Source organism: Mesocricetus auratus, unplaced genomic scaffold, assembly GCF_017639785.1.
Source record: "Mesocricetus auratus isolate SY011 unplaced genomic scaffold, BCM_Maur_2.0 Super-Scaffold_100024, whole genome shotgun sequence".
In the NCBI taxonomy this organism is placed as follows: domain Eukaryota; kingdom Metazoa; phylum Chordata; class Mammalia; order Rodentia; family Cricetidae; genus Mesocricetus; species Mesocricetus auratus.
Genome location: NW_024429205.1, coordinates 12164765 through 12234322, shown reverse-complemented (window position 1 = coordinate 12234322; position 69558 = coordinate 12164765). Strand labels below are relative to the sequence as shown.

The 69558-nt window shown below is 39.3% G+C and overlaps 1 protein-coding gene across 1 annotated transcript; it reads left to right on the top strand.

Moving 5' to 3' along the window:
• Positions 1-9016: 9016 nt before the first annotated feature.
• Rad51ap2 (RAD51 associated protein 2) lies at positions 9017-16000 on the top strand. The gene is made up of 4 exons (XM_005079054.3): positions 9017-10266; positions 10570-12023; positions 12417-12500; positions 15677-16000. Exons 1-4 carry the CDS (start codon positions 9017-9019, stop codon positions 15793-15795), a joined length of 2907 nt encoding a protein of 968 aa, XP_005079111.1. The 3' UTR covers positions 15796-16000.
• Positions 16001-69558: the final 53558 nt, after the last annotated feature.

Sequence of the window (69558 nt, the reverse complement as noted above, 5' to 3'; positions counted from 1 at the left end):
TACAAATTAAGAATGAAGCTGTTTTATAATTGGTATCGATAAGGTTGTTATATAATCTTTCTACCAAAATGTTAAAAAACAATTGTCCTTATCCTGACTTGAAGGGGATAAAAATTAAGACAACTCTATTTTAGATTTTTATTGCTAACAAATTATAATTATATATACTTGTTCTTAAAATTTATAAAGGTAAAAAATTTATAAAGGTTTTATTTCTTTATGAATTACAGAGTGATATCATAATAAGCATCTGTTGGGAAAATCTGATGTCTACTAGGTGATTGTATTTCTTATTAGGTAACATAGGTTGTACAAGATATAATGGGATATATTTAGAATTACTTTAAACAGAATGTGGCTTAGTGTTTAAGTTAATTTCTCTGTAATTAGATTGACTGTAAAAAAAAGAACTTGGATTTGACAGAGGGAATTTCTAGGTTTATTTAATGGGACAACAGTTTTTACATTTGGCAATAGATAAAGAAATCTTTTGGCAACCAATGCAGCCATTTGAAAGCCAAGAAATATGCTTACATCCTTAAGTAGTTGTGTATGTGCATGCCTGTGTATGTGGGCCTGTATGTGTATACACATGTGTTTGTGCTAGGCTTAATTTTTCTTCACTTGCTTCTTTGTTGATTCTAGCTTTCTAAAGTTTCTGCAAGCGTTTAGTCTTCCATCTTATTCTTGGTGTGAAATTGACATCTAGTCTTATCGTTTAGGAGTGTTTGTATACAGGTCATAGTGAAAATCTACATGCTGGTTGAATTAAAAACTCCTTGCCACACACCCATTTTCATACTTTAAGATAAAAATTTAAAAATTTCATGGTATTTGAATCTTACTTATTTCACATATTACCTGTTAGGTGGATGTTTATATATATTGCCTCTCCTATGGAAGGCCTTGTGCTCAGTGCTGGATGTCCAAAGGCAAAGGCGTTACCTGTGCTCAACCTCAAGAAGCCTGATGTATAAGAACAGGTAGATTGTTCACAACTGATCACTGTAGAGTGTGTTGATATCTGAATGGCTATGGGGATATGCATGAACAGTTGAAAGGTATAAAGACACAGCAAATTTAGGGGATGGAGTAGATAAATGAATGAAAGAGTGAATGAAAATATCTTGTAAAAATGTTTTGGGTACCCATTGCTTCTGTAATCTGTGGAGACTTCAGACTGGTCTATCCCTCTCTTTAGTGCCTGCACGTCCCTTACAATGGGCTTACACTTTCACTAACATAGGCTGTATGCACGCCCCCCCCCACTGTAAGTCCTGAAAGAAAAGACATCTTTTAATTTGAACCTCTCACTTCTAAAATCATGCTTAGTGCAAAGCTCTGGTGTCCCATGATGCCTTCTGAATGAAAAACCTAAACAAAACCCAGCTGTGTTTGGGGATTTGAATGACCTCTGTGTTGCAAAGTATGAGACACTGGAGGGGAGTGGCTGGGAGGTAAGGTTAACAGACAGCTGTCAGCCAAATCGTGAACAACTTCATTACTCTTTTATAGGCACAACTCCCACCAGAATGGTGCATTCTTTTGTGGTGTGTGTGTGTGTGTGTGTGTGTGTGTGTGTGTGTGTATCAAGAATGTCAGGCATCTTCTTCAATACTTTTCCGTATTAATTATTTGCTTATTTATTTATTCAGAGACAAAGTCTCCTAGGAGCCCACTGAATTGGCAACCCTGGCCGGCTAGCAAGCACCCGGGATCCTTTTGTCTTTACCTGCCTAGCATTTCGTGTTACCTGCAGTGTGTGCCTACCACACCTTGCTTTTTGTGTCCTTGCCAGAGATTTGAAGTCAGGTTCTCATGTTTGTGCAACAAGCTTATTGACACTTGAACTGTCTCTCCAGTCCCAGGCCTAGTCCCAGTCTCTCTGTTTCCCCCTCCCTCCCTCCCTCCCTCCCTCCCTCCCTCCCTCCCTCCCTCCCTCCATCCCTCCCTCCCTCCCTCTGTCCCTCCCTCTCCATTTTTCTTTCTCTCCTCCCATACATATATGAATACATATGTATTTATATGTGGCACTGTTTGCTTCAACACCATATACACTTCTTGCACAAAATAACAATCCAACAAATCAAAGGAGAGTTGAATCAGTGTCATTCAATAGTTATTAATTGACAGACATGGCTACACCGTGCCCTGGATAATAGAATTGGAACCATTATTTTGGCTGATTGGCTTCCTCCATCTGAAACTATTTCCATCTTAAAATCACACAACTACAAACAAACCCAAAACATGCAAACGATTTTTTTTGAATGTACCAAATGGGGTCTGGGGAGATGGCTCAGGTATAGTTCTACTCAGTAGCTTCCACCCACAGGGATCCTTTGGAAGAGAAAAGCTTACTAGGGCCAAGTGGGATGTCTCAACAGGTAAAGGTGCTTCCTGCCAATGCTGACAACCTGAGTCCCACACCCACATCCTATGTGGTGCAAGAGAGAGCCAACTCCTGCAAGATGTCCTCTTACTGCCACATGTGAGTGGTAGTACATGCACACTCACAACCATGTGCAATAAGTAAATACATGTAAGACAGAAAGGCTTAATCATTTTCATACGTCCTGAAAATGTGGACTGTAGAATCAAACTTAGGTTGACTCCAGAAGGCAAGTAACTCTTTAACGAATTAAAACCTTCCCTGTTGTTTTCATGTTCTCTATGTATTATATTTAGTGTGGATAGTTATATGACTTTCCATTGTCTTTTTAAATGTTTGTTATGTAACCAGGCAACATAAAGTGACAAATCTCGGCAAAAACAGCCCAGAGCTGTGCAAAAAGAGAAAGCATAAATTTGAATGATTAAAAAAGTGACAGACATGCTGCCATCTCAAAAATTTCAAAAGTCTCTTCTAAAAGGTTAGCTAAACAGGGGTCACAATTATTTTCTAAGAGGAAAGTTACAACTACAAGAATTATAATAAAATACAAACTCTTGCTCTTATTTCATTGACAGATATTTTTCTTTTTCATTAACGTTTAATTAAAATATGACATTATTTCCCTTCATTCCCTTCCTTTCCTCCCGCTGCATCCATGCCCCATCCCCAATTCCCTCTCAAACTCCTGGCCACCTCTTTTTCATTATTGTTACACACACACACATGTATAAATATATTGATACAACCTACTGTGTCAATTCAGTGTTGGGTGTACATGTTCTCAAAACTGGCCACTTGGTGTTGAATAAATAATTAGGGGGTTCCTCAGTGGAGGAAACCTACATTTCCTTTTCTCACCTGCCTGTGGTTGGACAAATAATCTTTTCATTGATGTTGAAATATATTAGGCTGTCAGATGGATGTTTTAAATAGCTGAGCATTCTCAGTTGATTCTCTTATGCTTTGGACTAAGTACACAGGGTACATAAATTAGGTAAGATTTAGAGATGAAAAAGATGGGCAACAGATAGATCTGTGGGTGTGTAAAGACAGTTGCAGAATTTGGAAGCACTATGCAAAAGTAAGTGACGTCCACCACTTTAGGTCAATAATCCACCATCTGTTCAAGGTTGAAGCTCTGCCTATGTATGCAAGGAATGCCAAGCCCTGCAACTCTAAGAAAGACAAGTGATGATGTATGATGGTAACTTTTAGATGTCACCTTGAGTGGATCTGGAATCAACTAGAGGCCAGGCTGATGGCATTTCCTTAAGGAACTTTCTTGATAGGTTTGTTTGAAGCAAGCAGACCTACCCTAAACGTGAGCAGTACAAGCAAAAAGTAAATCTTTGATTATTTTGTTTCCCTTTATGCTTGAAGGCAAGTTCATCTACCTACCCCATTGCTTCCACTGTTGCATTCTTTTTGGCAATATTAGAACAAGTTTCTTCAGCTTCCAACATGAAGTCTAGCAGAGCTCCAATAATTTTGCAGGCCTTCAGCGTCAGATCGGAGCTGCTAAGACATCCAGCCTGTGATCCAAGCAACTACTAGACTCTTGGTCTCTCCTGTGAATTAGCCATAGTTGGACAACCTGAAACACATCCTGTGGGCCAGTCTAATACACCCCTTTTAGTACACATTTATTCTATGGGTTTTGTTCTTTTAGAGACCCCTGAATAGTGTATAAGAAGACAAGGGAGGTAAAAATCATTTTGGAAGCCGGGCGTTGGTGGCACACACCTTTAATCCCAGCACTCGGGAGGCAGAGGCAGGCGGATCTCTGTAAGTTCGAGACCAGCCTGGACTACCAAGCGAGTTCCAGGACAGCCTCCAAAGCCACAGAGAAACCCTGTCTCGAAAAACAAAAAAAAAATCATTTTGGAGTTTGTCTTAGTCAGTGTTCTATTGCTATGAAGAGACACTATGACCATGCAACTCTTATAAAGGAAAGTATTTAACTGAGGCTTGCTTACAGTTTCAGAGGTTTAGTCCGTTGCCATTATTTATGGAGGGGAGCATGGTAGCGTGCAGGCACATATGGCGCAAGAGAAATAGCTGAGAGTTTGTTCTATATCCAGATCTGCAAGTAGCAGGAAGAGAGAGAACCACTGGGCCTGGCTTGGGCTTCTGAAGCACCAAAGCCCACCCACAGTGACACACTTCCTCCTACAAAAGCACACCTATGCCAACAAAGTCACACCCCCTTATCCTTTTCAAGTAGTGTCATTTCCTGATGAGTAAGGGTTCAAATATATGAGCCTATGGTGGCCATTCTTATTCAACCACCACAGAATTTGTTTTAGTCAAGTTTCTATTGCTGTAATTAAATATTAGGACCAAAAGAAACTTGGGAAAGAAAGGGATTATCTGGCATATATATTATAGCCCATCATTAGGGAAAACCAAATCAGGAACCTGGAGATAGGAGCTGAAGCAGAGGCCATGGAGAAACTTTGTTTACTGGCTTCATCCTCCTGGCTTCCTCACTTTGTTTTTTTTTTTTTTTATGCAACCAAAGGCTCTTCACCCATAGTTTTCTGAGCCCTCCTACAGTAATTTTCAAGAAAATGACCTCCTACAAAAACAGTCTGATGGAGGCAGTTGCTCAGTTGGGAGTCCTTCTTCTTACATATGTCCAGTTTTGCATCAAGCTGACAAAAAAGTAAGTAGGCTATAAACTATGGATAAACTCTATAGATGACAAATTAGAATTTGTGTATTATTTCAAAGCATCCAACTAAGTTCTAACGTAAAGAAATAACAAAATGATTCACATTTTTATTAAGAAAATACGTATAGTAGTAGTAGTGTTAAGCAATTAAAGACAGACTAATAAAGGGATGCTTACTATAGGGAGTTACCAGGGATTGAAATAAAGATAAATATTAAGAATAAACCAGGGGGCTTAGTTTCAGGGTTGCATTTTGTGTAGAGTCAAGCTGTTGGGTGGTAGGAAACGACAGTAAAAAAGCAGAAGAGTAACACTAAGACTTTCTAGTTGGATAGTGGACAGCCAATAAAGTACTAAACATGGAAGAGTAGGAGATGGCTTCTGTTTAAATCATTTCCAGGTACATTGTTTCATTTTCAATGATACATGATACACCACTATTGCTCTGCTGAAGGAAAGGCCACTGTTTGTGAAGATATACATAGTATAAGACTTCACTCTCAACCTCCCCTGCCCAGTGCTTTTCATCCAGGTCATCTGGCCAAGGATCCAATACATCTAGGATGATGTGGAGATGATATGCTTTCCTGTAACTTTTGAGTAGGAGGACCCTTTATAAGGATGCTAGGGATTTGCCCAGTGGCAAAAGAGAAGGGCAACTGAGACCATGCATGGAATAGCATGGTAATAAGAAAACAAGGATTCTTTGGCAAGTGGTTTAAAACACATGCACACGCACACGCACACACACACACACACACACACACACACACACAATCATGGATTAGAAGAAGATAATGTAAGTCTTCATTGTATATGTGGCAAGCCATTAAACATTGGCATTCCAACAAATAGCACGAACTCTTAACAGTTCTGACAGGCACTGGGTGGTAAAGCTCCATTATGGGACTTATCTCATGAATTCAATCATTATTTCACTTGTTCAAATCAGATCTGAACTCCAATAATCACCCGGCTGGAAGGAAGTAGACAGGGGCTGCCCTTGAATCTCTGTTTACTGTTATTGAAAGAGACAAGTACATTCAAAGGACAGGCAGGTAAAATGACACAGAGGGCGTGACATTTGAGATGAGCTTCAAAACAAGCCTCAGGTATGAGTTGAAGATATAACCTTCTGTACTTCTTGCATCCCATTTCCTTTTGGGGTAACATTTAAACTTATAGGAAAAAATTATAAGTAGTAAGTAACTTCAATAGACATTATTTATAAATGACAATGGTCATTAGTGTAATTATTTTCCTTTTTTAAATTAGAAATAAGCTTGCTTCACATGTCAATCCCAGCTCCCTCTCCCTCCCCTCCTCCCTCGCCCCCTTCAACCCTCCCCCAACTCCTCCCCCAATCCCTATTCCACTCTCCAAGGAGAGTGAGGCCCTTCATGAAGGATCTCCAAAGTCATATCATCCGGGGCAGGGCCTAGGCCCTCCCCCATGTGTCCAGGCGGAGACAGCATCCTTCCTTGTGGAATGGGTTCCCAAAGTTCATCTGGATGACAAAATGCTGATCTATTGCCCGGGGCCCCAAAGAATGCTGAGGCCTCCTCACTGACACCCTCATTCAGGAGGTCTGGATCAGTCCCATGCTGGCCTCTCAGCTATCAGACTGGGGTCTATGAACCATTAGTGTAATTTTAAACAGCGAATGCAACAAAATACATCTATTTTGGTCTTGATTTCTGTATATTTCTGCAGAATATATATATATATATATATGCACACACATGCATACATATATGGAAAGAGGTGGGAGAAAGCATCACACATTTCTATACACTTAATAATGACTCGGATGTTGTTCTAAAACAATTTATTGTATTGTTTTTTTCACATTTATATTTTTGACTTCTGGTCCTTGAAAATGCATAGTTGTTAAATAATGATGTGATGGAGCGCTTAGAGAGGAGTGTGTTCTTGTAAAATCTAGCAAGATGAAGAAAAACATAGAACACCAAGTTCAACTTAGAAATCACAAAAATGTGGCATTTACAGTAAAAAAAATCTTGCTCCTACTAGCATAGTTGTGTACTCATTCTGTCCATGCTAGTTGTGCAAGCCAACCCTATGGTCTGATTTCAAGCATGGAATGGACTGCTTTCAGTTGGGATTAAGACTCCTGGAGCTCTGGGATGAGAAGGCAATGTAAGACACACAGAAGATGCACATTGAGAACACACTGATGTGTGATTTGAACCACTGCCATAGTCTTAGCATGTTGATGAAGGGCTTCTGTTTAAGGTCTTTTCTTCTTCTTCTTCTTCTTCTTCTTCTTCTTCTTCTTCTTCTTCTTCTTCTTCTTCTTCTTCTCCTCCTCCTCCTCCTCCTCCTCCTCCTCCTCCTCCTCCTCCTCCTCCTTTTTCTTCTTCAAATTTTGGTAAACATTTCTCTGAAAGAATTTATACATTAAAGTCAGCCATCTAGAATGGGAATGACAATATATCTGTAAGACTTGAAGTAGATGAACATCTTATTTCTGAAAGTGGTGTACTGATTACGTTATTTCCATGTGTACCCGCAATCTGAAACAGTTTCCTGTGGTACATTACTGTGGTGCTCACACATTTATTTTAAAAGGAAAATACAGTATACTAACATTGAAACAATGATCAAGAGGATTGAGGTTTATGCTCATTTAACGATAATTCCATTTTCTTAATAGACATGTGTATGAATAAATGTTTTGAAGATCATTTTTTTTCTTCATGATTGCAGGATTTACCAAAATGGATACTGACTATAAATCATAAAGAAGTTTCTTAGTGCAGAGAGAAAAATGAAATAGCATTAAGAATTCATTATTAACTGAACACCACTATCCGATTATTGTATTTATACTAAAGGAAGTTCAAATATGTAATTTTTATTTATTTTTATTTTTTTACTTTTTATTTATTTTTTTTTTGGTTTTTTTTTTTCGAGACAGAGTTTCTCTGTATCGTTTTGGAGGCTGTCGGTCCAGCCTGGCCTTGAACTCACTGAGATCCACCTGCCTCTGCCTCCCGAGTGCTGGGATTAAAGGCGTGTGCCACCAACGCCCGGCTACTTTTTATTTTTTTGAGGAATTAAAAAGTTTTGTTTTCAAGACAGGTTTTCTCTTGTAGTAGCTTTTGGAGTCTGTCCTGGAACTTTCTCTGTAGACCAGGATGACCTCGATCTCACAGAGATCCACCTGCCTCTGTAATTTTTCTTTCTAAGTAAAAATTTCCACAATATTTGGGAAGCAAACTCTACAACACTCGTGAAAAGTATATACAGACTTGCTCTTAGCTAAAGAAAAAATAATTTTCTAGGTTCTAACTTCTGTCCATTCTCCCTAAAAATTTAGATGGTTAAGTACTGGCGCCTTCTCCACAAACATTTACTTTTATTTTAATGAAGTGGGGAATCTGATTTTAACTATAACTGGGAAGTTTAAATCTATTTATCTATTATTTATTTATTTATTAAAATTCCCAGGAACAGAGAGTTGGTTTGACACTGACAGTCACTGGAATTCACAGGACAATCCAACTGAAAAAAGCTGAGGAGAAATTGCCTCAGAGGAAAACAGCGTTTTTTTTTTTTTTTTTTCGAACTTTAAAAATAGTAAGGCGGCTCTCAAAAGACTTTAGACACAGGTTCTGATTCCCGCCTTCTATTTTACCGGAGAGAAGGCGGAAAACAGGTAGAACAGCTTTTAAAAGGCGCTAAAAATAGACGATGTAACGGTCCTGAGTGCCCTGGGCTTTGACAGACACAGGTGGGGGGCGGAGCTATCGGGGGCGTACCCGGGGTGGGGAGAGACCTGGGTAGATTACCTGAATTTGGTCTTGAGGGGCGGGGCCGGGGCGGGGCCGGGGCGGGACAGGGGCGGGGCGGAGCCGGCTCTGGTCCTTTAAAAAGGCTGGAGCGCGGCGGGGCCGTCCAGAGGCTCTCGAGGTGTAGTGGCCATGTCTCTGTCGCGGCCCGCGTGGCCCGCAGGGCCTGCCTGGCCCGTCCCCCCCGCTGACACGTCACCCCGCAGCAAGCGGCCTCGTCTGGAGGAGCCTGCCTGCGGCCGTGTGGCGGCCTGGCCGCCGCTTGTGGTGCCTCGCTTGTCTGAGGTAGAAAAGGTCTGGGAGTGGCCGCCCAGACCCTTCACGGCGTTCCTCGTTCCACAGAACCCGGGGAACTCAGACACCGGGGGGCAGCGGTGTGACCTGGGGTGGCAGGACAGAACGTTCCAGACGCGGAGCTCTTGGCAGTCCGGGACCTCGGGGGCAGCAGGTTGTTCGTGGGCTCCGGGAAGGTCTCCTGAACCAGGCCTGCGGGGTAGGCACGCTGTGGGTGTGTGCCGAGGTGACACAGCAGAAGTAAGTCACGCTCCACCCAAGACCTCCGGGCTCCATGTCCAAAGAGTCAAACGTGAGCCCGAAGAGCTTCCCGTCCGAGGGAAGGAAAGTACTCTGAAAGAAAAGAATTCTGTGAGACAGCCAGCAAACCCATTTCTAGATGTTACATTTTCTGAGGAAACTAAGCCAGCATTACATGACATTAAGGACAGACGCAAAGCTGACAGTGTCATAACCTCAGAGAAAAAAGAAAACAACACTTCATCATCTTCACTAAAAATACCAAAAATTCAAAACCAGGCCTGCTTGGAAAGCGCCAAACCCAGCTATTTTAGAGATAACATCACAATAATTTCCCCTGAGTTTCCAAGGGATTTAAATAGCAACATGTCCTTTGTCTATTTAAAGGAAATAGCAAAGAAAAAGAATGACAAAATTAAGGCATATGTTAGGGATTTCACAAACATTTTCTGGTCCCAAAATAGACCTGATGCTAAGAAACAAAAGTTACAGGATGATAAAAGAAATGTATTCGTGGAAAATGATTTTCCTCATTATGAAAGTCACCACCAGTCCCTCACTGTTGAAGGGAAAATAGACTCAATCAGTTTAAACTATGATCACCACAGTAGTATCAAGTATGTTGTAAGATATGCTGAAAAGAATTTCACTCTTATACTAGAAGATGCAGACTGGGAGGGAACAGAAAGGAATCTAGACTGTGACATACTTATTAGACAAGAATCCCCAAATTCAGACTATAGCAGATCTATTCTGAAAAGAAAGAGGCAAAATTGTTGGATAATAAAAAATTTTAGGATTATCTGTGAAGCTATGAAAAAACTTGGAGAAAATTCGAATTTGGCACAGTTACTAGAGACTGACCTATTAAACAAGGGATACAACCACAGTGTAAAAGTCAGAAATGTGCATGAACAACAGTCAAAGACTCTGACGTTAGGAACTCTGGGTATGCTTCCCAATTTAATAAAGGTTGTTTGGTTCAGTGGTAAAGATGAAAACACCAAAATACTGCAACTGAGGTACTATACTGCACAAAAATACATCTCAGGAAATAAAGGCAGTAGTACTTTAACTTGCCATCAAATGTTGACATGTGAAAGGAAGATTAGTATTCAAAAGAGTGGCATTTTGAGCAAATTTTTACAAAGAAGCTTTGATTCTTTCATAAGAAATGGAGATTACTGGGAATCAGAATTGGAATGCATTTTCAAATGCATAGTGCATTTGGATTGTTTGAAAAATATTATAAAGGAAAGTCATATTGAAGAGCTAACAAGGATGTTCATTTCTTCAAGACCATTAGAAAATAACACAAAATCCATGGCAAAGAAAAGAAAGCTAGTTAAAATAGAACACATTCTTGAAGGGGCTAAGAGACACAACATCAGTTCTCTTAGTGTAGCAACTAAAAGTTTTCCAATGTACAAACCACATAAACATGTTCCTCTTTTAATGGATTTTGATGACATGGAAGGACTTTCTTTGACAAAAGAACCTAGTTATGAGAATAGAAGTTGTCCTGAACAACTCCTAAATGTGGAGAATTTGGCGTACTATAGTTTTAGTACTGCTAGCACAGGTGTGAAGTCTGATACTCTATTTATACAGAGTAACTGTGGACATAAGAGTGAAACATATTATAAAAGTGGTATGTACAATCAGGATTTAGATATTGAAAGGAAACAGAAGCATAAGACCCCTCACTTTAAGTTCATATTTGAAGATGTCTTTAATGTTCAGCAACTGGGCGCATTGTTGAGGCAAACTACAATACACAGTGACCAGAGGAATGCTATGGCAATAACCCAGAAGCTCAGCTTGGAGAACCTGTTAGGCAAAATAGGATGGAAAAAATATGACTTCATTGTGAAAAAGGATGTAAAGGTCTTAGGAAGTCCAAGTAGTTGCCAAGTTCATAAAGTTATCAACACAGAGAAGGAAGAGGACAGTTCTCCCCCAGGCGGCAGAGTGTCTTCAGTACAGTTAGTTTCAAGAGTGCATAAGAATGGAAATGTGGGGGAAACTAAATCTGCTAATCAAAATAAAGGAGCTAACACAAAAGAGGACGGAGTTGTGCAAGAAAGCGAGTTAGCTCATTCAAAGCATTTTAGTCCAGAGAATGACTCTACATTGTATGCTGATCATCAGTTTGAAAGTGATTCAAGTGGGGAGAACAATGGGTGTTTTCAGGGCCTAACTGCTAAATGTTTACCAACAGAAACTCTGCCAACAGCAAAAGATTTTGAGATGAAGAGTAAATTTGATTTAGTACTTGAAGAGCTCCGTATGTTTCATGAAATTAGTAAGGAAGATGAAATTCCGAGTATCCCAGAATCAAACATCAGGAAAGAAAATTACTATGGAGAAAGTAATGATGTTAAGGAAGCAAGAATTGAGAGAGAAAAAGATCTGGAAACGGTTGAAATCAACAAAAGAAAAGAGCCTTCTTTGCTCTGTGATATGGAAGCAGGCCCCAACCAGCACAAAAGGCACCAAGGCTTATTTACTTGGAAAACAATACTTACTCATGGAGGACAGGTAGTTCCCAATGAGTACTGTGTAAGATCAGAGGAAGAATTATCCCACTCTACTCCTGAGGAAGGTATGCCATTTATTTTAAAATTTCTTACTCATGATAAAAAGTGAGTGTTTTTTCCTGTGTAAGGAAAATATATAATTTTTGGCAACAAATAAAATAGAAGAGACCATTCATTAATGTATACTATTTCCCACAGAGATCTATTAAAATGTTGGATAATAAACTGAAGTTGAAGAAAACAAGTCATTTAAATTTTAAGAGAAGCTCCAGAGTCTTATTTAACTTTTCTAAATATTAGGAGCCAAACTGAAAGCACTATTTATAATAACACAGTTTGTCAATATGGTTAGTATTTGTAGACAAAAGTTACTTTCTCTAGAAAGGGATTTAACCAGCTAGTCAATGGAGTGACATAAAAGTTAGCTTGGGCTATAATCTGTTAACGTTTATTTTCAGATTATAAGAAATCTTTCCCTAAAAGTCTTGCTTTTTCTCCTGACGAATGTAAAAAAGAAAACTACAATTACTTATTGAAAGGAGGTAAGATTTTCTGTTATTTTCTAGAGTATGTTTTAAGATGGTGTCATAATGTTTTAGCATGATGAAAATAGTTTGACTGGTAGAAAACAAATACAAAATTTATACTTTGAAAAATACCAATGTTACTAATTTCAATAGGTAGAAACTGGCTAGAGAGTAGAATAATACTGGAAATGCCCTCTGCAAAGTATGCTCAAATATTTGCAGTAATATATGACAATAGTCTAAGTGATATGACATGTGTTGTAAATATGTGATTCATTATGTATGTACTATTAACAAAATACCAAACAAAAGAGAATCTATCCCAGCTGAATCCCCATTCTTGAAATGTCACTCCCAATTATATGCTCTATCATCGGTTCCCAACTTTGGGTAGCGACTCCTTCAGGGGTTGAATGAACCCATTCACATGGGTTCTAGATAAGATATCTTATATAGCAGACATTTACATTACTATTTATAACAGTAGCAAAATTACAATTATGAAGTAGCAATGAAAATAATGTTATGGTTGGGGGTCCCTAACATGAAAAACTGTATTAAGGGGTTGCAGCATTAAGACGGATGGAACCACTGCTCCATATTTTACATCTTTATGGATCGCCTTATGTAGATACTTTATAAATATAAACAATCTACTAATACTGATCTTGGTATGGTGGATGACACCTTAATCCCAGTACTAGGGAGGTATTGACAGGAGACTCTGGACAGGCTTGAGGCCAGAAACCAAATGCTCTAGCAATTACTTATTATTATTTAGCGGTCAACATGACTTTTTAGTATGACTATTATACTTTTATTCCTAATTGCTTTTAAAAAACATAACCAAAGAAAAGGTAAGCATTTTTCAGTATTAGAATAAAACAAAAATAAATCTAGCATTTATTATAACTTGTACCAATGGGTATAGATAAGGATAGGACTGAAATTAGGGAACAAGGTGAAGTTAGTCTTGCAATATATTTACATGACAATATTAAATCCCAAAAGGCTACATTGCAAAAAAAAATATTTGCTCAATGTCTTCAGTGAGCCACCATTTCTCATACATATTTATATGGCTTTTCATCATGAGAAGAATGCTATCTCCTTTCCCTTTGTCTCAACTTTTGATGAATTAACCTTAAGAATTAGCTGATGCCTTTAGAAGATCAAAAGTAGAGAGGCAGTCTCTTCTTCCCTGACAACACATGATCACTGGGGAACTGATAATCCTTGAGTCTAAAGAGTTAGGGTGGACAGGATGGAGTCTGCTTCTTCTTAGAAAGACAGGGAACAATTGGATTTAGGAAGCTAACTTGACGTAGAATAGAAAGAGGTCAGGAACACATCCACAGTGTTGCATGTTGTGTGGCAGCTGCTGGTTCACCAGGTATTTCACATGTTGTTTAGGCCAGTGATGCTCTGACTTACTCTGCATGTGAATCTCCTTAAGATCCAGTTAGAGGATTCTGTTTCCACTGTGGCCAAGCTCTGAGATTTTGCATCTTTAACAACCCCCAGCAGACACAGATGCCCATGTTGCTGGGCTGTTGACCATACCCTGTGTAGCCTTGACTGTCCTGGAACTCAGTCAGTATACCAGGATGGCCTGGAACTCAGAGATTCACAAGCCTCTGCGTCCTTAGTGCTGGGATTAAAGATATGCACTACCACCACCGGCTTCATGATGTGTTTTATATATTGACTTTTACGAACAATTTCTCACAGTATTCTAGAATATTTATATTTGTTTAAAAACCTAAACAATAGATTAATCAAGCATATAGCAATAAAAATGATCATGATTTGTTCTTCAAAGGGTATATTAAAAACATAGCTTAATGAAAGAGACCTATTACTGATGGAAATTAGTGTAGCCATTTTCCATCCATTGTAAAATCACCATAAGTCACTGTTACATTAAATGTAAGAGAAGAAAGGCATACTTCGAAAAAAAGATTAATTTTGGCTTTGCTCTGAAATAATCTTATGATGAAAAAAATTTTTATGCAAAAATTCTTAAAACTGTCTAATATACAACCAAATGTAGTACGTCAGCATGACCCAATAATTTTGTCTGATTTTGGGCATCCTATTGAGTTTAAAAGCTTTATAAAAAGTTATTAATAATGGTTTTGCTTATCATCAAATTCATAATTTTAATGGTACCTTGAGTATCAGTATGGATTTATAGCTTTTTGGAGCACTAACTTGTTTTTTCACCATGTTGATATGTAGTTTAAACTTCAAATCTGTTTCATCTGTGTTTCCACAGATATATCTGATTTGCTCAACTTTGAAATCCTGGTGTTTAGTTTTTGTTAGATTTAACAAAACTGGTTTAACAAAATAATGGGTTGATGACAATGTTTTGAGTATAATGTAGTATTAAAGTCATACTAATTCACTAGAACCTAATTCGTCTTTGAGACTTACAAATATACTATGTATTTTATCTGGGAAAACCCCCTTTTTTTCTTTTCTTTTCTGTGTTTTTCTTTTTTTTTCGAGACAGGGTTTCTCTGTATTGTTTTGGAGGCTGTCCTGGAACTCGCTCTGTAGACCAGGCTGGCCTTGAACTCATAGAGATCCGCCTGCCTCTGCCTCCCGAGTGCTGGGATTAAAGGCATGCACCAACAACGCCCAGCTGAAAAAACCCTTCTAAGTGTAATGCAACTATCTACCTGTCTAAGTTAACTGGTCTAGGGTAAAATACAGCTCTGTGAAACATTCGAATTTCTGGGAAAATGATGTAGTATAAAACTAAAAATCAGAGTAATTCATAGTTGTACTTATACTTGTATTCCATTAAACAGTAATCTCCATTAGAGACCTAATGTAGCCATGAACAATGTGGCAGAATTGCTTAGCTTCTAATTGAAAAATGACATGCATAAAGCACATTATCAAGTTGACTTAAATGTTAATTAGTTGAGTTTATTGTTCTTGTGTTGGAGTTCCTGACTGGAATACTAATCTTAGGTAGGTGTTACATACATAGACAGTTTCCTTACTCTTCCTGTACTTTTGATATTTTAGAACCTGATACACTAGGATTAAATATAACAATGCACTAGTGATTGGTGTGTAAATCCCTAGCAAATGTGACTAGTATCATGATTAGAATAAGGACTTTTGAGCATCTTTGTAATTTTTGCTTCTTGCTGTAAATTATGTTGTCTTTGCAGGCAGTCATTTTTCGAATGGAATTTCCAGAGTACAGCCTCTTAAGACGTGCAGCCGTCCAATTAGAGTTGGCTTGTCAAGAAGAGCTAGGCTGAAACAACTCCATCCTTATCTGAAATGAATGGGCTGTAAGGACTTAGAAGAAGCTCCGGGACTTTGATAGCTCAGCATGCCTAGGAATGTTTTAGTTCTTGTTTTGGATAAGTGTTTTCTTTCAGCTTGGAGGTTTTGTGCTTTCTTTATAAAATGTAGAGAGGTTCTTTTGTGTTAGTTTATTACCATTAAAAGAAAACTTTTCACTGCTATCTTCATGTTTTATGATCAATACATACATTAAAGTGTTTTCATGATCTTGTAAATGATTTCAGCTTCTTAGTTTTCATGACATGTGTATAATCTCTTTACAGAGAAAAATTTAAAACTTTTGCTACTTCTGTTAGGGTCTATGGTTTATAAAAAGCAATGAACCACTGTTCTAACCTACTCTACATTTTGTCAAGTATATAGGACCTTGCCTCCCTTCCTCTCTTCCTCTCTCTTTCCTTCCTTTCCTCCCTCCCCCTCCCTCCCTCCTTCTCATCCTCTTCTCCCTTTAGATAGGATATCTTGTAGCTCAGGCTGGTATCAAATTCCCTATGAAGCTGCTGCTGCTGACTTTGAACTCTTGACTCTCTTGCCTCCAGAGTCCTGCCCTGTGCTGTAGCTTCCTTCCTGCCATTGGGAGTTTTAGAGAAATACAGAAAACACATATTTTAAAAGTAATTATCAGTAGAATAGAGCATAAATAAAAACACTAGACAAATAAATGATATTGACATATTTAGAAAAAAATAAGAAAAGAAAGAAGCATCAAGAAAACTTAGGAGGGCTGGAGAGATGGCAAAAGCACTGCCTATTCTTTCAGAGGTCCTGAGTTCAATTCCCAGCAACCACATTGCGGCTTACAACCATCTGTAACAGGATCTGGCACGCTCTTCTGGCCTGCAGGCATACATGCAGGTAGAACAATGTATACATAATAAATAAATAAACCTTTAAAAAAAGAAAAGAAAGAAAGAGAGAAAGAAAGAAAGAGAGAAAACATAAGAACAGCAAACAAGGTCAGGGTTACCTCACTCAGTATATTTTGCAATTACATCCAAAAGTAAACTGAAATGCATCAATATGGCTGGATTAAATAGCCACCAGCAAATGTTTCAGACCCACTAAATTCAACTTGGGCTCTATTCATTCCGTCTGCTCTATTCCATCCTCCTCCAAACACATTCGAACTCCAACATCCTCCGTAAACCCTCTACCCCATCTCTGCTGAGGAACTCAGCAGGTAACACCCTAATTTAGACCTTGCTAAAATGAAAGCTTTTTCTTTTTCTTTTCTTTTTTTTTCTTTCTTTTCTTTACTTAAATTACTGTTTTGTGCATATGAATGTTTTGCTTGAATGTCTGTCTGTGCACCAAGTGTGTGCAGTGCCTTTGAAGGCTAGAATAGGGCATTGGAACCTCTAGAACTGGAGATACAGACCATTGTGAATTGCCATTTGGGTGCTAGGAATTTTATTTGATTCTTCTAGAAAGGTAGTCAGTCAGTGTTGTTAACTTGCAAGCCACCTCACTAGCCCCAGAATGTAAGCACTTGAAGACAGGATTGTCCTCCCCTCAAAATATCACAGGTTCTTAAAACTGTATCTGCTTCCAGTAAATATTCCTATTATTTGTCTATAAATGAATGAAATTCTTCTCTTGTCATGTAAGACATTTAGCATTTAGCATTCTTTTTCTTTTGTTTATTGAAGATTACATTTTATGTTGACAGATTAAGTTGTAGTTTTAGGTGGTATGACATGATCTTTGAATCACTATATATACATGTTAAGATAGTTAAATCTGTGTAAATTAGCATATATGTTACTAAACAGTTATTTGATGGGCAAAGGAGTTAAGACTGGGCTGGTTTAACCCACAGAAACAGTTGACCTGAACGAGGGGGAGTGCTTGGATCTCAGATTGATGGCTGTGTGGAAAGCATGGAACTGACCCTGAATATGGGTGTCAGTGAGGAGGCCTAGGTAATCTATGGGACCTTGGATAGTATTTATCCCTGGTGTACAAATAGACTTTGAGTGCCCATCCCACAATGAGGGATGTTCTCTCAGCCTGGACTCTTGAAGGAAGGCCTAGACCCTACTCTGGATGACATGACAGACTCTGGAGATCTACCATGGAGGGCCTCACTCTATCTGAGGATGGGAGTGGAGATTGGGTGGGGAGGGATGCAGAGGAGGGAAGGGAGAGGGAGCTGGGATTGACATGTGAAACAAACTTGTTTCTAACTTAAATTATAAAAAAAGGAAAAAGAAGAAGAAAAAAATACAATTGACATCCACTCTAAGCATTCTTAAAAGGTTTTGACCTTGGACAAATCCTCCTACCTTAAAAGGAAATAATAATATTCCATTGGATAATTGTAAGAATTGAACTTGTTAATGCTTATGGACTTGAAACAGCTTGGATACAAAGTTAGTGCTTAATCATAACTATTTGTTGATACATAGTAACAACTACTCAATAATGGGGGCATAGAACACTTGTCTCCTTTCTTGGTTTTCTCTTGCTCCTCCATCATGCTTCTTTTCTTTTTATTTACTTGGTGTTTGAGACAGTATCTAACTGTGTAGCCCAGACAGGTCTCAAATTTGCTTTTGCCTCTGGAATTACAGTGTGTGCCACTGTGACCAGCTCATGAGAGAAATTTCTCTAATTATGCAGACATTATATATTTTCATTTACATAGACATATACTATTTCAAATCAGAGTTTGCTCTAATAAATTGCCTTTCTTGGACTAGAATTTATACACACATATATGGTGGATGTATACATATACACATATATAATATAAATATGTATGGTGCACACTAAATTATATTATACCCACTGTGTTGGGAAACACCATCATTTGAAGCTTTCTTTGCTAGATATACTCCAGTTCTTGTTCAAGGCACAGCCTTTGCTGTAGGACAGCATTTGGAAGAAAGACTCCCTGAGGTCTTCCATCTGCTCAGCCTCAGGGCAAAAGAATAGGCTCACAGCCTATGCTTCCCGACAGTGGCTCTCTGTAATTTGGGGATAATTTAAACAAAGTCCTATGGGCCCCTGCACTCCAGGCTCCATGGTTTTCTTCCTTGCTACTCTGACATTCTTCAGGAACCTTAGACGTGGCACCACCCAGGAGAAGCTCCTACTGTTTCCCCTAAAAGTCCCCCTTCATATACTTGTCATTACAGCAAGGTGGAACTCCGTTAAATAACTCATGGCAGAAACCTTGGAGTCATCATGGACATCTCCCCACCTTTCAACTCCCAGTGACCTACCACTTTGGCTTCCCTTGCCCGACTAACTGCAGTAGAATTACGTTCATCTTTACTTAGTTAATTTGCTTTTGCAGTGCTGGTGACTGAACACAGAGCCTCATGCATGCTAGACAAAGCACTCTACCACTAAGCTATATTCCAAGCCCCAATTGTGTTAATTTTTAAAGCAACAATTCTGAGTTTTTAGTTTTTCCACAACTTATTATGAATTTAAGCCATTTATCTCACAATCTTAAATGGAGATTGTACTTTTATCTCACAATGAAGTTCTTTAAAGTTTAGAAAAGCATTCTTCATTATTATTTTTAACAAAATATCCATGTTTCAGTGAATGTGACCATATGGCCCATATGTCTCCCTTTTAAGAATTCTTCATGAGTGATTCTCTGTGCATGCTGCTGTGCATGTGGGGATGTCAAAGAATAACTTTTGGAAGTTAGTTGCTCTCTCCTTCCATTATGTAGGTCCCTAGGAACTGAACTCAGGGGGTCAGACACACATCTATCCATCTTCATCAACTCTCAACTGTGTAGTTTTGACAACAAAATTTATCTTTCTCAAATTCTAATTTCAATAGCTCAGCAATTTCAAAAACACCATTTTTTATTAAATGTGTGTTTTTCCCAACTCTCTTTAAATAGATTAGACCATCTATACTTTAAGTAACCTTGTTAGGTATGTTTGTTTTCTCTATTTTGATTCCGAATTAAATTACATGGTTGTAAAATATGAAGCTATAGAGCCAGGAAGTCTGCCCAAGAGTCAAGACTTCCAGCTGCTATGGTTTTTCTTAAAATATTTCATATTTATTTGTGTGTGAGCACACGTGTTTGTATCTTCGTGTGTTTGACAAGTGTACATGTTTATGCATGAGGGCATGTGCGCATGTGCAGGAGCCAGAGGACAATCTCAGGCATGGTTCTCAACTTCCACCCTGTTTGAGACAAGGTGTCTTGTTGCTGGGCATGCCAAGCTAACTCAGTTGTGTGCTTCTGGCGATGCAGCAGAACCCTGAAGAATTGGAGAGTCTCAGAATTCCACCTCTTTATAAGAGTGCTGGGATTACAGACATGTACTGCTGACTCTTACTTTTACATGGGTTCTGGGGCTATAGGTTATTAAGTGGAATTCAGTATGCTTACAACCTCATCATTCTTCCTGCAGTCTAACTCTTTCTCCTAATGAATTTTCTTATACATGCCTTCTTTTACACTCAGAACTTTTATAAAGGGGCCTTACCTACCATAGCTTTTGAGATTTACTACATCACAATTCCCTACACTTAAACTAGCCTACTTATATTCTACTCTCTTCCAATTAGTGTTCCTCATTTGCCCATAGTCTTTCCTCTTCTGGCTGCTCTTCTCACTATCTGTTTAAATCTTTTCCTGTTCTTAATCTACCCATCACTATGCCACTGTCTCCAAGTTCGTGACCATTTCCTGCTGTGTCCACTGAATGACTAGTGCACTTGCTGTTACATATCATTCTCCTTCTGTTGCCTCTTTGTTTATCCAAGCTTGTGCATGGGAACTGTCTTAGAAGTGCCTTGGTAGTCTTCAAAGAATTCAACTAGTGCATTGTATACCCATATATATATATATATATATATATATATATATATATATATAATACTTATTATATTATTTTACATTTACTTCGTGGTTTCCTGTTGGGGTTTATATTTATATTGATAAGCCTAGGAGCTTTTAACACTTCTCTTCAGAAGAAAATGTAAGTAAATACAAATAATGTTATTGGTGGACACACTTGTTACTTTTTTATCTCCTTTCCTTTCCCTTCCCCTCCTCTACTCCACCCTGCTCCCCTCCCTCCATCTCTTCAACCTCCCCCCTTCCCCCCTCTCTTCTGAGAGTCTAATGTTGCCTAGGCTGACCTTTAACTCCTGATCCTCCTACCTCTCTCTGCCTTCCAAATGCTCAGATTACAGGCATGGACCTTTATGCCCATCTTATTTCTTCTATCTGACTCTGTATTCTTTTACTCTTTGGCAAGCTTCAAAGTACAACTTTCTTTTTCTCCAGTGTGTTGTCAAACCATCTTTTTATATGACTAAAACCTACTGGAATTGCATTAGGTACTTTTTAAAAATTGCTTTTCAATGAACTTTTTGAAATATTTGAGTATTTTCATCTTTAGGAAAAAACAAATGCTTTGAAAAGTTGTTTCTCTCCATATTGTTTAGAGTTAATGATACAAAACACCATCGCACACAAGTAAGGCCATTGTTCTTGATGCACTGAATGGCACCTTCATTGTTGCTGTCATCATTTCCATTGGCCACTTCCTGCTTTGTGAGCAGGGGTTTCCAAAGGCTTCATAGAACTGGCACCAATAATAAACAGTTAGAGACTGTTTGTTTATAAGGACCAAGTGTGGAGACAATTGATACTTTTATTGTTAGCTAAGTAGATCAGTTTCCACTTAGTACTTAATTTTTGAAAAACTCATGTTGGTAGCAAGTTGTACCAACATTTTAATATACATTCTCCAAATAAATATCTCTTCCCATCTCATATTTTCCCTTTTTTGTGGGTGGTGGTAGAGGGAAGAATTATAAACCACAAAATTATTGGTGGAAAATTATAATTTGTTAATAACATTAAAGTATAAAAATAGCCCTGCTTTGAGGTATACATTGATTCATTTCTCCGTATACTAATTTGATTAACACATATTTTAAAAATATCATAATTATTATGTTTTCAATTAAGTATAAGTGTGTACACATGAATATAGAGGCTCTTGCCTGGATCTAGAGTTACAGAAAGTTGTGAGCCACATAGTGTGGTGGGAATTGGACTCAGGTTCTCTGGAGAGGCAGTGCATGCCCTGAACCATTGAACTATCTCCCTAGCTCCCACATGGATTTTTTCAAACTTTGATATTAAAAGCTATTTTTAACAGGAAAACTTTCTGTTAATAAAAAAACCACAGGGTGAAATTGAATCCAGAATACTTTGGGTACTGTATGCAAAGAAATAAAATGTAACAACACCAGTAATTCCCAAATAGATAGGATAGTAAAGTTGTATAGACCACAAATATATTTGCCTAAGAGCTATAAATGCTTAGTAGATCAAAACTCTAGTTAAGAAACAAGAACACAGTTTTTATTGGCCATTAAAATTTTTATAATTGTATCTTTTAAGAAGTTAATGGGTTTTACTTATTAGGATAGTTTTAGGTTTACAGAAAAGTAGAACAGAAAGTAAAGATTTCCTGCATATGGCTTCCTATTTCTTTATTGTTAACATCTTGCACTGGTCTACTCAAGCAACATGATGAACTAATATTCGTAAATAATTGCTAACTAAAGTCTTATTTATAACCTTTAGTTTTGTAAAGTTCCATAGGCTTTTCTGAGCGCATGCTTCCATACATCCACCAGTATAGTATCAAGCAAAATAGTTTTACTTGCTTGTAATTTTCCACTATCCTGTTTATTTATTTCTCCCCACTCAACCCTCTGAACCCCCTGGCAACCATTGGCCTTTTTATTGCCACTATATTCTTGCCTTCCCAGAATATCAAAGGGCTGGAAGCATTCTGTATGTTGTAGCTTCCCAAGATTGTTTCCTTTCACTTACAAATAGACACTTAAAGCTCCCACAATAGTGGATTTTCCAGCAACGGATCTTTTCTTAATATAGACTTACATTGAGTGCATTTTAGACTTTGTCTTTTAAAGAAAAACAATTGTACACTTTAAGTTGTGGCTGTGTCCTCTAAATGGTTTCCTTATGAATTTTCCATACAGAGATCCCAAGTTTTAAGGAAATTGCACTGTCAACATTGACAAAGGTTTCCCAGTGAACAGACATATTCAAAACATGCCAAGCCTTGGAAAATGGCTCCACAAGTGGGGTTTCTCTTTATGCCTTTAGCAGGAATTGTGCTTAGGAGCCAAAGTGTGACTCAGATTAAAATGGTCAGCTTTAAGATGTTGCGATAAACTATATACTAGGCTTGAAAAACATTCTAGTAAGTAAAAACCCAAAGTGCTAAAAACAGTGCATGGGGTATTGTAGTTTGTTGCTCTTGTGATGTCTTGTGTCACAAATACCATGATGCACCATAGGAGCCTGGAACACTGTCCTTGAAACCTGCAACTCTAGGAATGTTTATATTTATGATCAAAAACCCAATATGCCTTGCAGTTTTTCAAGTACCATGTAGAAATTGCACATCTCTTGGTTTTAGAGAGCATGCAACTTTAGTCGACAAAAAAAATTGAAGACATAAACTGCCTTAATTAACAACTGAAAGAATAGTCAAGAGGCTTCAGCTTCCAGTCAGACTCCTTTCATAACCCTGGCTATGTCTTGTATCCTCATTGGCTTTCAGATATTTCCTCATTTGGTCTGTTACTGTAGTCACTTAAACAACTTCTGCTTATCTACTCAGCAGATCAAATACCTTGTGCGTTTTTAAGGGAAAATAAAAGGAACAATATAAACAAAAACTTGAAGCATAAACAATAAAGAACATATAATATTTTCATTATTTCAGCAAGTTTATAATGCCACTAAAGGATGTTAAAAATAAAAAAAAAGCATAGAGATTAGGGTAGCTTTTATAACTTGTCTTTCATGTGTTTTAAACAGGAAATATCTTCTCTTCTTAACTCATTTATTTATGGCTTCAACAAACACTTATTGAGAGGGTGGTGGTAATTTGGAACCAAATAAAGACTTTATTTCTAAATTCAACCAGGTATAAAACTCTAATAGTATATTGATCAAACCTCTATAAAATAACATTTAAAGGACTCTGTCCATTCCATTGTTCAGATCTGTTGAACTGATAAGAAAATTGTTCTTAACTTGATTGCTAGTCTATATTGATAATATAAGACAACCTGAAGTAAATAGCTGCTTGTCCTTTTGCAAGTACGCTGGGAAGAAATCTTAGGTGTAACCTACTTTTCTGTTTGGAGAAAATAAATTTCCAGCCACTCTGATATTTGTGATGATTGGAGACATGGTGTAAAGGAGGAAATTACCTGGGTGATATTCATGGGATCAATACTAAGAGACTGTATACATGAAGTATCCAACACAGCTCCTGGCACATTACTTCCCAGCCATTAGCATTAGCCACATTTTAGAAAATAGGTTTTCCTATCTCTTGCATGTTATAAATGAAAAAGATTTGCATTAGGTCTCAACTTCAAAAAATCTCATCTCTGAAGTGTGGGAATTAAAATATTTACCTTTAAGAAGGATTCATCACATGGTTTAAATATTTATTTGTCAGAGTATCTACTTTATTAATGTAGTCTTCAAACATATACATGCATGGGTCAATTTATTTTGACAAGTGTCATGGACTGTGTCCAGTCTCATGGAAGACCTTTAACTACAAGCAAATTAATTATTAAAATGATATTTAATTTTTCATAGTGGGGACATATGCAAGCTTTATCATTTGAAGCACTTAAAGTGCTATTTGCAGTTAGACATTAATCATAGTCACATTATTATGTATAGAACTTTGGAGGTCTTCTTTATTTAAAAAGTATATTTTATACAGTTTTTCTTTTTACTTCTCTTTTTAAAACATGAGTGATAATATAACTCACTCAAAAGGGTAAAAACCCTCAATTTTGCAATTTGTTCTAGTTTTTGATTAAAGCTGATTTTATGGAGGATTTCTTAGCTCTAGCTAACATGTATCTTTGAGAACTGCTGAGCAAGGTGTTAGAACTTGAATACAAAGTTCTATTATTTCTTAGTAGTTTTTTTCTCTTAAAGAGTAGATTAAGGAACATTTTAAATGGAATTGAAAATAATCAAGATTGTGTTTGAAGTGCAATTAAATTTTCAAAAAATATTTAGGCATGTAAGTGAATTGCACACTGACAAATTTGAAAGCATGGAATATTGGTAGAATGAAACACACAAGACAAGAGAATGGGAGACTGCTCGGTAGGTAAAATCCTGGCTCAATCACGAGGACCAGAGTTCAGATCCTAACACCCATGTAACAGCAGAGTGTGATGGCACAGCCCTGAAACCCCAGTGCTGGAGGACAAGGGACAGAAGCACATGGATCCTGGGCAAGTTCTATCTAGTCCGCTAAGTGAATTGGTGCTGTCAGATTCAGTGAGGGACTGTCTTGGTGCTCCTTTCAGATTTGGAATACATGAGATATTATTCTAAGTACTGTGAGGGTTTCAAAGGTAGATATGATATGGGATTTTAATCTAACTGAAGAGTAGATCATATTAACATGTAATGTAGACTAGAGCAAGCAGGGTGATTTATGGAGGGGCAAAGATTTATTCTGACTGGGAGGGGGACTTATATAAAATAGAAGGTAGTCACATATATATCAGGGCAAGATGGCAGAAGATTCTGTTTAGAACAGCACAGTAATATTCAATTGAGTTTAACTGGAGGTTTATAAAATTGTTAATGGGACAAATATTCATTTTTAAGCACAAAACCATGAAGAATTCTAGGTCACAAAGAATTTATTCATGAACTTTCTCTTACTGCAAAATTCCTTATTTAACCTTTTGATATCCCTTTTAATTCTGAGAATTTAATTTGTTTCAGCAAACCACACAATTTAAAGAAGCTTTCTGGAAGAGGAAGATGTGTACTGAAATATCAGGACTCAGACAAGTTATCATTTGATACACCACATATCACAAAGCTAGAAGAAAAATGGATACTCTCATTTTATAGTGGTTCATGAGCTTTTAGAGAAATTCTTTTTCTGAGCCTCCCACTCTGATACAATCAAAACAAGCAAGACATTGCTCTTAGTTACCCACCAGAGCCAGTTGCTAAGGGCTTAGTTTTGAAAAATATGACACAAGAGTCAGAGGCCATAGAGATATTGATCCAGAGTTGATTTGGAAACATCCTCTCTCTTGCTTAGCTTTCATAGTGCCAGAAAGTGTTGTACAGGCCAGTGAAGGAGAAGCATCATCAATTCTTCTCCAGCTGTGAACAGTGGGAGTCGCAGTAACAACTGTTCTGATAAGATGTGCTCAGTGCAAAGTAGTGACTCACAAGTTATGGGGTTAACCAATCACTTTGATTGGACTGAAGGTCTACTCCACAGAAGGGAACTCATGCCTGCTACTAAACCTGGAGAAGAATGTTTAATGGGTAGGCCGTAGAACATGGAAGGGAAACTGCTACTATTGAACATACTATAAAACTGCCTTCCAAATATTGTATACCCACAGAATAGTACAGGTCTCAGTCATTATCAGAGTAGCTTCTTTTTGTGGTATACAGTAATTTTTACAGAGACCCATGCTGGCTGGAGTGTAGCGGATGAGTAACTGTGGAGTGCTCATCCCTGAATGAGACATCAATATCACACTCTCTCCTTGTGTGGCTCACACAGAAGAAGGGGCCGGAGTGTATGAGCCAGAGATAGAGGAGGACTGTAAATTCTTAGTACAGAGACATTGCAATATATACCTTCACAGTGCTGAGATTTATTACTCTCGACTTCCATTGTACATTTTACTATCCCATTTTCCTCACACAAATGTGAGGTCTTGGATGAAAAGCACTTTATATTTTTGGCTCAGAATTATCTCCCTCTGTTAGCATTGAATAATTATTTAATAAATGCAAGATGAATGCTCATTTTAATAGTTTATTTTTAAGTTATCATTTTCTACCTTCCTGTCCCACAAGAACTAGAAAAATTTAATCATATTACATTAAGAATATTTTAAAATTACACATTTGTTTACTGTGCATGTGCATGCCATTGGAGCCTGTCCTGGAACTCGCTCGGTAGACTAGGCTTGGTCTCAAACTCACAGAGATCCACCTGCCTCTGCCTCCCGAGTGCTGGGATTAAAGGTGTGCGCCACCACCACCCATTTCTACCTTCCTTTTATAATGAGCAATGATATATGCATCACACCCGGATATACAATGGATATAATCTCAGCTCTCATGGGTGGACATACATGGAAGCCATAATCAAACACTTAGATATAGGCTTTGAAAATACAGCCACCGTCTGTAGGTGCTTGCTGCCCGCCATGGCCAACCCCCTGTGCTCTTGCACTTCATGGTCAATGGCGAGTCCTCGGGTTGTGTCTCCTTTGAGCTATTTTCAGACAAAGTTTAGAAAACGTTCATGTTCTGAGAACCAGAGAAAAAGGGTTCATTTGTAAGATTTCCTTTTCATTACACAGTTATTTCAGAATTCATGAACTAAGATCTTCACATACCATAATGGTACTCTATAAGTTCATAAATGGCAAGTTTATCTATGGCAAGAAATGTGATGCTCAGAACTTTATCCTGAAGCATAGGTCCTGGCATTATATTCATGGGGAATGCTGGACAAAACACAAATGCTTCCCAGGTTTTTGTCAGCAATGCCAAGACACAGGGAAGGTGAAAGCAGGCATCAGTGGAATCCGTGGAGCACTTTGGGATTGGCAATAAGATCGGTGTGTATTTTAACCACTAGGCTGTGCCTTCAGTAGCCCAGGACAGCACCCTCCACCCTGTCTGCTCATAACATCCCATAATCTCTGCATTCTCCTTACAGTTCCTTGGTTTCCACATGTCCTTATTGTCTGTGTCTAGTTGTATTTTAGAGATAAGATTATGAGTAAAAACTAAACAAGAAAGAAGTTACTCCCAGATATAAAAGTAATGACCATTTTCCATAATCCTGTAGTCAACAGGACAAAGGAAGAACTTTAAAAAATACAATTATTGTTTTAAAAGTCCAGTTATCCAAATTAGTGGAAGACTCATTTTTTAAATACAGGATGTATTAAAAACTTAAGAAATACAATCACAAATTATCACTAAAGATAAAAGAACAATAAATTCAGACCTGTCAGTGTTCATATATAAGAAAGCAGGAATTTTGTGTAACATTAGCAATCATTAAAGAGGAGCTTATAACAACTTAGTTGTTATAATGTAGATTATAAGGGGTAAATGTATTTAGTGATATGAATTAAATACCTTTACAGGATTAGTATACCGATTTAATATTTGTGTGTATATGAGTATGTTGCCTTGTTTGTGCATGTGCATAACCATTGGAGGCCAGAAAGTAATCTTGGGAGTCATCTCTCAGATCATGTCTGCTTTGAGTTGGAGGATAGGATCTTTCATTTGATTGAAGCTCACTAAATATACTAAGCTACCAGGCCAGTGAGCCTCAGGGGGCTCTGTCTCCATCTCTTGAGTGGAAAACTTACAAGCATGTGTCACCAGTCTGGCAGTTTTTATGTGAGTCAGAGTATCAGATTCAATCCTCATGCTTTGTACAGTACATACTTTCCCAACTAAATTACCCTTCCAGACTAGTGGTATTCATTGCCTTTAAATTTTGTGATATTTCTAGACCCTTGGCCATGAAAGAAAATTCTGGGATTATGGAACATGACAAAATATTCCTGTCTCAATGTAGTAAAATGTACCTGTCTCACCTGGAGAAAAAAGTCCATTGATAAAGATGTGTTACTTCTAAGCTTCCATGATGACAGTGTGTGCTAGACATGGATCTGATATTTAGTTTTTAAGCTATTTGCTTTGACTTGAGTGGTACGTATATGTTAACTAGTGCATTTTCTTTGTCCAACATATGGGTACTGTATTGGTCATGGTTTTCTTTTTTTTCTTTTCTTTTCTTTTTTTTCTTTTTTTGGTTTTTCGAGACAGGGTTTCTCTGTATTGTTTTGGAGGCTCTCCTGGAACTAGCTCTGTAGACCAGGATGGCCTCGAACTCACAGAGATCTGCCTGCCTCTGCCTCTCTAGTGCTGGGATTAAAGGAGTGTGCCACCAACGCCTGGCTTTGGTCATGGTTTTCTAGAGGAACAGAATGAACTTGCCAGTGAGAGCAAGGGCAAGCAGCAAAGAGAATAGGCTTCCTCCTTTCATGTCACCATAAGGTGTGGTCCAGATTAAGGTGGATTTTCCCAGCTCAAAATATCTGGAGTTAGGGTGGGTCTTCCCACTTCAAACGTTTTAATTATGAAAAATCCCTCACATGTGTACTCAGCCACTCAGGTTTAAGTTAATTACAGATGTATCCAAGTTGACAAGTAAAATAGCCATCACAGGAACATATTCAACAGACTCCATTGTGGCTTTGTGGTAGAAAAGAGACAAGAGTTGAAAATAAATGTACCATGGCTTTGATTGCATCATACTCTGTATTTCCAAAAAATGATGTTAAATACTGGAGGGGAAAGAATGTGGTTCTTTGGAGGTAGAGAGATCTGGCTCCATCCTATAAAAGTCATGCAGATTCTCTGTGACTTCAGCTGCAAACTGTTGATTGTAAAATCTATCTTTCAGTTTTTTTTAAAGTCAGAATTACACATAACATTTAGAAGTTGTCCAGTGGAGTATCTGGGAGATTTTACAAAGTGAGATGGCAAGCAATTATGATAAGATAATTATATACACAAAATTGAAATTATGGAGGTCTTTCCATTAGTGCAGTATGACAGCAGGGAAGAGGATCTGGGCTAGAGTTGGGGGATTTTATTACTATAGCGAATAAACTCAAGTAACTGAGAGCTAATGTGCTGAATCGAGAGGATTGATATAGAGATCTATACGTAACAACCATGATGGGGCAGAGGGTGATTGTTGTGGTTGAATACAGATTTTCAGTTACTCTTATTTTTATGTATCACACTTAAGGACATAGTTTGGTTTATGAGTATGAGGGGTGATTGATTTTCAGATTCTGAGACATACCCTGCATAAAAAAGAAAAAAAATTAAAAAGCACAGTCTCTCAAACTAAGTAGCCTGTGTTTGGACTGTGATTCCAATTGTGCCTCCATCCTTGTTAATTAGACTTGCCGTGGCTTGGTTCCCTTATCTGTAAACCAGACATAGAAAGAGAGCTTGTCATAGAGAATAAATTAACTTTGCTCACAAACTTGCTGGCCTATCATAAGATTTGATAAATAATTGATTCATCTGGTGGTTAAAGGGTCTCATCTTGGTGTTGCCCTGTCTTCAGTACCGTGTGTAGTGTGTACATAACTGGAAGTGTCATTAACAATCACAAGAGGGTTAGGGGAGACACCAGTGAGCAAGGTGATACAGTGGGCTTTACACACGAAGTGAAAAACAGTCTTACTTCTAAATTCACCCATAGAGTTCTTATGCTCGAGTTGTTCTCACATCTATGTATGTGTGTATGTATATACATATTCATAAATTATAGGATATACATATACATATATTTACACATAGGCATACATATACAGATAGCCTACAATCTACCAAGGTTCTTTCTTTTAAAAAACTAGAAGTAGTTTTATCCCTAAAATTAGATTTGGCCCTGTTTTCTAGAAATAGACCAGGCGTTGGTGGCACACACCTTTAATCCCAGCACTCGGGAGGCAGAGGCAGGAGGATCTCTGTGAGTTCGAGACCAGCCTGGTCTACAAGAGCTAGTTCCAGGACAGCCTCCAAAGCCACAGAGAAACCCTGTCTCGAAAAACCAAAAAAAAAAGGACTCTCAAAATATTATGATGCCAAATAAATTCAGTGACAATTTCAGACCTTTGATTTCTAGTGACATGTAAATTATGAAGTTATTATAAATTTTATACTTTATAATTTTTAAAATTATAAAAGAATTATGAAAATACGTTCTTTTATACTAATCACATACTAATTGGGATGAGTAACAATAGTGGCCAATTAGGAGGACACTATCCACCTAGATTTAAAATTGTTCCATGACTGCACTGTAAAAGTACAGACCCGGAATACACAGGGATTGTCTAAAACAGTACAGGATGCTCTCTGGATACTGGTAGTGTCCTTCTCCAAGGATCATGAAAAGGAAGTCCTGGCTTTTACTTTCTCCTCTCTTTGAGTCTTATCCTAAACCTTGTGTGGTGTTGTGTTGTGGAATAATATTTTAAGATGTTTTACATTCCTTTATCTTGTGGAATATTTGTTTAATGACACAAAGATGTGTTGCACTCTTTTATGTCAAATTTGTTTAACTCTGTAAAGCTGTGTTACTTTGCCTGCCTAAAACAAGTGATTTATCTAATAAAGAGCTGAATGGTCAATAGTTAGGAAGGAGAAAAGCTAGGTGGGCCTGGCATGCCGAGAGAATAAATAGAAATCTAGGAAGAAGAACGAGAAGAGGGAGGAGCAACTAAAGGAGGAGAATAGAACACCAGGGGCTAGTTACCCACCACACAGCCAGCCATGGAGTTAGAAGGAAAGCAAGATATATAGAATAAAGTGAGATAAAAATCCCAGAGGCAAAACATAGTTAAAGGAAAATAGGATAATTTAAGTTAAGTTAGAAAAGCTCGGTAGAAAGAAGTCAAGCTAAGGCTGGGCATTCATAACTAAAAATAAGTCTCTGTGTATTTATTTGGGAGCTGGGTGGTGGGCCCCCAAAGATTAAATTAAAAAGCAAAACAAAAAATAACAACAACAGTGTGGTTTTATTAAACACTGAACTTTGGACTGTGACAACTTAAGGAGGTCCCAGGGAGCAGTGTCTGTTCACAGGAAGGCATCCTTCCTGCTAGTCCTTTGACCTTCTCCTCTGTTATTTGACCTCTGGTCCACCTGAAGGCAACCTGGAGCAATGCCCACTTTGTCAGCCCTTTTATTACTTACATCACCTCAGTCCTCCATGGTTTGGCCTAACTCAGCCTTTAACAAAACTTTAGCAAGTTAAAAATTCTCTGGGTAACACATGCTAAGTCAGTAGATCAGAAAATCAATTGCAATGTGTAAAACCAAACCAAAGGAGAGCTCTTCAAAATTAAAGTAAATGAATTTTGAGTTAGAAGGGAATATGTACTCCTCTGAACATAGCACTTGGCAAGGTGGCGTTTGACACTCCCACGCCCCAACACAGGAAGTCAAGCCCTGGAAACAGAGGAATCTTTCCCTCCCAGTGAGATTCCTCCTGTGTATACCAACACTGAGTCCTAGGAATCATCATCTGCTTGATTTATGCTCTTATTCCACACGTAGAAAGCCTTTAACAAATTCACCTTGCAAACACACCTTCCCAAACCTCACTCCCTGCATTTCCCGTGTCTTCTCCCTGGATTGCTGCAGTGGCACTGCCCATAATTTTTATCACCTTGACACAAACCTGCCTCCTTAGCCAATGCTGGTGAGACCATGAGCATGGGAATCTAGTGAGTCCTATTTTAGTTTAAACAATATTATAGTAACATTGGAAGTTGGTTTTTTTTTTGGTTTTATGAGACAGGGTTTCTCTGTATTATTTTGGAGGCTGTCAGTCCAGCCTAGCCTCGAACTCACAGATATCCGCCTGCCTCTGCCTCCCGAGTGCTGGGATTAAAGGCGTGTGCCACCACCGCCCGGCTTGAAAGTTGGTATTTTTAAGAGAAGTCAAATCATATTCCACGGTGCTTTGTTGGCAATAATCAAATTCATTTGTAAAATTCTGATTACCTGGAATAGTTCCAGTTGTCAGTGAAATTATTACTTCTTTTTTGGATTTAAGTAGGCAACAGTGGAGAAAGGGTCAAGGACATTTGCATCTAAATTGATTCTTATTTAGTGAGAAAAACTTTTTTGGATGGATTGGAGTCAGTATTCCGTTAGCAGTTGCAGCTTTTACTAGGCCCGAGCAGCAGCAGGCCCCCTGGAAATCAGTAGAGAAGCCATTTTTAAGCATACCCTCATTATATTACAAACCTAAGTGTGGGGGCTTTAGCACCCCTGGGACCAAGCTTGACTGTGAAGGTCATTAGTGCTCCTTTCCCTTCTCCCCTGAGTGGACCTGCTCTGAGACATTTCATGGGGCTTCTTAGAATATGTTGAGCATCGGTTATCCAAAGCAAATTCTTTAACATTCACATCCTTCTAGTAGCTTCTTCTCCTTCATCATGTGGTTCTCCCGCCCTTTGCTTAAGTTCTTTGGGACTGTTGTCTTTCTTTTTCTTTTTTGAGACAGGGTTTCTCTGTGTAGCTCTGGCTGTCCTGGAACTTGCTCTGTAGACTAGGCTGGTCTTGAACTCAGAGATCCACCAGCCTCTGCTTCTGGCATGTTGGGACTAAATACATAGGACACCACCGCCCGGCTGACACCATTTTCTAAGTAAACCATTTGCATACAGGCCCTTTACTCTAGATTTGCTTTCAGGAAACCCTTCACGTGACACCTCTGCTAAGAGATTGGGAATAGAGGCTCAGAGAGAGGAGGGGATTTGTCGGTCTCGCACAGAAAGCGTGTTTCCTTTGCTCCCGTCGTCACACCCACACCACAACTTCTCCCCACATTATTCTTTGGCTCAGCTTATCAATGCTATTTATGTGCTATGTGTTTTGGTTATTATTAGGGGCTGTTAAAATATGACAGGGAGGCATATGCTAATAAAATGCGTGGGTTTCTGGAATACCGGCAAAAACTGTTTATGCCATGGTTAAAAGATTATTTAAAGATTTTTAAAAGGTGTTTTGCCATCTGGAATGTCTACAAAAATACAGCACGATGCCTCAAGTTTACATGGTACTTAAATATGCCTATGTATATAATTGTACGACTGCAAGCGCTGTATAACAAGAGGTAGTGGAATTTCCACCAAGTTAATGTCTCCTGCTCTTTCCCAGAATCCATAGGTCATTTTAAGACGAAGAAAGGCCACTGATTACATTAAACATGAATTATACTTGATGGCATTCAAAACCTTTCAGATGTGCTGTCAAAAGTACTTTGAGGTCATTCTTAAACTACTTACAATATGTCCATCGAGTTAGAGTAAGACAGAGACTTGCTGTGACTCTAGGCAGTTTTTACACTGGCCTGTCTGAAGCATTACACTGTCCAGAAGTTGGAGAGTGCATGGTATTCCATGCAGACAGATCTGCTGTCACAATCTAATTTGCAATTGCTCTTAACAAATTTTAAACGTATGCCACGTGGGAGGTGATGCATTAATCCGTGTGAATTTTCGTGGAAGTGCCTGTGAACAGGGTGAGTGAGTCATCCTTGAGTCTGGATTGCCTTGTTCAGAAACAGAATTATCTCCAGGGACCGGCAGGGTTCCTGCATCATTTGAGCCTCAGTTTGAGGGATCTTAGTTTACTTTCATCCAAGTAGTGACTCTAAAGGGAAAAAAAATTAAAAAGGGGAGGATTTGGGATGCACACAGTAGCATGAGTAATTCTGAGGGAGGCAACATGACTATGGGATGCTAGAAAGTATTCACATTTTCTCCTCAAGCAAGGGGAAATTAATAACCTATGTGGTTGCTCTCCAACTACTTTCTGCATCTTACCCTAGACTGACAAAGGCAGTGCAAGGTTAGGATCACGTGTACGAAGTCTCAAGCAAATTAAATGGGCAAGTTGCCCATTTGAACCCAGAAGGAAGCCTTTCCTCGGGGGCTGGGCAACCTGTCATTCAATACATCCTTACCTGCCCCATAAGACCCACTTACTATGTGACAGAGCCCAAGCCAGCAAAGTAACATGGACTCTATCTTAAGAGTACGTGCCGGGAGTTTGTAAAGGAGAGGATGAGAGCAAGTGAGAGGGAAATGGAGGCAAGGAAGACAGTCTTGATCAGGCAGAAAGGTGCACGAAAGGAGATTTCACCTGGGAAACGGGAACTGGCAACAAGAACAAGAGGAACTGGCGCATCTCAGCTATTGGTGGAGGGGCACTGTGTAGAACGCCGCTTGCTGCTTTGCGTAAGACCTGCCCAGTGCTGTTGTCTTTTCTTTACCTAAGACCTGCCCAGTGCTGTTGTCTTTTCTTTGCAAAAGACCTGCCCAGTGCTGTTGTCTTTTCTTTAGATATGTATTATGATCTCAACATTTGTCAGCAATAGTCTATTCATTTACGCATCCATTCTTTTATTTATTCATTCACTTATTCATAGCATTCAACATGAATTGTAAATGAAAATGACTCAGAGTGTGGTGACCGATACTCATGTTGTTTTCTGCTTACAGGAGGTTTAATATATTGGGGAGGGGTATATATACTTGAAATTTTTTAATTCCTATGGTAATAGAAGCATTGGCCAAGGACCCAAAGGATGCATTCTATGTTTGTGATTAAATTTCAGAATTTCCATAGACTATTTTTTTTAGCTGTCTTCCTAGATATTTAGAATGTTCAAATTACTCCTTAGCTTCTTGTCTTCCAGTTTGGAAAGGAAGGAGTTGAAACCCCACAACAGAGAGAGCTGCCTGACATCATTAGTTGTCAGGGAGACACAAATGCAAACCATAATGAGCTCTCATTTCACACTCATTGGAATGTTCCTCACAAATGAGACACAGAATATCGAGTGTTTTGTAAGAGGTGAAAAATGTGCTTTGGGAACAAAAAATGGTGCAGCCTCTTTGGAAAAGGGTCTGGCATTTCCCCAAAAAGTAAAACATAACAAGCACACGACCCCATCCTTGGCTTTATGTATTGACTTGAGAAGAGTAAGAACACCTGACCTACTGTCACATGAGTAAATGTTCATAGCAGCCACAGTCCTGAAGCCATAAATCAAACAACCTAAGTAGCCATCAATTTAAACATAAATTAAACAAACTAAAGAGCCATAAATTTATACATGTGTAGACAAAATAGAGTATTCATACAGTGGAATAATACACAGCAACAAAAAAGGAATGAGTTGTCCACAGGCCACTTCATGTATGAGCTTCAAAAACAAGCAACATGAGTGACTGAAGAGGTGGCTCAGTTGGTAAGAGCACCTGTTGTACAAGCACAAGAGTCTGAGTTTGGATCGTGGCACTTTCAAAAAAACTTGGTGTGACTGATTGTGCTTAGAACCCCAGTGCTCTAAGAGATGGAGACAAGAGGGTCATGAGCATTTAAAACCTACTTCCAAGTTCAGAGAGAGGCCTTGTCTTGAGAATAAGGCAGAAAATTGTAGAGCAGGGCCCAGCATCATCTTCTGGCCTTTGGGCCTGCATGTGTAGCTGTGAGCACATGTATACACATGTGAGCAAATATTGGACATATACACCACAGGCACACACACATGCACACACGTATGCATGTATGCATGAATTCACACACACATATGCACAATGCCCTCTCTCTCACACACATGCACATATGCATACAACAAGCAAAGCTAAGGCACCCAGAAATAAAACTCCATATTTACTATGTGATTCCATTTATAGGAACAGAAAGTAGCTTAAAGATTGCCTGAGAGAGAAGAAGTTAAGAATGTAGCTCTAAGCTTTATTTGTAATTGCCAGAACGTGGAAGCAACCTAGATGTCCCTCACCTGAAGAGTGGATAGAGAAAATGTGGTACATCTACACAATGGAGTACTATTCAGCAGAAAAAAATAATGGAATCATGAGATTCGCAGGCAAATGGATGACACTAGAAGAAACCATCCTGAGTGAGGTAACCCAGTCACAAAAAGAGAAACATGGCATGTACTCTCTCATATATGGATTTTAGACATAGATCTGGGGAGTTCCAGCCTACAATCCTATGGCCAGAGAGTCTGGGAAACAGAAACTTCATTTAGTGGCTGATTGAAGAAGAGGCAGACTCCCTCGGTTAAGTACTGAGCTGAACTTAAGAAAGCCAGTAATAGAGAGGGAGGACTGATGATCAAAGGGATTAAGACTGGGCTGGTTTAACCCCCAGAAACAGCTGACCAGACAAAGGTTAACTCTTGAATCCCAGGCATTAGCCTGGGAAGCCAGCATGGGACTGATCAAGACCCCCTGAATCTGGGTGTCAGTGAAGAGGCCTAGGGAATCTATTGAGCCTTGGGCAGCAGATCAGTACCCATTCAAGTATACACACGGACTTTGGACTCCAATAGAACAATGTGAGGTGCACTCTCACCCAGAACTCTTGGGAAAGGGTCTAGGCCCTGCCCTATATGAAATGACACACTATGGACACCCCCATGGAGGGCCTCACCCTCCCTGGAGAAATGAGAGGATAACGGGGAGCGGGAGGGGAGGGCACGGGAGGAAGGGAGGGAATGGGAGAGGGACCTGGAACTGACTTGTGAAGCAACCTTGATTCTTATCTAAATTTAAACTGGAAAATAAAATTTAAAAAAAAATAAAAAAAAATAAAAAAAATAAAAAAAAAGAAATGATGGGAGAAACTAAAACTGTGTATAATAGGGAATTGTGGGAGTACACAAATCATTTATAGTACCCTCCCAAAAAAAAACTGATGCAAGAAAAAAAAAAAAAAGAATGTAGCTCTAAACAAGTTGAGAGATCTGATTAGAGGGGTGAAAATGTCTACAATTGACCTGTGGTCACGGTTTATTATCAAGATTCATTGCATTTTTAACTAAGTTGATTGTCATGATCTGTTGGATTTTAAACTCAGAATGAATGAATGTTGTGATTATGCAGATATATAACTCAATAAGGCTGTTTACAAGAAGTTATGGACAATAAAGTGTGACTTAAAGTTCCAGTATTCCTGATAGAAGTGCTGAAAAGAGACAGGGATGTCCCCAGTCAACACTCTTCATGAAAATGACTTCTGTATTTATGCACAGAACTGCTTCAAGAAGTTTTTTTTTAAATCTTAAAAAATAATCAGTTTTCTTCAGGGATGAGATTTCTGATGCGTTATCTAATCACAAGTGGTCAGCCCTAAGCATATATACATATGAGCAACACCAGTAAGTTTTATATGTACATATGTATAGTTACTATACACAATATTGTAAATATTGTATGGAACAATAATAATTATACGAGAAGAGGTGATGAATCCAAAAAGGCGTGATGTGTGGAGAGAGGACTTGAAGAAGAAGAGAAAGAAGAAGAAATGAGGGTTAAATATAGTAAACTCATATATGAAATTCTAAAAAAACTATATTGAAAGTGATGTTAATTCTAAGTATTTTTTAATTTTATTTTTCCATTACATTGTTTTTTGTTCAGTTTCCTTTATTTTGGGAAGTTCTTTTGGGCAATGATACAAAAATCCTTGGTAGTTTGTGCCTGTAAGCCCAGCTACTCAGGTGGTGAGGCAGGTGGCTCACAAATCCAATGCCTGCCTAGACTACAGGGCGAGTTCAAGGTTACCCTTGGTAACTTAGTGAATCTGTGTCTCAAAGTAAAAAGAGGCTAGGGAGGCAGCTCATTGGCAGATGTTTGTCTACTGTGTGTGATGCCATAGGTTCAGTCCTCAGCATGACACATGTGCTCTCAGGTGTGCACGTACACATGCACATACACAAGAAAACACTAGAAGACAATAAACTCGAATAAAAACAAGCATCAGGAAGAGAGATAGAATACCAGAAAATGAGATTGCTCTTCCTTTTTAAAAATGCTCTTCATGTTGGGAGACGAGGCCCTTGCACCTTGCCTGGGCAGCGCAACAGAGCCAACCCTGTGGGTGAGCCAGCTTCAAGGTTGTGAGCATGGGAGAGCTGTCCCAGCTAAGGTCTGCCATGCAGAGGCATGCACTGGGGAGAGATGGAGGGAGGGGACCCTCCTTACCAGCTGCAGCACTTGGGAGAGTGGACCCTGCACCGCACCTGGGCAGCACAGGAGGGCTTCGTTCCCTGGCTCCCCTTAGTTGGGAGGAAAAATATCTGTGTGCACACAGGCAGAGTGATGGTGCAAGGTAGAGGCTGATGAGCGACAGCTGATTGATAACGATAAAATCACCATGAGGAGTAAATGGAGAGCAGGGGAACCGACTCCGGTTTGGGGATGGTCAATTACACCTTCGCAGGAGGATTGTTATAGAACCTGAACTTTGATCTGGAATTTTGGTGAGCAGAATGGAAGGAGGAATACAGTTTTAGTGGTGGAAGAAATCAATCACTCACACACACGCACACACGTGCGTGCATACACACACACACATACACGCACACACAAGTACACACGCACGCAATGCTGAGAGGAGGATTCGGTCAGTAAAGTATTCAAGAAGCCCAGGAGATGACAGAGGTGAGGAAGCTGAGACTCTGTTCCTGGTTCATCAGTCACAGGTAAAGATTGGGCTTTGGGAAGAAGCATCTGAGTGGCAGGCAGAGTTGCTGAGCCGGGGCCTGGAGGAGATTACACTGCTGCTGTTAAAGAGGTGTGGTCAGCACTTGCATGAAGAAGGTTTTTAACAACATGACATAAATCATATGAGTGCCCGCATTTAAATGCCTGAAAGGCCTCCCTTGTAATAAATTCCACTTCTAAGAGAACCTTGAACTGTTGAGTTCTGCTCTATGGCAATAGTAACCTCCCTTTTCTTACCTGAACACGACATATTCTTTCCTTCCTCAGAGCTCCCACCCCTTTTTGTGTGACTTGTGACATTCTTCCTCTAGCCTTTTTTCCTCCTCTTCCTTTTGTTCTTTCATGGTTTAGATGAAATATAATATCCTTAGGAAATCTGGCTGGAATACTCTTTTACAGTAACCAAGTTATTCCTCAAATACCTCCCACACAGCTACTCTCTGTCATATCACATTATTTATTTATTATAGCACCTTGCAGAATATTAAAATGTCTTAGAGTTGCAGACTCACACAGGCGTTAGGGAGGAGGACTTTGAAATCCTTTTGCTCTAGTAAGGGAGATATACACATGTATTCAAGCTAGCCACGTGAAAGAGGTCAGGAAAAGTGATTCAGGCAGGATAAAGTTAACTCATGGCAGGAGAAAGGTTACAGGGATAGGAAGACTGGAAGAAGTCTCTTTATAACCCAAGTGATGGTCATGTTAATATAATCCATGAGGACAAATGTTTGGTTATATGATTTCCTGAATCTCTCTGTAATTACACAATGTAAAAGAAAAGTGCCTGAGAAATTCAGCGTCACAACAATTGGAGGGAAGAAGGTAACTCCTTTGAATAAGGCCATCAATAAGATCTCCTCAAGGAGGCCATCCTGCAGGGGCAATCAACTTTCTATGATTGTTTTTATGTATGTGCCTGTGTGTGTAGAGGTCAAAGACTGCGGGTGCCTTTCTTAGTTGTTGTACACCTTATATATCAAGTCAGGCTTTCTCGCTTGAACCGAAAACTCACTGGTTCTACCAGTCTAGCTGTCCAGCTTGCCCCGAGACTCTCCTATCTCTGCCTTTTGAGCTCCACGGTTACAGATGGCTGCCCGATCGGCGTTGGGTATCTGAACTCTGATCCTCAAGCCTACACAGCAAACAAACACTTTAGTCACTGAGCCATCTTCCTAGTCTTTAGTGCTTATTTAAAGTGAGATATGAGACGTTCTTCTGGGTAAGGAGTAAGGCATAAATAATATCCCATAAGCAGGGCAATCTGGAGGATGCTTCAAGAAAGGCAATTGGCCAAGTGTGATTGATTGCTATTGTTTTTGGGGGAGGAAGTGATAGACCAGGATCGTGACAATGTAACTGACAACTTGGGACAGGCACTGTATGTTCTTGATGTCAATAATTCTATAAATGATTTTGGACAAATGCATTCTGTGCTAGGTGCTAGGCAATTGGCTTAGTGCCTAGATTGATAGAAATTTTCCTTGGATGAAAAGATTTGTCACACATTTTGATCTATCATCGGTACAAAGATAAGAAGAAAGAGATTTAAATTCCATCAGCAACTTTTAATGCAAGGGTCAGTAAGGAATGAGAGGCTTTCAAGGGCAGGATAAGTGGTATGTTTTCATTTTTTTCTTCAAGTGTAAAATGCTTGTATGTTTCATTTTATTTTTTATTATCTTTCTTCTTTTTTTTTACATTTTTCTTCAATCCCTTTCCTACTCCCCTCTCCACTTTCACCATTGCCACGTCCCCTATGCTCCCAATTTACTCAGGAGATCTTGTCTTTTTCCCCTTCCTACGTGGATCCATGCATGTCTCTCTTAGGGTTCTCTTTGTTACCTAGGTTCTCTTGGGTTGTGGCCTGTACACTGGTTGTCTTTTGTTTTATGTCTAATATCCACTGTGTTTGTCTTTCTGGGTCTGGGTTACCTCATTCAGGATGGCTTTTTCTAGTTCTATTTGCCTGTAAATTTCAAGATGTCATTGTTTTTTTGCTGCTGACTAGTACTCCACTGTGTAAATGTACCACATTTTCTTTATCCATTCTTCAGTTGAGGGGGCATCTTGGTTGATTCCAGGTTCTGGCTATAATAATGCTGCTCTGAACACAGTTGAAAAGATGTCCTTGTAGTGTGAGTGTGCGATGTTACATTTTAAAGCAGAAAATGAGATAAACTGAGTGGAGAAGAAAAATTAGTGAATATTGAAATGTAAAACATCTGTATGAACAAAAGCTTTGAAGATAAAATTTGGTTAAAAGTTGGATGGAATAAGTTAAAGAATTAAGAGTTAAATAGGAGTTTGTGACTGGCTGAGTAAGAAAGTGCATTAGCTATGTGGCAGTACTTTTTTCAAGATAGATTTTTATTACTCTTTTAAATTGTGTGCATTTGTATGTGTCTATGTGTGAATATATGCACTTGTATGTGTCTGTGTGTGAGTATATGCATGTGAGTGCAGGTACCAGAGGAAACCAGAGTTACTGGAACTCCCTAGAGCTGAGAACTTAGCAGGCAATTGTAAGCCAGTTAATATGGGTTCTGGGAACCAGCTGAAGTCATGTGCAGGGGCAGAACTCACACTCAACCACTGGGCCATCTCTCTAGCCCCTTTGAGTTAGATGGGCTTTAGGCTTAGAGTTCCGGTCTTTAACTTGGTTCAGGCCGTTATCTCAGTTCTGTGCGTTGTTGGGTTAAAATTAGATATTGAGTATGAGTTATGTAATTTGATATCTGCATGTTTGAAGTTCATTGGGGACAGACCTCTCCTTTATTATCAAGTGCTTATTAAACAAGAAAATGAAACTATAGGACTTAATTACTCATGAAGAGAATGGGATTTGAGTGGTACCTCTGGCCCTGAGTGGATACATGATTTTCTGAGCTTCTGGAGAGATTATAAAACAGCTATTGAAGGAGGCTTTCTGTTATAAAGAAATAAAGACATACCATTGCCCTTCCCTTGACAGATAATTAAAATGGGCCTGTCAGTGACCTAAACAAGAAAATGTAGGAAAGTTGTCTAGTCTAGAAATGTTGAGAAATAGCATGGAGCCTACGTAACTATTTATGTTGGCGTAATAGTCCTTTTGACCCTTGTTCCTTCTCACTCTATGGTTTTCCTCTGTCTTGACCCTGTGAAAATCAGGGTCAACCGTCATCTTGGCAAAGGCTAGAATCACCTGGCAGATGGCCCTCTGGGCATGCTTGTGGAGAATCATCTTGGTTGGGTTAATTATGATGTGAAGATCTGCCCAAAGTGGTGGTACGATTCGCTAGTCTGGGAACCTGCTTGTATAAAAATGAGAAGTGATCCAAGCACACATCCATGTCCTTTTGCTTCCTGACTGAATTCAGTGTGTTTGGCTGCCTCAACCTCCTGCTAGCATGATGGACTATTCCCCGGGACTGTGAACCCAAATAAACCTTCTACTTAAGTTGCTTTTGTCAGGGTATTTTTATCACAACAATAGGAAAGTCACCAAGTCAGGTCCCTGTGGCTATTGCTCATGCTCATTGTAGAGGATGCCTTATATTATTTTATCATAAACTCTTCCTGTTACCTGCTTTCTGTGTGTCTTGTCTGCATACCTTGACAGTGATTGCAAGAACTGTAGTGCTAAGTGGAATTCATAGCAAGATTCCATGGCACTATTGCCTTGTTCTTCATAAATCATCCTAACCTCCCATATTCCCTCCCTTTCACTTAGTAACATAAAATCTGTACTTTCCTAATGAAACTCAGTGAGTGGAATGCAGTCAGTCTCACTAAACAAAGTCAGAATTGGCTTGCTAGATATCCACCCTGGTGCCTGGATGTCTTTACATATTTGATCTGAGTAAAGACCAAATTCCATCTGGAGTTTATAAAACATCTTTTACTTGTCATTTTCAAACAGATTTTTTTCTGCATGTGTCTGCTAGATGGTTTGAAAGCTGTAAGGAGAAATCCAACGGTGTGAAAGAATTCCAGGGAGGTACACAAATTTTTTCCTTGTACCAAAGAATTTGTTCTGATTATTAGAGTTACCAAAGGGACTTCACATAACAAAAGAACAATACAATTCTTATTGTATCTCTTTTCTCACGATTAATACTAAAATAAATTCAAAATTCTCTATATGAAAATTTTGTCTGCTATTCCTGAGACCATGGTTTTGCTTTAGCTTTAATTTTTTTAATTTTGTTGTCTGCAAACTCTGCTACCTAACTTCATTCTGTACATACTGAGTAGAAGGGCTGATAATTGAACTTGGTCTCAATGCTCTTGTTTTTTTCCATAACAAGATGCTCTTTTCCCTCTCTCTTCTCCCTCTCCCCTTACTATATCTGATGCATCCTTTAAAAAATATACATGTGTACATTTCCATCTCTGTTCTTGTTCACAATACTCCCTCTGTTTGGAGCACATTTGTCTTCTTTTGTTGCTCTGCATGGTCTGCTCAAGTGATACCTATTCCTCAACCCTTCCCTGATGCTTTCAACTGGGATGGTGATTTCTTCCTTGGCACTCTCAAATCACTATAGCTTTTGTTATGTATAATATGTACTTTGTTCCTTTAGAGCTAAATACCATAGAAGACCTAGTAATTTATACTTTTTTTTTGCAAATAGGAATGTCACAGGACTAAATTCAAGTGGAAGTTTCATATGCATTAAAGGTGTACTTATGGGAGAATGGTTGTTTCTTTTCTCCTTTGCTTAATTGCTTGTTCTCTTTGGAATGTGACATAATTGTGGTTGTGCTTTGTGTAAGGGAAAGGCAAAGAAGAAATGTCAGGTCCATGATTACTTTAGAACTACTTGACCAATTCTAGTTTACTATACAATTCCCCTTGTATTTGTGTGTGAGTGTGTGTGTGTGTGTGTGTGTGTGTGTGTATGTGTGTGTGTGTGTGTGTGTGTGTGTGTGTGCTGAAGAAACTTCTATGCGTCTGGGGGTTGTGGGCTCTATCAGTCATTGTAGCTGATGTAACTGCAGGCCCCCTTTTTACCAATCCCTACCCATCTCTCCTTCTTACTTTGACTGTGAGCTACTTAGGGAAGGTGCTGCCTTACCTTTGTGCTTAACACTTCACTCATTTTATACTTGTATGTACATATGTGTTGTATGTCTATGTGTGTGCACATGTGGTATTGTGTAGCAGTCTTCTCCCCACTGAAACAATATATTTTACAAGGAGGCTCCCTGAGACAGAAGGTAAACAACTTAAAATGGCTTCAGGAAGTCCCTGAAACCCACCAGATTCACTAGGTCCCTCCCTCTCAAGAGTAAACAATAAATATGCCCGAGAGCCAATCCCACTCAGACCAAATGGCATAGGAGATTCCCTGAAGAGCTAAGCTGGAAGAAGAGTCTGAGAACAGACCAGATGTTGGGAAGAAGCTGGAACCAGTGGAGCCGCCTAGAGGAGGCTCAGACCAACTTAGCTGGTTAGAAAGGACACTATCCAACCTGTGGAGCTGCCTGAAGGCTGTGCTGTGTGCTCCAGCTTCCCAGCCTTTGTGACCTGTCACCCATGCTGGGGTAGGCTTTGGTGATGCAGCTGCCTTTGAATCGTTTCTGTGCCTGTAAACAACCCCTCACCAATACTCATGTAAGTAATCCAAATAAAACTCATTGGCTCACCAAACTGGACTTTTGACTTTTGTGATATGTGTATTTTGGTCTGTTGTTGGTTACCTATCTGGAAAGAGAGAGAGAGAGAGAGAGAGAGAGAGAGAGAGAGAGAGAGAGAGAGAGAGAGAGAGAGAGAGAGAGAGAGAGAGAGAGAGAGATGGATATGTGTACCATGTTAGATGTTCCTCAGGATGGTTCTACTGTATAAGGTTTTCTTCTGTTTGTTTTGATATAGATACTCTCACTGAACCTGGGGCTCATCATGTCAGTAAAGTGGGATAGCCAGTGGTCCCTGGGGATCTGCCTATCTGTTTCTTCAATGCTGGAATTACAAGCAAGTTCCACCCTCCCTATGTTTAGACAAGGGTTCCAGAGTTTGAACTCAAGTCTTCAAGCTTCAATAGCAAGCACTTTACTAGTTTATCTCCAGTCCAGAAACTTATTTATTTATTTGTTTAACAAATACACTACTATATGTTAGACACCACATTAGGTAGGGACAATTAGACATGCTTCCTCTTCTGATATCACACAGAATTTCACGGAGAGAAATTCTACTGATCAGTGTTGGCGATGGATTTCAATATTAGGTGGCTATTATTTTCCATTTAGAGTCCTTACTGAAATCCCATCTTCTTTTATCAGTAGTCCCTATAAGGACAGGGGACACTGGATTTAGGGCCTAATCAGATCACCCAAGATGATGTGTCTTTTCCTCAAGATCTTTCATTTTAATCTGCAAAGAGCTTTTTCCTCTTGCATGTAAGGTAACTTTACAGATTCCTGGGATACTGTATCTTGACTGCCCATGACAAGAACCTATAGTGGATCAGGAATCCAAACAACCTTCATACATTTGTCCACAAACTTGGTCTGTTGTGACTTTTCCTCTAATCTGGCATCAAGGTCTCTGGATAACAGCCCAAAAGTCTAACCTTGCTTTCATCCTGTCCTGTGGGGGATGGCTGTGGAAGTTGGCTGCATGTCCTTCATGGGAGACTTTCTTATCTAGCAGATGGTTTAATGCCTAAGTGTGGGGTCTAAGACCAGGTGTACTTATCAAGGAAACTTGTTTGTACAAGGAGATGACTTATGAGTTTTGACTGACCTAAGTCCAGTTCATTTCTATGAATATAGCCACTCTGGAGGAGACCTCTGATTGGAGGAGCAATAGGCTCAGGTGTTCAGACCCAGAGGCATTAACACAACAGAAGGTGTTTATGACTCCTAAATACCAGAAAGTCAAGAGGTGCTCATGCGGGCCAGTGAGGGGTCCAGAGGCAGCAGGGTGTGTACCCAGATGATGGGAACCAAGGAGGAGCAGGGGAATGAGAGGTTAGGAGGCAGAGAGTCTGTGCCTGGAGGACTGCATGTTTAAGATCATGGAAGGGTTAATTTGTCTCACTAAATAAACTGTCTTACTATCCCCACATATCTAATAATATTACATTGTGAATCTTAAATGCAACAAAAGTTTTTAAAAAACCAAGTAAGCCATAAAAATGTCTGTGGGATTTATTCTGGCACCGTTTGTAAAGTGACTAATTTTAAAAACCAATATGTTAATGGGAACAACCACTTAAAGGCCTTTAATGTTGATCATGTGCCCTGGCCAGCAGGGCACAACGAAGGTTGAGCCCACAGGAACCTGGAATGAAAGGGACAAGAGACACAAGGACAGACAGCAAGACAGGCTCTCTGATCAAGCTACATTTTTTTATTTCCTCACAAGGATTCTTATAGTGGTTGAAGCAGGAAGCTTGGCAGAGCAGGGGGGTGGTTAGGTGGGAGAGGCCATTGCTTTGAAGCAGGATATGTTCCAAGGACACAAGTCTGTGGTGGGGGAGTCTGGACTGCAGGTCAGACGGCAGAGGAGTGGGAGAGCCTGGACTGCAGGCCTTGGAAGTATGCTGGAGACTATTGTATTTATTAATAACATTAGCTTTATCCTTTCAATTATTGATTAAATCAGTTCCTCAAATTAATAAAAAAAGAGAAAGTATGCTGTACAGGAAGATAAGCAGACCAGAGGAATAGAAACTTAATTGTGTTAGTCTCTAAGAATACAGTAGGAAATATAAAGGTGACTTTTATTATGCTATCCTTGTTTAGGGTCCTCCACAGCTGGCAATATTTACAAGAGGTCCTATATACCAATGATCGCTCCCGGCAATCATCATCATATTATTACTCTGTTTTCTATACTTGTGATCAGTAGTACAAAGGTTTATGTCCTCAACAGGCTGAGGAACACGCTTGCTACCACAGATAACCAAACACAAAGGGAAGGCAAGATTTAACTAGACTCACAGCGATGTGGTACACTTGGGTTTCAAATTAGGCACAAACAGAGAAGTTATATTAAAGAAATCTATGACAAACCCTAATGCTGAATTCACAATATTTAGATTTTGCAGGTTTCAAGACATAGACTCTTGATTTTTAATTTAAAAATATTTTTATTTAAGACTTTCATACACTGTATTCTGAACATATTCACCTCCACTCCCTTAACTTCTCTCAGATCCATCCTCCCTTCCTTACCCACCCAAGTTGATGAGATCGATGCTGGCCCACACTGGGTATCATTTTTGGGGTTGGGCTATGGAGACAATAGTTGTATTGGAAGTAATGACATACTTAATTTTCCTTTAGTTATTGATGTAGTCCAGGCATTGACTTTTGATTGGCAGGTAGGAATGTTTTTAATAAAAATTATTTCTGTTTCTGAAAAAGGAATGGAAAGATAATCGCTATTGATGTTTCTCTTACATTTTGAGAAAACGAGATGATGCTCCTGAGGCTTCCCAGTGTCTGGGATCCTCAATATTTAAGGCAGACTGAAAAACATCTGTTTGGATGCTTCAATTTGTCTCATTACAATTTCTTACCCACTAATAATGACTGTTTGCTTCACATTATATGCACTCAAGGAAGCAGTTGCTTTCAGATGTGGTACAGTCTTTATTTTCCAACCTCTAATGATGAATGATATTTTGGCAAGAACACACGATTATAAATGAGGCAAACCACACACACACACACACACACACACACACAGAGAGAGAGAGAGAGAGAGAGAGAGAGAGAGAGAGAGAGAGAGAGAGAGTTTTGTTTTTTTCTAGACAGAGTTTCTCAGTGTAGCCCTGGCTGTCCTAGAACTCACTCTGTAGATCAGGCTGGCTTCAAATTTAAGAAGTCTGCCTGGATGCTGCTTTCTGAATACTGGGATCAAAGGCATATGCCATCACTGCCTGGCAAGTCTCATGTGTGTTTTAATTCCGGGCTAAGCACTTTGTATAGCATTTCTACCTAGTAGGGCTGTCAGAGACATAAAAGGACACTGCACACCGCTTCTGCTTTGTCATTCAGGACTTGGTAGTAGTTAGTTTCTCTGCTTTTACTTACCTCCCCCAAAGACTTAAGGGCAGGGCAGCACTCTGAGATTGGCTTTGTCAGCAGAGAAAATACATTTTGCTCCCTACAGAAATGAGACCCTGACTAATTTGCATTAAAACCCATGATTCAATTTAATGTAATCATCGTCATCATTATTTCATTTTCTTGTGGTGCTAGGAATCACACGCAGGGTTTTGTGCAAGGTAGGCACACACTGTACCACTGAACCACATCCACAGCCCTAGGAATCTCTCTCTGTCTCTGTCTGTCTGTCTGTCTGTCTGTCTCTGTCTCTCTCCCTCTCTCTGTCTGTCTGTCTCTCTCTCTGTCTGTCTCTCTCTGTCTCTGTCTGTCTGTCTGTCTCTGTCTCTCTCCCTCTCTCTGTCTGTCTGTCTCTCTCTGCCTCTCTATTTCTCTGTCTCTGTCTCTCTCTTTGTTTCTCTCTGTCTCTCTCCCCCCTCCCTCTCTCTTTCCCCTCCCTCCCTTCTCTTCCTTCCTTCCTTCCTTTCTCTCTGAATCTCTCTTTTTCTAAGGTGTGTGTGTGTGTGTGTGTGTGTGTGTGTGTGTGTATGCGCACGCACGCGCGCACGCAGCAGACCCGGAAATTGAAAGAACTGTAGATTGACAGTCCATATGCCTTCCAATGAGAAGAATAGTGGTTAATATTTTAGCCAATTTTCAGAACCATTTCAGAGAAAAATCAAACCGCTAAATAGTTTGGAACAGCCGGTCGTCAGATAGGTCTAGCATTCACTGATGGCGCTTGGCTGAAGGAGTTTTTAAAAAGTACATTGCAGAGCTATCATTTTGTCTGTACTTTTTATATATTCTTCTGCTAAAAGTTTTAATAATCTACTGGCGGTAAATTATGGTTCATTTGTGAAAAGCAGGGAAATGCTTCCAACTTTCCTTTTTGATAATAGTAAACAAGCCACGTGAAGGATACCCGTGGCTCAGATGATACTTTACTAGAGAGAGAGAGAGAGAGAGAGAGAGAGAGAGAGAGAGAGAGAGAGAGAGAGAGAGAGAGAGAGAGAGAGAGGAGAGAGAGAGAGGTCACTTACACGAGAAACCGAGAACTGAGGTCAGTGCCCTGTTTGACTCCACCTCGATGGAAGCCCCCAAAGAGCCAGTGCCCCCTTTTCTTTTCCTTCATCTCTCCTACCCCCATGTTCCTGTGAACATGCCCAAACAGGTGTGGCCAGTGTTGTGGATCCTAGAGATCTCTCCCTACACCTTTTAACTATGCATTTTAAAACTTGGAATTTGGGGGCAAATGGACAGCACTAGAAGAAACCATCCTGAGTGAGATAACCCAGTCACAAAAAGACAAACATGGTGTGTACTCACTTATATATGAATTTTAGACATGGATCAGGGGAGTGCCAGTATACAATGCCACTGCCAGAGAGTCTGGGAAACAGAACCTTCAACCAATGACTGATGGAAGTAGAGGCAGATACCCACGGCTAAACACTGAGCTGAACTCAAGGAACCCAGTGACAGAGAGGGAGGACTGATGAGCAAAGGGGTCAAGACTGGACTTGTTTAACCCACAGAGACAGATGACCTGAACAACAGGGAGCTCTTGAACCCCAGACTGATGGCTGGGAATCTAGCATGGGACTGATCCAGACTGCCTGAATGTGGGTGTCAGTGAGGAGGCTTAGGCAATCTATGGGGCCTTGGGTGGTAGATCAGTATTTATCCCTGGCATACAAATGGACTTTGGGTGCCCATCCCAGAATGAGAGATGCTCTCTCAGCCTGGACACTTGGGAGGGCCTAGGCCCTGCCCTGGATGAAATGACAGACTATGAACACCCCCCCCCATGGAGGGCCTCACTGTGCCTGGGGAAAGGAGTGGAGATTCAGGGAGGGGGAAATTGGTGGGAGGGCATGGGAGGAGGGGAGGAACTTTTAAAAAGGAAGGACAGTCCTTTAAAAAAAGTTCTAATAATTGCTGTTTCCCATGGTAGTCAGTGGGCTCCTCCTGCCTTTTCTTCCCTCCATATTTCTTTCCTTACCTCCTTTATCTCTCCCCTCTTCCCTTTCTTCTTCCCTGTTTTCTCAGTCATATTTCCTGTCAGTGCTTAATATAAGATATGCCAGAAAATTCATGCTAAGGTTTGAAAATTTAGTTTTTCTTAGAATGATATTAAGCAGCAAATAAAAATGTCACAGTGAGTTAAGAGAAAGGCAGTAAAAGAAAGAAAGTTTATGGGCTGGGGAAGTGGCTCTGCAATGATAAATTAAGGAAGGTTTAATAAGGAATGATAGATCTTCAGAGGTGGGAAAGACAAATTACGAGGTTATTACCTGTCTGCCAAATTACTCCCTAGATGAAATCCAATTCTATTCAGCCTTTGCTAGTGTTTTGTGAGGAAACTCACAAATTGCTTTGAAATGTATTCCAAGTAGCAACCACTGAGAAGAGCTGAGATAGTTCTGAGGAAGGGAGCTGGAGGAATCTTGATGGAAGAGTTGGGCATCTTATTCAAGCAGATACGAGGCAATATTACCAATCCACATTACACTAGCAATGCTCATGTTTTATTGGAGAAAACAAAGACAATTGGGCCAGATGTGCAAAGCAGTATGAGACAGAGCTAGATCCACATAGGAGTCCTTGATTGACAGCATAAGTGGTGTGCAGAGCCGTGAAAGGAAAGAACATTGTTCATTTAATTGGTTGGTCAACATTTTTATGCACCGGAGGAAAAATACCCTTTATCTTTATTTCACATATCATAGTCAAAGATCTATTGCAGCAGGAGTATGGGTCTCAATCAAGCTATAACAGATCCATAAAATATCATGAAAGTTCCTCACAAGAGACGAATCCCAGGACTTAAGCTGCCCAGCAGCATCAAATCTCTGTGCTCCTTAGAGTACACAGTGTCTTTAAAATGATAAGGACAGAAAAATAATCAAAAAAGAAATAAGCAGGAGACAACACAAATGCAAATGGTGATGAGTGACTGTCTAGGATGCAAAAGGCTCAGGGTTCAGTTCCTAGTGTTGCAAATATAAAACAGCAACCAAAATCTACAACCTTTTGAGTCTGAGAGTGTAGCTTACTGGCAGAGAATGTGCATAGTATGCAAGAGTGTGTGCGTGTGTGTGTGTGTGTGTGTGTGTGTGTGTGTGTGTGTGTATGTACGCGCACATGCGTGCAACCCTGGCCTCCATCCTCAATAGCACAAAATAAAAAATAATCAAACATTGCTTAATGTTCTTTAGGGTTTCTAGACCCATTTAAGACTTTTGCAAATTTTTCTTTCCCAATCCTTGTGTCTATCCACCCAGTCCCCAGCCTGTCCTTTTACTCTTTCCTCTTCCTCCTTCTCTTCCTCCTCCTCCTTCTTCTCTTCCTCTCCTCCTTCTTCTCTTCCTTCTCCTCCTTCTTCTCATTGACTACCATGATTTCTAACACAATTTTTGGGAAAAATGGTGATAGCAGACCGTCTGTTCTCCTTCCAACAACAGAGGGGAAGGTTTCAATTTTGTATTTTGAAGTTTAATGTATTTGAATTGAAAATAGCAAATGTTCCCCAAGGGTTATTATTTATCTTTTCTTAACTACCCTTATGCAGATTAGGTCAATTTCTTTTTATACTTTTGTAAGATCTTCATAACAATTAAAATTTCCTACAGCTACTGAGAATAGAAACCATATGATTAATGTTCCTATAATGAACTACATTGGTTGTCAAATAAAATACCAACATGCATTCCTGGAATAAACTGAAAATGCTTGGTGCTGGTTATGCCTAGCATTTGGGTGAGTGCTTGGAATTTGAAGTCAGGTTCTCACAGCATGGGCTCTTACCCAATCTACCATTTCTGTATCCCTGATGATGATTACTACTTTATAGTTTGCAGCTGACTTTGCATTCTTGGTTAAAGCTTGATCATGTTACAATGGCTGTGCTATATTTTTTCCAGGTTTAACATGTTTATAGTTTGGTCTTATGAAATATCTTGGACTATAGTTTTCATTTCTGTGACATCATTTATTTTATGCTAGGAAATTAGTTTAACTTCTTCCTCCATTTTCTGGAATAGTTCATGTGGGATTATTATTGCTTATTTCTCAAATATTTGATATAATTTACTCAAGCCACATGAACCTGATTTTTTAAAAAAGATACTCCTAAGCTATAAACTAAATTTATTTGACAGATGAGCATTTGGTCTAGATTGTCTATTAATTTTGGCTAAACATGTATGTCTCTGATGTCACAGAAAAGTTGAAAAACTGGAAAAAATTGAATCAAGAATCTCAGAGATTATCAAGTAGGATAAACTCTCAGAAAACTGCACTTAAATGCTATTATAAGTTAAGAATAATGAAAATAGTTTGAAGCAGCTGCGAAAATGACATCACATACTAAGAGGATGATTTGCATAACTGTGGACTTCTCATCAGAAACCATGGAAACAAGAGAAAAATATCCTTAAAGTGATAAATGAGAAAACGATCAGCCCAGAATTGTATGATGCTATATCAGTGAAAGCAATTTTAAGAGTAACTGCGAATTTAAAATATTCTCACATGACAATGGGATTTGTGTGTGCAGATGTAATTGATGGAGCTAGTTCAGGCCCATCTCACTTTGAGTTCTCTTTGATTGTGGGCCTGGGGATCTCTCAGAACGGTGCTATGTTCCCAGGTGTACCTTTCACTGCCAAAGGGCACCACCTGTAAGGAAGGTTTCTAATTAATTAATTAATTAGTTAGTTAGTTTCCCTTCCCCTCTCTCTACCTTTCACCCCACACACATGTGGATAACAGAGGACAACTTGAAGGAGTCTGTTCTGTTTTTTCCCTTACTTTCTGGGCAGGGTTTCTCTCACTTCTGTGAATAGGCTGGGCATTCCAGCTAGCTGGCCTGTCTTTGTCCTTCATTTCCTCACAGGAGTGCTGGGATGACAGTTGTTGCATCCCTAGCTCTGGCTTTTTAATGTGGATTGGGGGTATCACACTCAGATGATAAGGCTTGCTGCCTTCTCAGTGTCATCTGCCCTGCGATCAGGATTTCCTAACCTGGGTACCAGAAGGGCTGGAGCTATTTGTTGGGTAAGATTTTTTTCCCAGAGACCTCAAGTTTTCATTAGATTTTCTAATGGTTCTCACTCCCGGGAAGGGTTAGCTTCATTGGTCACTACCAATGTGACTAGGTAGATTTAGAGGAAAATGTTACTTTTTTCTTTTTCATATAAAGGAAATGTATCATCAGATTGGCCCTTGGTTGCTTATTGGTACGGGAGATCCCAGGCCACTGTGAGCTGTGCTGTCCCTGGTGTGCCTGGGTTATATAGGGAGGTGACTGAATGGGTGGGAGGAAGAAAGTGGGTGAGTGCCAGTCCTCTGAGGTCTCTGCTTCAGTCCTGCCTTCAGGTTACTGCTTGAGTTCCTGCCTTGATTTCCATCATCTGCATTCGCTTATGGGTATTTTTAATCTACAGAAGTGAATTCAGCTTTAAAGATACATGTATGTCTAAAATGATAAGATGTTATATTTCTGAGATGTTTACATTTCCCCCATTTTATAACCCAGATCTAGGTTTCAGTTTTTTAGAGCAAACAAGTCTTTTTCTCTTTTTTCCCCAACAAAGGGTCATGAGTCAACACCGCCCCTACCTGCAGAGATGAAGAGGGTCAGGGCCTGAGTCAGCCCCCACAGTATCACAAGACAGTGACCAAAAAAAGACAGTTCTTGTGACCCCTTGGCATAGGCCCAGACTTGCCCGGTATGCCCAAAGATGGAAAAACTAAAACCTCAGTCAATCAGAAATACACTAATGTAACTTGACCAATTATGTTTGAAATGACCTAACTGTTCCAAAAATCCCTCTTGCTGTGCTTAAAGGAGCCTGCATGTTCCTCTTGGGGTCACCACCATTTTGCCCAGGTGAACGAACCAGCACATGCTGGCTTATAAATGCCCTTTGCTCTTGCACACAATTTGAGTCTGGCATCTTCCTTCAGTGTTTTCTTGGATCCCTACATTTCCTTTACTAATTCTGGAGTCTGATTCAGTGTTTTGAAGAGGCTTTTGGTATACCGAAGTTATAAAAGTGATCTAGCATTGGAAAGCTTTACTTTTCACAGTTAGATCTTTTCCACTGTTTGGAGTTATCTTGCTATAAATAAGTAATCTCCCAAGAGAATTTTTAATTTTTTTATATTTTGCTCCTTTGGAATGCCTGTGAGTTATTAATGCCAGAGTCTTTTATCTGTGGTGTCTTTGTTGAATGTTTTATTAATTGTTGATGGTAGAGATGTGATAATTGGAAGGTATTTTGATAGTTTCCAGGTCCAAAAACTGATGTTTGATGTACAGTGTTTGAATCTAAGGGCCATGTCCATCTGGTCACCCTTCTCAGATAAACATTCATCCAAAGGAATTAATATTTAATACTGCAAATTCAACCTTGGTACAAACCATCCACTTTTGAGGTAGAATTTTTATTTAACACATTAAACATATGTTTGTAACTGATGTAATACCCCTTTTTAATATTGCAATTAACTCTTCATGAGTCACATAGGTAACAAGTAGACAATATTCTAATTTTGCATTTAACCAGAAAATATGGATATCTGCTTATTATTCCTTAAATTTTTTGAGGGGATGCCATCTGTATTGTCTAGTTTTATGTCATTTTGGCATAGGTTAGAGTCATCTGCAGGGAGGGAAACTCAAATAACAAATTGCCACCATAAAATCTAGCTGTAGGGCATTTTCTTAATTAGTGATTCATGGGGGATGGCCCAGCCCATAGTGGGTTGTGCCATTCCTGGGATAGTGATCCTGAGTTCTAGAAGAAATCAGGTTGAGCAAGCCATGGGGAGCAAGTCAGTAAGCAGCCCCCTCCATGGCCTCTGCACCAGCTTCTGCCTCCAGATTCCTGTCCTGTTTGAGTTCCTGTCCTGACTTCCTTCAGTGATGGACTATGATGTGAAAGCTTAAGCCCAATAAGCCCTTTCCTTCCAAATTGATTTTGGTCATGGTGTTTCATCATAGCAATAGTAACCCTAGGTAGGACAGGGTCTCACTGGATCTCGGACTGACCTGCAATTCACTATGTATTCCAGGCTGGCCTTGAATGTTGTATTCTCCTGCACCAGCCTCCTGAATTCTGGGATGAAAAATTTTAATAGAGACTATAATGTCTACTGCTTAGCTTAGGCATCATTGCTTGCTTTTGCTTCATTGTTTTGCCTATGTTTTTATATACTAATCGACTCACTTTTGTAGCCTTATTTGCAACATTCCAAGAGAACCCATTGTGTTAGGACAAATCACTGAGCTCATTTCTATTTCACAGGGCATTGGCATAATGATCCAATGAACTCTCTTAAGTCTGTAGTTAGGCAAGGCTGAGTTGAAACAGGTTTGCACTTCATACTGTGTTGAAGACTAGTTAAATCGTCCCTAGTACTGGAGCTTATTGGTTAAAAAAACAAAACAAAACAAACAAAAAACCAAGGAAACATTTTTGCTATCATTTTATTTTCAAAGCAAAGAAAGAAGGTAAAGGATAGGAAAAACCAGCAAAGAGAGACAGGAAATCATGGGAGCTTTGTGGTTCTTAATCTACCAAAGTTCTTTGGAGACTGGACAGGGAAGGAGAAAGAAGGCTTGACAACAAACGAGATTTGGAGAGAACATGTGGAAAGAAGGCAGAGAGCCCATGAGTGATGAAGGGAATCTGGGTTGTCCAAGACATGGAGGCTGACACTGCCCAGCTCACTTCGTACATGTCCCCCCAGGAAAACCTATCTGAAGATGTCAGGAATGACTGGGACTGGAGCCTCCTCTTTTGCATTAAAAATTATTTCTTTCCCCAATGTTTCCAAAGAGGTAGGTGAATAGGATAAAGGAAATCATTTAAATGTAATATATGACAAAGTTTGATCTAGAAAAGTCTTTCTTCTAACTAATGTGCATTTAGATTACTTAAAGTAAAATCTAGAATTAGTGTCCGTCCCTTAGTCATATTACACATTGCCATTTTTTGTAGTCACACACAACACGAAACAGTGCTATGTGTGTGTTAGGCAAAGGGCTTGCTAAACACTAAGGTCCAATTTCATTTTCTTAAAGATTTTATTTTCACGAACTGGGTTTTTTTCCCCTCCATACACAGAAAGTATTATTTTATTTTTTCCCATAACTGGGAAACTCAGCTATGCTGGCAGCTGTGGGGTGACAGCTGGTCATTCAGGGTCTTTAGCCATCAGTGGTGACTGGAGTCTGAACAGATAAACAGGGCCATCAGCCTCATCGTTTCCAACCTGGCAGGTCTTGGATCAAGACATCCTGGATCTGCGTAGGAGCCACAAGAAACCATATGGAAACCTGAGAGATGAGGCCTTTTGGCAAACAAAAGCACGTTATGCATGCAAACAGGGAATAAAATCTAACGGATCTTGAGAAAATAAGTTACCTGTAGGTCCCTGAATCACAGGTCTCTAACTGAGTACTTAACAAAAGTTAATTAATTGACTTTCTTAATTAGGAAAAGAGGGTCTTATTCATCATTCCTTTCAGAGATGGTCACAGTGATAGCAAGTTGCTTTTTATTATTTAACATTCAGAGACAAATCTTTTATTTTAGTGGACATTGGTTACTCAGCTATGAATCTGCACTCTTGCAGCTTAGACTATATGAGTTGGACAGGCAAGGCTGAGTCTTTAAAATATGAGTTCGTGTGAGATCAGTAATATCCTAATCTGCTGTCAATCTCATCTGTGTGATAATGAAGCAGTGAAGGCCTGGGGTGATGTCAACTTGCTCCAAAATAGACGCACTCTATACCCATTTTACTCCTTTAGATCATGACTTTCTATTTTCAGTACTTATTTTTAATGTTTAGTTAGTTGTATATCTTCAAGTTTGTGCTTCAAGGTGTCTTGACTCTGGTGTGCTATGCTGACAGCTTTTGGTTTGTGCTCGGCAATGGCACACTCTCTGACAGCGTTGGGTATTTATTGCTTTGTTTGCACACATTCATCTTGGTGTGAGAGACAGGTCCATCACTCACCCTGGTGCGCCTAATTTATTGAACTTTCCTGCCTTGTCTCATCTGCACATAGCATGGAGGCCAGAGCCCTGCATGTAGGTACCATTTTTATAGCAACTTATCTGAAATGATACATGTGTTAAATTACAGAAGAAATTTGATAAGGCTTAGAAGGTCTTCAGAAATAATACATCTTCCTTTCCTAGTAGCAACAGCTCTCATGCTGTTTAAATCAATAAAACTTCATCTTTAAAAATGGTCCTAGACAAGGATAGTATGTGCCAACTCAGAGTTACTGCTAGGATTAATCTTACAATATAAGTAAGTCTTTTACTTAAGTCTGGCTTTTAACAGATTAATTATGACATAAGATGGCTGTCTCCATAGAAATTCCCATGATAAGAAAGACTGTAAGAAAACAAACATTTTACTTGGGCAGAAAAATAACCTCAATTGATAATTTAGCAGGACAAAGGTGACAAGAGTCATCCTGTTTCCACACACTCCATAGCAAAGTTTCTTGTGGTCTCAGTTTGGGGTGGACAAACAGAGATGGCTTTGCCCAGGAGCATGTTGAACGTCTGTGTCCAACTAGCTCCTCCTTCTCTCCTTTCCTGAGACAGAGTATGCCCAAGTGACTCCCGTGCTCATTAATGAGAGGTACTGGTCCAGGCAGTCTAGTTTTCTATACTTCCTTTTTCAGTCTTTTGATTGACTGGTGACTGGCCTGTTCCCTGCTGATAGGAACCACATATAACATGGAAGTCTTGTTGAGACAGGTTTTCCTGGAGAGAATCAACAGGGATGATCAGTGCTTTCTGGACAAACATTTGTTTCCATCATATTCTTTTTTTCACTTTTTAAAAATTTAAGATAGAAACAAGCTTGTCCACATGTCAATCCCAGCTCCCTCTCCCTCCCCTCCTCCTCGGCCTCCCCACCAAGCCCCCCAGCCCCCTACCCAATCTCCACTTTGATCCCCAGGGAAGGTGAGGCCCTCCATGGTGGATCTCCAGAGTCTGTCAGTTCATCCAGGGTAGGGCCTACGCCCTCCCACAAGAGTCCAGGCTGGCAGAGCATCCCTCATTGTGGGATGGGCACTCAAAGTCTATTTGTATGCCAGGGACAAATACTACCCAAGCCCCATAGATTACCTAGGCCTCCTCACTGACACCCACATTCAGGCTACATCATATTCTTGATAAGGCTTGAGAACTGTGAGGACTTGATCTTAAATTTGTTTAGATTCCTCACTTTCCTCCGAGACTGGAGAGGTTTATTCAGGACATGAAATATTTACAGTGGAGGGAAGGCTAGCTTATGCCTGAAAAAGTATATTGGTTGCTGAAAAGCATCTTAGTGATGAGGCTGAAGACATCTTTACCACTAAATCAATTTATCCAAATTAGAACTTATTATATGTTGATGTGTGAGTAATTGGGGAAGGAAAAATACTAGTGAAAGGTTTATTTATGAAAAAATTATATGTGGAGAAGAACATGCATATAAAAATCATGGTATTTTACCTTTAAAAATGTTAATGTTAAAATTGAATCAAACCCTTTTTAAAAAATGATGAAGTCACCCAAAAATTATGTAAAAGAGAAAGAACCCAGCTTCCTTCCCGTCTCCCAACCTCTCTGTTTAGGATTTATTCTCCAATATCAAACAAAGGTGAAGTAAAGCTGATTGAATGATCTGGAATGCAAGGTGGTGTGGTCGAGAGACTCGTAGGCTGCAGTGATCTCTGTAGACTGTTCCAACTATAACAGGCTTTACTGATAGCCAAAGGCTTAGGCTGGCACCATTGCAAACAGGTATCCCCACCTCACCTCAACACCACATCCTGGCTTTTCCCACAATCTATGTGGGATTTCTATGATATCATTTGAATATTTGTCAAATGTGTTCTTCAATATCTGCCTTCTGTTGATTTCATAAGAGTTTAAGTTCTGTAAAAGCATTTTTTCTCTGTTTCACTTGTGTGCTCCGTTGCAAAAAAAGTATCTGATATATTAATGAATATTAGAATAAGAATGATGAAGTAATTGTTTCCTAGATTTTATACTTTATTAATTTAGAAAATAAGTCAAAAGAGGCAAAGAAGAAGCTGAATGCCAATGAAAGAACTTGGAGTTTTCTTGTGGGCAATAGATGTCAGGACAACAAAATTTGCCACTGACTGTGGATATGAGTATGTGCACGTGTTCATAGTCATCAAATTATGTGTTTTCATTTTATTACAATGGATATTGTTCCATCCTATGAGTATTTACTTTAAGATCTACCAGCAACGTTGCTGTGTTATACTGCTACAGTAGTGTGAAAAGAAATCTCTGGTAGAGAAGTTTTGTTTTGATTTTCCAGGTGGCTCGGTATCATTTGTGCATTGATGCTGTGTGTGCTGAATGAACAAATACTTAAGGTCAAGTACAGGCTAAGTCCTGAAACAAGAGGACAGACTCTTCTGGCCGAGTAATCCCCAGTCAGTTCAAGTAGGAGATTCCAGGTGTTCCAACAGGACTCTTATACTGCAGTGCAGGCTCAGTGCTCCCAAGGACGATTGATCCTTCTCTTGTGGACTCATGCAGAAGGCTTTTCCTTTTACTGTGAGAAGCAGCCAGCAAGGGCACACAAATACACTGACATGGTCTGAAGGATTGCGTTGTTTGCCTTTAATCCTCAATCTCCTTTTCCTTACCAGGAAGCTGTTGATCACGCTTTCTCTTTTAATTTAACTGTGTCTGGAGGATCTTTCATATAATATGTTTATAAACATTTTTGGCTGATCTCATCTAGACCACAGATGCCAGAGCTGTTCACGGAAGCTAGCATCCCTCTTTGAGGCCTGAAAGTGTTACAGTATTATAATTGTTCAACTCTATAGATGGAAATAATCACAGATTCTGCTTATATATAAATGAGTGGATAAACAGACCCAGCCCTCCATAGAGAAGTAACAAAGAATAAGCAGGGTCTCATGATCCAATAACTTGTCAATGATTGAATCCATCATCTGGGAATATGGTCTTCAACTGATGAAGTTTGTGCTATATACTTCACATCTAAACCATAGCAGCTTCCAATTTACTCCTGCCCATCTAGAAGAAATGAACTCCTCTCCCATGCTCCTTGGTATTTTCTTTAATTGCAGCATGACATCCAACTACTTCATGTTGCGCCATCATGATCTCTTTCTGTGATATACTTGTCTATATACAAGCCACACTCCACAAGGTCTTAATCCTCTCGCATGTCCTCATTCTGTTGAATGGATGATTTGTCTCAATACGCTCAAATTAATATTAGTAGGTGGTGTTACATCTCTTACTGGGTGGGTAATAAATTATCTTCTATCCTTCCTTTCCATGGTTACTTGAATAGATTTGGGCTAGCTAACCATATTGTATCCTTCCTTATTGTAACCACTAGAAAGATGAAATTGCAGTAACAGTCATTTATCCATTTTTACAAGTCCACTTCTGGCTGAGTGCGGAAATACTTCATCCATTCTACCTCATTATGCTTCTGTACTTTCTGATCTAAAATGCCATTTTGTGGAAGAATAAAAAAATGCTAGCAGAATAGCAGAATCTATGTGAAGGCAAATTGTTTGCAAAGATGTTCTTAGTTAAAACTGAGGCATTGTAGAAGGGCAGGAAAGCACCTGATGAGTTTGAATTCTGTACAACATAAAATCAGATGTCAGGAAGAGAGATGTGCATGAAAGGAAATCCATTAATTTTCCTACTCTTGTGTCTGAACCTGCAGACAATAAACATTTGCTCGTATTTCAAATAAGAAAAACAAAATACGATGATAACCATTAAGTGATCTGTAAAGAGAATCACGATTAATACAGCAAGGACCTCTCCCATTTGTCCATGTCTATTCCTGTGACATTTTATATGCTTCTCTAATGGTAGGAAATAACTCGATAAGACCTTGTATCGCATGGTGTTCTGTTAGGAAGCAGATTCTGGGTCACATTCTTAGAAATTAGTACTTAGCAGCTCAACATGTTGCTCTTTTCCTCCTTTGATGTGTGGCTCCCATATTCTTACTTAACACCATTGCTTTCTAATTTGCTCATATGAAAATATGGAGAGTCTGGGATGGGGAGGAGGGCAGTTCTTGACCGGTGACATTTGAATATGGCTTTGTAAATTGAAATGAGACATCCAAGATAAAAGTGAGAGAGGAGTTTAGGGAATAATCTATCTTCACTTTAAGTCAAATTCCAGGCCTCAAGAAAGACCGCAATTATGACTTCTCTAATATGTCATCAGCTAAAATCAGTTATCTTTCTTTTGTATCCTAAAAGCCCACAGTGTCAGGAATCTTGTGTTTCTTATAGTACTTCAGAATGCCCAGGGACATACTATATTTAGTTTAATAAACAATTCAGCATATTCATTGTATTACAATTACATACACATGGCGGGAAATAAAGCTCCCAGAAAGAAACTTCTGTAGAATGTATGCCTTTCAGGGGTCAAAGATATTAATTTGAATATTTTGGAAACCAAATAATAATTAAAACATTGATTATTGAAATTACAAACTTAGAGGCCTAATGTGTTGCATTTCTCCTGTTAACCCAGTGATCTTTATGCTACAGTTGTCCTAAAGGACTCTTTTATACATATAACCCTTTAGAGTACACTTTCCATGACTCAACACACACACAGATTCACATTTTTATTTCTTAGCAGAATATCCCTGTGATTATTTCAATTTACCACTAATTATGATTAGCTTTATGAGGTAGACTAGTGCATTTCCCTGCAGCTTTAGGGGAACACTTTATTCCTGTTATAGTTTGAGATTGTTTTCATTAGCATTTAGAAGTACATGTGCTAAAAAAAAAAAGCCGGCGGTGGTGGCACACGCCTTTAATCCCAGTACTCGAGAGGCAGAGGCAGGCGGATCTCTGTGAGTTCGTGGCCGGGCTCCAAAGCAATACAGAGAAACCCTGTCTCATAAAACAAAACAAAAAAAAGAAGTACATGTGCTATCAGATCTTACCAACATGATATTAACTTCAAGAACAGGATACAGAGGGTTGCCTGAGAAAAGTAAAACAAGGGAAAACCATGAAGTTTTTAAAGGGAAGTGATCCAACATGTGATGTTGTGCACTTACAATTCCTCTATCTGTTGACTGTAATCAACACTTCATCTTAAATTTGGATCTCAGTAAGCTCCCTTAAATACATCACGACTGTGTGATTCATATTTAGCATCTCAGGAAGAACATTTGTGATGCTTAAAAAAAAGGGTTGTTGCTTTTAAGAGTTCATGAGCATTCCTCTATAGCAGTTGCCCTTACTCCAAGGATCTGTTTCAAGATCCCCCCCTCCCGCAGTGTGGATGCTGGAAACCATGGATTATAACCCCTATATACACTGTGATCCCCACTCCATGCTTTGCATTGTTTCCATAAAGTACCAGAATTGATCTGACTGTGTTTTCTGCTTTGTTGTCCATGTATATACTTTGGGGCTATTGCAATGTAAAATGGGTTATTTAAAACACAAGTACCATGGTACCAAGACAACTGATCTCTTAACAGAGATTAGTAATGGATGTGCTGAATAGGATGCTTCATGCTCCAGAAGGAATGGGGCTGAATGCCTTGAGATTTCCTAAGGTTATTCAGAATGGTGTGCAAGGTAAGGCTTATGAATTGTTTATGTCTACAATTTTCCATTTAAGAGTTTTGGGCCACTTTAGACCACAAGTAGCTCAAACTGTGGAAAATAAAGCTGTGGTTAAGGAAAATTATATTACACATCAATCAGTATTCTGTTACTTTATTTTCTAGTTTTTAATTTCATTTAATGCTACCCACTGATGTAGACTCTTAAATTTTTTTTAACTGGGGCTGGAGATATGGCTCAGTGCTTAAAATCATATGTTGCTCCTATAGAGGATTTAGATTTAGTTCCTAGCACCCAAATGCTGATTCACAATCATCTGTAGCTCCAGTTTCAGAGGGTTCCGTGCCCTGCTCTGACCTATGTGGATACCAGCTACTCATGTGGTCCACACACATACACACGGGCAAGCACTGGTGCATATAAAATAAATCTAAAAAGTTCATTAAAAGTTTAAAAATTAAAGATGATTATCTTTAGTCTTTCGCGTATGCATGCCTAAGTGTGGTATATGTGTGTATAATGTGTGTAGCACACACACGTACTTGTAGATATGCATGCCTCTTCATGCTTACAGAGGCCAGTGGAAGGCATCTGGTGTCCTTCATTATCACTCCCATTTTATTCATTCAATTCAGGGTCTCTGAACATAGAGTCTGTACTTTCTGTGGTCTGGAAGCCAGCGAATCCAGAGACCCTCTGTTCTCCATCTCCTACAGCACTGCGGTTACAGGTACACAGCCACAACTGGCTTCTTTTACAGATGCTGGATCCAAACTCAGGTTCTTAGTGTTGCCCAGCTACTACTCTTAACCACTGAGCCAATCTCTCCAGCCACACAAATAGACTCATTATCAAAAGTCTATACTTCCTTGAGTTTCTATTTTGTGGGGCTTTGTACACCATGAGTACACTTTGATATAGATATAGCTTTAAAAGCTCAAGTGAACCTTCTCATATCCACCATGTATTTAATGTCTGGGTTATTTTTTCTTCCAAGATGGTACTTTAAAATAGATTTTTAATTTATGATTTGAGAATTTCATGCCTGTATATAATTTATTTTGATGATATCCATCCCCTATACTCCTCCAACTTTTCTCAGAACTGCTACTCCCATCATCTTCCTCCTAACTGCATGCTGACTTTTTCTAACCTACTGAGTCTATTATCTAATTGGTGCTTCTAGTCGGGCATCCACTTGGGCACAGGCACCATACCAGGGGACATCCCTGAAGAACACCTACTCTCCCACCTCCTCGCAGCCATCAGTTGCCAATAGCCCTTTGGCTAGGGCTAGAGCTAGGGCATCATGAGCTCCTTCCCCATCCATGTTGGACTTTTGACTGGCTTGGTCTTATGCAGTTCTTATGTAGTCAGCCATAGATGCAGTGAATTCATGTATGCAATGCTCTTGCCATATCTAGAAAACACTATCTCACAGCAGTCTTCCCCAATTTCTGACCCTTACAATCTTTCTGCTCCCTCTTCTACAATGGTACTGGATCCTTGGGGAGGTGTTACATAGCTGTCCCATTTAGGGCTGAGGATTCCACGGTTACTTATTCTCTGTATTTAGACAAGTGGCTAATCTCTGTATTAACCACAATACATGCAAAAGGAAACTTCTCTGGTGCAAGTTGAGAGATACACTGATTTGTGAGTATAAGGCCAGGTGTTTAGCAGACAGTTAGGTACTATGTTCATTTAACAGAATATTAGAAATAGTCTTCCCCTATATCCATGGGTTCTCAGTCCAGGCTGCAGTACTAGGCATGAGTTCCATGTAAGAAGCATAGGATGCCCTGAATCAGTGAAGTTCTGAGTAACTGTCAACTATTGATATGGGAACAGTCATGTCAAGGACCCCTAACCTTAGATTCATGGGAAAATGGTAAAGCCTTCTCCCCAGGGTTGAGGCTCAGAGGGAGGCAAAGCCTTCCTGTGGTCTGAGTGTGAATGTTGACAGTGTGTGCAGAAAATGTCCTCTAAGGCTTTCACTTTCAGAATATTTATCACTGGAAGACCGCTTCCCTGCAGGACTGATCCAACCAAGATGAAACCTGTCTCCTCGATACAGTTGTGTACCATAAACCCTGCCTCCTTATCTGGATGTCACAATTCTATCTCCTTGTTCAGCTTCAAAGGCTCTGCCAAACATGTTAAGCTTCTAGAATGCTGAGCCTTCTTCATTAAGACACCAGACCACGCAAATCCAACTTTTCTGTGTGTCTGTCTTTTCTTCATTTCCTCAATGCCCAAGTCAGGTTCACCCCTGGAGCTATGCTGAATGCTACTTTTCCATTTTGTGGAGTGGACCATAAAGTGCTTGGTTACTCCTATAATTCTTGGTGCATTTAGTACACAATACAACCCTATTTGAAATAAATAAAACAGATTATTGAAGAACTTAAAATCTATTTAATAGCTTTAAAAACTACTGATCCATGTGAAAATAAAAATATGCAAAAATGTTAGGATCTATAGTGCAGTACAAATAAAGTAATTATTCCTCATGACACAAAAACAGTTGTGTGATGCAATGGATAATTTACTGGGTAGAATTTTTCTCTTAAAATGAAAAGCTTTGCCATGCCCTTAACACAGTTTGAGCAATGAAAATTTTTTAAACGAAAAAGTAGTTGAATCAGTTCCCAGAAAGAAGGGGTCAACCAAACAGTTGTAACTTGTTTTTCCTCTTGAAAATAAGAGGTAAACCCATGCAGCAGATGAGCATAAAGGTAGGGAGACTTATTTTTATGGGAGACCAATTAGAATACAGTGAGAGCAAATAAATGTGTTGGAGCCCACCTTCCCACTGACACATGCAAAAATGAGTGCTGGCTCCTTGGGAATAGTTTTCCATGTGGATTAGTTTTGGGAAGTCCAGAGGACTTTAACCCTGAGTTGGGTTCTATTTGTTGGATTCATTTAGAAACTCTAGAAAACTAAAGAACTCTTAGACTTTGACAGAAAACTTCCTACTTGTTGGCATGGAGGACTGAGACTTCAAGTGAAGAAAAGGAATCAGTGATCCTAGTGCCCAGAGAACCAAAGCAAATTCCCAGCAAGAGACATGTTATGATAGAGTCTTCAGTGAAAGAAAGCAAGACTCAGCACTTGACTGTGTGATGAAAATAAGGAGGACGTGACAGGACCTTCCCAGGGAGATTCCCAATCTCCATCTCTATTTTATTGTCAGAGAGCTGGTAATCCAGAGTGATGCCAAAGCTTCTCATACTCTATGTCCAATATGACTACGTCTTTTATTAGAGTTTTGCAATGGCAAAGTGTTGTTCACCTTTTCCTTTGAGTGAAGTGTCTTAGAGCACCCACTAGCATCTGGATACTCTCCTTGAATTCTCCTTGCTAAATTGTCCACTCACTCTGACAACTCTTTGTAATAGTACTCTGACCCATGGTGCATGGTCACTAAACATATTTTGCTAAGAGTTTTTAATATTTGTATCCTGAAAGTGAGCCTATGACCACCGAACTTCTCTTATATGAGCATTTTACATTGTTTAATAATCATATTTTTACTAACTTAAATGACTTATATATACTAGTGGGACCAAGTTTAATATTTTAACATGCACACACACACACACACACACAAACATTTAAAAAGCATCAATAAATTAATGGCCCTCAAGGGAAGGATATGATTACTTTCTTTGCTAATAGTTTTCTCTCATAGTGAAGACCTGAAAAAGAATGCAGGCTTTATTATAATCTTGAATAATGCTGAATACATTTGATATATATAACCATGCTAAACATTTAATACCCACTTTTGACTGCTACATGTATTGTACAAGAAAAATATAGGACTGTATACTTTTGTGATAACAAGTGGTCAACTGATTACTTGTCAAAGATACTATATTTGTAAAATGTACTTAGCATTGCTCACTAAAAAAATGTTCATCTATCTATCTATCTATCTATCTATCTATCTATCTATCTATCTATCTATCTATCATATCTATCATCTGTCTGTCTGTATACCTATCTATGTATCTATCTAAATATCTATCTATTTATGTATCATGTATTTATATACATATCAGTTACCTATTATAGTCATTATCTTCTACTCTGTTTATCCATCTAACATTTATCAAAATATAGTCTATTCTTTCTCTACTTCTTCCTCTTTCTGTTGCTCTCTCTTCCATAATTCATATAGGAAACATTCATCATTTTTTCAAGAAAGTAGAATTATTAGTTGCCAATGATAGGAGTAAAGGTTCCTGAAAATGAAGTTTCCCCAGCTCTAGCTACATCAATGCTTCAAAGACCCAAGTAGAAGCAAAGATTCTCTGTGCAGCTTATACATCAAGATGAAGTTTGTATATCAAGGCCTCTCAACAGTATATGACCCTAAGAGGGAAGTCACAAAGGATCATAGGATACTTCATCACGAAAAGATGCACATTCATACAACAAGAACATATTTTCCACTATGTTCATAGCAGCATTATTTATAATAGCCCAAACCTGGAAGCAACCTAGATGCCCCCCAACTGAAGAGTGGATAGAGAAAATGGGGTACATTTACACAGTGGAATACTACTCAGGGGAAAAAAACCAATGGAACCTTGAAATTTGCTGGCAAAGGATGGTACTAGAAGAAACCATCCTGAATGAGGTAACCCAGTCACAAAAAGACAAGCATGGTATGTACTCATTCATATATGGATTTTAGGCCTGAAACAGGGAGTGCTAGCATACAATCCACACCATCAGAGAGACTGGGAAATAGTGAGGAACTTAAGAGAGACATACATGGTATCCCGAAGAAGAGGAAGGGGACAGGATCTCCTGAGAGGATTGGGAGTACAGGTGTGGGGTGGTGGGGGGTTGGGTGGGGGAGGGGTGAGGAAGCTGGGAGAAAGAGAAGGGGTGAAGAAGAGGAGAGAGAGGAGGACATGGGGGAGCAGGAAAGTTGAGTAGGGGAAAGAATAGAGGAGAGAAGGATGAGAGATACCATAATATAAGGAGTCATTATAGGTTTAAAGGGATATCTGGTACTAGTGAGATGTCCAGAGGCCTATAAGGATGACACCAACTGGCAATCTAACCAATAATGGAGAGGCTACCTTAAATGCCCTTCCCTATAACGTGATTGATGACTTCCTTGTGTATCATCCTAGAGCTTTCATTCAGTGGCTGAAGGAAGCAGAAGCAGACACCCACAGCTAAACACTGAACTGAACTCCTGGAACCCAGTTGCAGAGATGGAGGAGTGATGAGCAAAGGGGTTATGACTTGGCGGGTGAAACCCACAGAATCAGCTGACCTGAACAAGGCAGAGCTCATAGACCCGAGACTGATAACTAAGAGGACAGCAAGGGACTGATCCAGACCCTGAACATGGGTGTCAGTGAGGAGGCCTCAGTATCCTTTGGGGCCTCAGGCAATAAATCAGCATTTAGCCCTGTCATCCAGATGGACTTTGGGAGCTCATGCCACGTGGAGGGATGCTGGACACATGGGGGGCAGGCCTAGGCCCTGCCTCAGATCACATGACAGACTTTCGAGATTCCCCCAAGCAGGGCCTCACCCTCCTTGGAGAGTGAAGTGGAGATCAGGGGAAGGGGTTGGGGGAGGGTTGAAGCGGGCAGGAGAGGAGGGGAGGGAGAGGGAGCTAGGATTGACATGTGAAGCAAACTTGTTTCTAATTTAAATAAAAAAAAGATACTTCATCACTACAGGAGTGAACAGTCCTCGTTGTCTCTCCAATTGCTCACAGTCTTGAGACATCTCCAATGACAGTGGGAGCCAGAGTGAGTATGAACAGAGTTTCAGCACTGAGATGTGTTTTGGCAGAGTGTGGTTCTGCTTCTGGGATCATGTATGCAGAAGAGATGGAGTAACATTTAGTAAGTCATTTAGGAACATGAAAAATCACAACCCAAGACAATTTTCCCACTCAGAGGTAATGGCTTTTTTCCTCTTATTACACATTTTAACTTATTTAGTGATTGTAGTACTGGGGATTGAACCTGGGGCCTTGCATCTACTCAGCAAGCATTTTTATCACTGATCTAGTTCCCCAAACTCAGAATATTTTAAATTAATATAATTTGAATTATACAAATACACATACACAGACATTGTTTTTAAATGATATATTAAGTCTTTAACACAATTATTTTACTGGGCACCTTATAAAAACTTGATTTTACTAACTTAGCTTGCCTGTGTTGAGGTTTGATCCTATTTCTTCAGTCATAGGGATTCATGGAGCAATGTGCCCCATCCTTTACAAAACACCTGTAGTTATAAATCATCTGTGTCATTTTAGGGGTCCATTGCAGGCCTGCTTTATCCAGAATCCAAAGTTACCACAATAACCCAACATTTTTCTCCCTTTTCATAATTTTCTCAGAGAACACTCCCCTTCATGTTTACTTTTTGCCCTGCTGTTCTGTCAGCTCAGTTTCAGATTTCATTTGGTTATTTCAGTATCCACTTTTGCTTAAATTGTTGCACAGAGACACACTAATTACAGATTTATGGAAACAATTAAAATTTTGTCTGCTTAGTGACAGAAATCTGACTTGTTTGTGTTGTTTTTTACCTGCTAAGTCTGTCAGCTTGTAGATTGATCTATGTGGGTGTCAGAACCTTTTTTATATGTTACAATAAATTTTTACAAATGCCCTATTTTTTCATTACCATATCTAAATTGATGTATATCATTTATGAACAGTAGACATTAGGGTTCTCATGAAAGAGTAGCATATCCAGTGATTATTAAAAATGCAAGACCCAATTTAG

Excerpts from the sequence above, each read along its gene's own strand:
- Rad51ap2 (XM_005079054.3), top strand. The coding sequence starts at position 9,017 with ATGTCTCTGTCGCGGCCCGCGTGGCCCGCAGGGCCTGCCTGGCCCGTC. Across the intron at positions 10,267-10,569 it reads GAAAATTCGAATTTGGCACA|AAGCTTTGATTCTTTCATAA; the intron begins GTTACTAGAGAC and ends ATTTTTACAAAG. Across the intron at positions 12,024-12,416 it reads CCACTCTACTCCTGAGGAAG|ATTATAAGAAATCTTTCCCT; the intron begins GTATGCCATTTA and ends GTTTATTTTCAG.